Below are 72,089 nucleotides of genomic sequence, written 5' to 3'. Positions count from 1 at the left end.
CGAGCCCCAGCGCCCGCTTGTCCCGCTGAGGGCACGGGCACCATCATAGGCAGCGCGTGACCGGTCGGTGAGGTAGTCGCATCGGCGTCACTCCCGCCTGAAATGGGTGCAGCGCCAACCGATAGTTCTGACCCCGCTGGAAGGGCTATGCCCTTCTCTGATGCCAGCACCAAAGGATTACGTCACTTCACGACGCTGTGAAGAAAGAAAAGCATAAGTCACAATGAAAATAGAGAAGAACAGAGAAAAACAAAGGAGCTGGTGACTTACATTGGCGCTGTTGGACGGTGGATATGTTTGGGGGATGAACCCCTAGACCCATGCTCCACCACGTTGGGGTAGGACTGTTTCAATTTTGAGCCCGCCCCCTGCTCCTGGGCAGAGGGGCTCACTCCCCTTGCATCTTGGGGCGCGATGGTAGAGCCACCCGCCTCCGTCGACACCTCAGGCGCCGCGGTAGATCCACCCGCCCCTACTGGTTCCTGGGGCAGGCCAACGGTTCGGCCCATCTTCGCTGGCCCCGTGGACACGCCCTACCCTCCATGAAATGGGAAGGGCCCTGACTCTTGTAAAGATAAGAGGATACCCGTCAGCACATCCTTGCTCTCTAGATCATCCCACTCAATGTCATCAACTACCTCATCGTCATCTTCCTCATCATCATCGTCGTCGCTGTCAGTGTCCTCCCCTCACTCCCGCGTCCGCAATTTTTGTTGCCTTTTCTTCCTCTCGTCCTCTTTCACCTTCCTCTACTGCTTGGCCTCGGCGTGATTCATCGCCCTCATGGACGGATCCCTCGGTAGCGAAGCCGGGAGATCCATAAGGATGAGGTCCCTCAGCTAGTCCCCCATCTCAGTATTAGTGTTAAGGGGTCAGGAGACTAATTGAAGAGGAGGCATGAGGAAAGGAAACTTATGAAGGTGATGTAGCCCGGTTCTGACCGCATCGGAGGGTGCCTCGACACCGGGTACATGAAATCAAGAGGGACGTCTACATCATCCCAAGAAGGCTCCACCACCTCCTTGATGCACTGCGTGACTTCGAAGGAGGACAACGCTCCCTCGACCATCACTGTCCCAATGAATGACGCCTCAGGCGCCATAGCATATAGCAGAAGCATGTGCCGCATCAGCGGCGCCGCCCTCCTTGCATGGTAGGCCCTGATTATGCCTGACCCGTTTAGGCCCCTTAAAAGGTCCTAATATGGCTAGAGGGGGGTGAATAGCCTATTTAAAAATCTACAAATCAACTAGAGCAATTTGATTAGTATGATAAATAGCGTAATGCAAACTTGCTCTAGCTCTACAAGGGTTGCAAGCCACAAATCCAACAATTCTAGTTGCAATGATTATTTAGGCACACAAACTTGCTATGTAATTACTCACTAAGAGCTCTCAACCTTGCTACTCTAAAGAGCTCAACTAGATGAATATAAATAATAAAGCAAGCTCTCAATTCTAATTATACTAAAGAGCTTGCGTCAACTAGTTTGCAAGAATGTAAATAAGTGAGTAAGGTGATTATACTGACGTGTAGGGAATGAACCAATCACAAGATGAATATATAGCCAATCATCGGGAGAATGCCAAAGACAAGAGACAATTGATTTTCTCCTAAGGTTCACGTGTTTGCCAACACGCTACGTCCCCGTTGTGTCGACCAACACTTGGTGGTTCGGTGGCTAAGAGGTGTTTCATAAACCTCGTCCACATGATTGGACACCACAAGAACCGACCCACAAGTGAGGTAACTCAATGACACGAGTAATTTACTAGAGTTACCTTTTAGCGCTCCATCGGGGAAGGTACAACTCCCCTCACAATCACCGAAGGTGGCCACAAACAATCACCAACTCATGCCGATCCTTCACTGCTGCTCCAACCGTCTAGGTGGTGGCAACCACCAAGAGAAACAAGCGAAATCCGCAGCGCAACACGAATACCAAGTGCCACTAGATACAATCACTCAAGCAATGCACTTAGATTCTCTCCCAATCTCACAAAGATGATGGATCAATGATGGAGATGAGTGGGAGGGCTTTGGCTAAGCTCACAAGGTTGTTATGTCAATGAAAATGTGCAATTGTTGTCCCTTGAGCCGGCCATGTGGCTATATATAGAACCCCCATCAAATAGAGCCGTTAGACCCCTTCACTAGGCAAAACGCGCTCTGACCGGATGCTCTGGTCATACTGACCGGACGCTGGCCCTCAGCGTCCGGTCGCCCGATGGATGCCACATGTCACTAGCTTCAAATGTTGTTCGTCAGATTTCAATGGCTACGAAGCTGACCGGACGCTCCAGTCAAAACTGACCGGACGCTGAAGCCCCAGCGTCTGGTCGTTTCCAGTAAGCTCCCCGAGGCATATTTTTTTGACCGAACGTGTCTGGTCCACCTTGACCGGATGCAGCCAGCGTCCGGTGCTCAACCCTAGCTACTGTGCCATCTGACAGCTCGACCAAACGTAGCCTTTCAGCGTCCGGTCACTGAGTGACCCAGCGTTCGATCAGTAGACCGATGCCAGCATCATTTCGACCAACTTCATTTCAACTCTAACTTCTTCACCCTTGCTCAAATGTGCCAACAACTAAGAATTTGCATCCGGCGCAATAGAAAATAGGCATTTCATTTTCCCGAGAGGGACCCCAAACTCATCTCAACCTTGCAAACACCACCTCCTTTGTAGTTGTGCCAACACCACCAAGTGTATCACCTTGTTCACAAGTGTTAGCATATTTTCACAAACATTTTCAAGGGTGTTAGCACTCCACTAGCTCCCAAATGCATATGCAATGAGTTAGAGCATCTAGTTACACTTTGATAACCGCATTCCGATATGAGTTTTACTCCTCTTAATAGTACGGCTATCTATCCTAAATGTGATCACACTCACTAAGTGTCTTGATCACTAAAACAAAATGGCTCCTACATTTTATACCTTTGCCTTGAGCCTTTTGTTTTTCTCTTTCTTCTTTTCCAAGTTTAAGTATTTGACCATCACCATGCCATCACCATTGTCATAATCTTCACCATTGCTTCATCACTTGGAGTAGTGCTACCTATCTCATAATCATCTTGATAAACTAGGTTAGCACTTAGGGTTTCATCAATTAACCAAAACCAAACTAGAGCTTTCACCCCTCTCCTTTAGGATACGGATGGCAGCGAGGTGGTCTTAGATCTTCTTCTTGTCCTTCTCCGGGACACCCCACTTCCACGAATCTGAGGCCTCTTCGATTAGGCGCCTAGAGAACTCCGGCAGGGGGGCGGCAATGTCTATCTTGAGATAGAACCAATGCGAATGCCACCCTTTGTTGGAGGTCGACAGCCACATTGATGGGTACTCGCTGACCCGGTTGTTCTAGAGGTGGATGCCAGTGCATCCCACCGGCATATTCAACTCCTGCTTCTTCTCCCTCTTCTTCTGGAGGATGACGGCGAAGAAGTGCCACCATAGATCAAAGTGGGGATGACTCCCCTAGAATCCCTCACATAGGGCGACAAACGCCGCCATGTGTTGGATTCAATTGGGATTGAGGTGCCGTAGCTCAATCTTATAGTAGCGCAGCAGCCCCTAAAGAAATCCGTGAGCCGAGGTAGCGAACCCGCGCTCATGGAAGTGTGCAAACGACACCACATAGCCGGTGGGCAGCAACAGCATGTCCTCCTCACTGGGCAGTAGCCACTCATCCACAGTCCACGTGCAAAGAAGACCACGATAGATGAGGCCCTCCATACGCTGGGACGTGATGTTAGAGCGGCACCACAGATCCATTAGAAGATGGAAGCGGGTAAACGTGAGCTCGACGACGGCCTAGACGCGGATGTAGGAGGCTTGAACAATTAGCGCCGAAGGTTGTAGATGCGAAGGTAAGAAGGCAATGTATGAAACCCTAGGGGTGAACCCTCTGGTTTTATAGGGGCAACGGACGCGAGGAAACCAACCGTCCGTCTAAATCTCTGTGCCCACCATGATCTGCTATAACGTCACGCTGCTGGATATGCGCACATAATCCCTATCCTTTCTCTCGGAAGACGCGCCAGACGTTTTGCCTCCCTGGGCAGACCATGACTCATTACGAGCAAGAGGAATACAGATAAAAAACACCTCTATGGCCCATCCGGGCCTAGGAGTTCGACGGTTGGCCCATCAATAGGTTTGATAGCCACACCAAGCACCCTTACGATGAGGGATGGAGGGGATAGTACCTGCGAGCAGCCAGTACCTAGGCGCATGAGTGCCATGAACATCTTGGTCCACGATCAGGTCTCAGCCATGCTGACCCTAGCAGGATCCCCATGAACGGGACACCTGGACCCTAATCGGATTATCTAGCTAACGAACCACCAAAACTCACACCCATACCCACGAAGGGTCCTACCTCGGCAAGAAGGAATCATCATTCCCAGAACACGCCGTGGGCGACAAAAGAAGGCCAGGGCCCTCAGAGTTCTCCCTTTCGAAAAACCTCCGAAGGAGTATTCTATTCCTCCGCAGGCTCAGGGGCTATACCCATCGGGTGTGCTCGCGCGCACCCATTAGCAAATCAAAAAAAACCCAGGTGATTCTACTCGAATCGCCCGAGGGCTCGGGGGCTACTGTCAGGGACCAATACTAGGGTACCCAAAGAGGAGCTAATAACCCTCAATGATTGATTCATCCAAGTGGTCAAGGGCGCGACAACACTTCTTGCTAGGTTCCGCCTCGTCCAACCACAGAGGGCGGGGGCTCCGCCTCGTCCGACCCTCAAGGGTTGGCTCCGCCTCAGTGGACACTAAGGTCGTAGGCTCCACCTCGCTTGACCCCCTAGGGTCAGCTCCACCTTAGCTGACTCCCAACGGTTGACTTTGTCTCGTCCGACCCCCAAAGGTTGGCTCCGCCTTGTCTGACGTCTGAGGGCCAGCTCTGCCTCACCCGACATCCGAGGGCTAGATCTACTTTGGCTAACTCCTAGGGGTAGGCTCTGCCTTGGTCGACCCCTAAGGGTCAGCTCTACCTCGACCGATGTCTGAGGGCCGGCTTCATCTTGCCCGATCCCTCGAACACGGTTCTTAACAGAAGCTCACGTCGCCGCCAACCACTACGGGCCTGAAAGTACCACTCAAGGTCAAACTTATGGCATCGTGCAGGGAGCGGTCACATCTCAGCATGACCCGTCCCCACGACATGTCATTCTAGTGAACTCACATCCCCCATAGTGACGGACGCGTGGTCACTGTGCTGCCAACTCCCTGCCTAACCACCGTCCAACGTCAGTCAAACTGGAGTCAGTTGATCGGCACTATACCGCTAGCCCTCCATATGGCTTTCTGTCAGGGGACCCTCTGACCATTCCGTCTGCTCGGATGGGACGGAAGACAAAGATGGCGCACGACGCCCGCCCATAAGCTGTAGCGGCCAATAGGACCTCGGTACGACGCCGCTGCCACCACGATCTACAGGGTCAGCGGGACCCACACGAACAGGAGGACGGCGCACCTCCAAAAAACTTATTTCTCTTTTCTTTTTCCTCCTCCCTTCGGTTGTGAACCCCTACTTCCCCTTGACCGATAAAAGAGAAGGCGGAGCGTCCCACTGAGGGAGGCGATTCATCAGACAAACATACCGCATCACACCAGAGACTTGGGAGCTACCTCCCTCTCTCGCCAGTTTGTAACCCCCTACTACAAACTCAGTGCTAGTAACATGAGCAGCTCGAAACTGGACGTAGGGACATTCGGCCTGAACTAGTATAATCTTTGTGTCCTCTTAGCACATTATCCGGGTCAGACGCGTAATATACAAATTAACTAGCCGGTGCTTACTCGAAACACCGACAGATGTGGATCTGTGTCGGTCCAAGAAAAAACATTAGGGCAAACTGTCTGTGTGATGTTATACCACATACAGACGACTAAATAAACAAGGCATACAAGGGTTATCTTTTTAACTGTATGTTAATTCTTTAATGTTTTTTTGGAAACCAATTCTTTAATGTTTATATGTACTAGCCATGATCAAACATAGATATGTTCATGTATTCCATTATGTTGCTTGTTGATAAATAAATGCCAAACATCAATATATTTATATATAATGTAATAAAATATTTTTTTCATAATCAAGTAAAACATAATACGACACAAGAAAGTTTCCATTCACATCCACAAGGAAGCAAAAGGGACCACGCCAGCTTGCCGTTGCCGCACGCGATCGGACCACGCCCGCGGCCGCTCTGGGAGCACGAGCCACGGCTGTCGTCTCGTGAGGCGACCGCAACACTCTCTCTCCATGGTAACTCTGCTGTTTTTGCCTCGGTGGATGCGTATAGACGGCTTCAACACAATCGTTGTACGTGCCCTTAGGAGCCTATTTAGTGTAAGTATAATAATAGGGTATAAGCTGACTAAATGTTGCGGTGAAGAAAAAAAGAAAAGAAAAGAGAGGATAAACGGGGTATAAACTTACAGTCGACTTAGGCACTAGAACCAAGAAACTTTATGAGAGAGACATATATGCCATGTATTAATAGTAAATACCTTACTATTATATAGGTAAGCTAAGAAAATGTTGCAAAGATCCTTACAGCGGCTATAACTATTAGCCTTGCTCTAACGAGCAGAAGCAAACAGGGGCATACTATCTCAGTCAACATTTGCGAGAGTTTGGCCATCACGTTCTTTCGAGAGCTTGGCCACTAGGGCTTCTTTTGCAAGAAAAAATGTTCAATGCCACTAAAACATATAACATTTTGGTATGTGCCATTGAAAATTGAGATTTTGCTTCATTGCCATTGAATCATAATTTTTTCTCTTATATGCCATCACCATTATCTAATAGGTTACTTCCTCCGGTTTCATAAAAGGATATCGTATTGAGGTTGTTTTAAGTCAAATATTTTAAATTTTAACTGTAAATAAAATTTTTTGGGTTGAGTTTAAAAATATAAAATTGATGTAAGTAGATTTATCTTGAAATGTAGTTTTATAAAGTATATATTGACTATATTGTATAAATATTTTATAGAAAAAAAATAACTATCAAAATTGTTTTTAGAGACCGTCGCTGTGGAAAACGACGACATCCTGTTTAGAAACCCGGAGGGAACAGGAGCGGTTAGACTTGAACCCAATCATTTTTGGCTGGAGTTTGGTGTTTTTGGGTTTCATGTGGGGCCCGCTGCTCATTAAATATAAAATGAAAAGAGAGCAGCTGACTTTTCTACGCCACGAACAGCACCTTGCCTACATCGTCCTTATCCATCGCTCCCCAAGGCTACTGTTGCTCGAAGAAGCCTGCTCGGCTGCTCGATCTTTGGATTCCACGGCGCAGAGCGAGTACGCGAGGATGGCCCGATGCGCTGGACCACTGAATCATGCAGGGGTAGGGGCAGCACACGAGACGCCTGGGCGGCATGAACTCCGAGCCTCCGACGCGGCGCACAGCAGAAGCCCGCGCGCGAGGGCGACATGAGCTCCGAGGAGGCGCAACTGGGGCAGGTGACCTTCATCAGTTCCGAGCTCTGGTCCGCATACCTCCGTCAGGCCACGGCCTCCTCCGCTTTCACCCGCGCCGCTGGTGACCTTGCTCCTCTCTCTCGTCCTTCTCCCTCTCCCTCTCCCTCTCCCTTCGTCGATTACAAGGCGATGGCTCCACGTGCGCACCACTGGGTGACTCGCCCGCGGGAGGGGACGCGCCCGCCGGACAAGATGCCACCGATGATCGCTGCGCTGGACCGAGGAAGGACGGACCGAGAGCGCTGGCGCGTCTTCTGGAAAAGAGATCGTATGCGCTAACGGCGTTAGTCTCTTTCGGGTAGTGTTTAGTTGCCAAAATTTTGTAAAATTTTTTCGCCACATCGAATCTTTGGACATATGCATAAAACATTAAATATAAATAAAAAATAAAACTAATTACACAGTTTAGATGAAATTCACGAGACGAATCTTTTAAGCCTAATTAGACTATGATTGGACACTAATTGCCAAATAACAACGAAAGTGCTACAGTACCATTTCCCAAAAAAAAATTCGCCAGCTAAATAAGGCCCGATGAAAACAACGGTGATGGCACATAAGATAAAAAAATTATGATTCAATGGTGATGAAGCCTCAGGCCCTATAGTCCGGACCTAGGGGGCACGAGGTGCAACGACCGAGGGCCTAAGCGGGAGAGGGGCTCAAGTCCAGGTATACAAACCCTCAGGCCCTATAGTCCGGCCCTATAGTCAATTATGCATTAGCAAACTAATGAGAAGAGAGACAGAGAACTGGCCAGCCGGCCTAAGACGACAACGTTGGCCTTTCTGACTTTCTTTCCCAGTTTTCACCATGACCCTCGGGCATAGAGGAGGCGAGGAGCCGCACCGCAGGCCACACTCTGATCGCGACTCGCGAAGTCGCGAGTTCGCGACGCGCCAATGCCCGACACACGCAAGCGAAGCCGGCGACGTGCACGAGCACAAGCCGCCCCGCCGCGGAGAGCTAGACCGCCGGAGAACGGCGCATGATGACGGCGACCAGGTAGGACTCCACGACGACAACATCTTGATTCTTACCTTCTTGCGAATTGCGATTGCCAATCAATTGTTTCATGTCATGTATAGGCCCTAGGTATTCTTTTCTTTGTTCATTTTTTAATCTAAATTAATTATTCGTATAGTATTTCATATTTTTAGTACTTTGTACTCATATAGTCATGTTTTTATTCTAATTTAGGTGTTAGAATTTTAGAATATTACCTAACAAACATTTGGCAGAGGCTGAGAAAAGAAAACGAAAAAGACAAGCAATGGATTTGATGGAGTTCTATTCTTCCTTAAGGTAATCATATTAATTCTATAACTACAAATATATTGCTTTTTATTTAGTCTACATTGTTCCTCGATAATCATCAGACATGTTAAATTAAAAATATATTATTGAATTTGTTTTCACTTTACAAGTAAAATTAGCACATATATATTATAAGATTTTATACATGGTCCAGGGGGCGTCACGACGAGTTCACCAGAGGGCTCTCAAAATCCTAGGACCGGTGCTGACCTTCTCTTAGAGCAACTCCAAGAGACCAGTTAAAATTAGATTCCAAATCACAAGATTTAGCGATGTAAAATAGAATACCCACCTAAAATGCCATGTTGGACAACAGCCTATCAGCCTGGGTATATTTCCCTTGTATATATTTAAAAGTGCCACGTCATTTGATTTATCTCCAAAATTGAAGTTATGCTTTCTGTATCATCTTGATTTAACTTGTCTCCGGAATTGAAACTCTGATTGCTAAGCTGCTGCATAACACCAAAAAAAATCCTGATGCAGCCGATGCGCTCAAGTCAACTCGACAAGGGATGTGTGGTTGATGGAGCCGGCATACGCACGTGCTCAGCTTGGAGCACACGAGCTAAGGTTGCTGGGCAAAATAAGAGTTGCTGGGCAAAATAAGAGTTTACTTGAGCGTGCGTGCGTGTGCCTCTCCTGTGCTGATAAAGAATTCCTTACCGAGATGAGCTAGGTTGATGAGCAAAATAAGAGTTCGTAGACCTTCCAAACCGCTATTCTTGCCGAGCAAGACGAGGCGAGCAAATTTCTAGGAGCCAAGCAGACCCTAAACTAATCCTTGGAGAAAGTTCCGAACCCTGGAACAAAACATGGCATTTGATCGATTTGATCACTCAAATTTATCCATTAACAGTTTGTTTCACATCTTTACAACATGACCTGAGTTTGATCACAACTTAAGCTTATGAGATTTGCTTCCATAGCTCTTATTCCTTGTGTTGCACTCTATCTTGTGGGATCTCTATTCATTAGAAAAAAGTTATCAAAGTTATTGTGAAATGTGATATAGTGATAACGAGACAAATCCCTCTTTCTAATCAAGTGATTTGGATATTTTTGTTTTGACAAAAATAAAGAATTCATGGCTTCATAACTCCTCTATGGTATGAATGTCATACTAGAGTCATATGATATATCTTTATAAACCACAGTTTCAACGTGCTATTTAGATTTGTTTAAAGTTTTGTCAAATCTTATGACCCTAGTGAGGGATGTGTCATGCTTTTATGATCAAGATTACATACATGCTACTCATATATGCTTTACTCTTACACGGATAGTAAGCAAAGCATGCCTCTCCATATGTTATCAATAAAGACTCCATGCATCCAATATCTCTCCATATAATTTTGAAAAGATACATAGGCTATATGTTATTAAAGATTGAGTTGAAAAAAGAATGGTGGAAAAAAGGAAAAAATAAAGAAAAAGAAGCATGAGAAAAACAAAGATAGTCATGTTCCCAAACATATAGAAATGGAGAAAGGATCTTTCAAAAATAAATGAGTCAATCATTTCATTCATGTCCACACACTTACACTATTGATCATAGTTTGTATGTTGTTTTTCTCCAAGGATCCATGTTTTGACTTTACTATGAAAAGAATCTAAGTATGCCATATAAGATCTCCTACCCAAAACTCCACATAAGCCATAGTTGTAGGATCTTAAGGCAAAACAAATGTGGCAGAACCGCCTAATCTAATGCCTCCCAGGAGTACTTGTTTTCCATTAGATACTAAGTACTCAAGGGAGGGCACTAAATTACGCAGTTCCGTCGAGCACACCCCAAAAAGAACCCGAAAATCCACATTTTTCCATCAGAATCACAAATGAGAGAATACAACTTACATCATTATTAACCATTTCTTACATTACTTTCCATGCAATATCAGAGTATAATATTTATGGATTATAACAACGGAATATACCCATGTTATCAAAGTTATGAACAATTTAATTTAACAGCGGAATATAAACATGTTATCAGAGTTACAGTGAAAATAAATATCTATTCATGACATGATGAAGCATTGATATATAAACTATGATAACAGATTATAAACTTCTATTTATAATAACAATTAGTGAGAGTTATAAATAAAGCTATGATCGCAGCGTAAAGAAATCCTCTCTGAGCCCACCAGGAGGGATCCACACACAAGAGTCAGCTCTAGCATCCGCCTGTCACCTGCAACAGGGGTAATAAAACCCCGAGTACTCAATTATACTCAGCAAGACTTACCCAATAAGAGAAAAAAAAAGAATCCAAAGATATGCAAGGCTATCTGGCTTATGGGTTTACTGCATCTGCAGGAGCATTACTAAACGTGTGTCCTTATATTCAATTTTATTAGCAGCCATCATTAGTTTATTAACTAACCATTCTATGTAAGCACATGTTCTACTTTCAAGTAGGTGGTAAGCAATCAAAATTATTTTTCCTATCTTTCATCTTTTAGTTCTTGCTACGGTGCTAGACTGTAGATAAGTCGTATCGGATCACCCGGCAATTCGCAAACCAATGTATCCCAGCTGGGTCCCTGAAACACACGCCCCGCTTGTACCCTAGGCACAAGCAAAACCAACCGACTACCCTCCTATCACAGGGTTTAGGTCCCTGTCCAAACTTGGACTCTAAGCCCCCGCTCTTAAGTCCCGGATTCAGTGCGGCGCTTAGACCTCCACCATCCCCACCTCCAATCAGTCGATCCAGAAAGAGCCGGAACCCATGACAATAGAGCAATGAGTCTTCCCGCGCCCATACACAAGTATGTGTTCAGGATAATAAGTCTGTGACCTGCCTAGAACCCAATGCAACGACCGGCCCTTAACCGACACAGGCGGAACAAATGCAATCTGAGCCTCGATCAAATGCCAAACCAAGTCCAGATCTAAAGTACCATTCCATCCAGTCTCTAATTATCATTCATATATATTCTAGGTGATAATAATATAGTAACAACAATAATATATTTTCTATCTCTCGCTAGTGACATGCAATCACTCGACTTCTACCAGAGTCCTATAGCATAGCAATCTACACGGTCCTGTCATACTAGTAGGACTCATAAGATATATATAACCAATCTATATATATGGGTTTCATTCAACTCCTTAAAACTTAATGCACAAGCATAAATTAAAGTGCAGAATAATAGGGGTTATGCACCGAGGCTTGCAAGGGAAAAATATAACCAAGTTAGCTTTCCATCATGGCGACATGATCATCAAGGCACCATCTTTTCCGCTACTTCGGTCGTCTACATGATCCATCGTTGTTCCTATTATGATATACGTGGATGCAATGCATAGATGTAAAAAATCCACGACAACCGAAACTCTTAGAAATTCGATCACGCCTCGCAAGCTAACGAGATAGCTCTAACATGCTAGGCTACATATCTAGGTTGCCGAACTAGGCGCTAACCTCCCACGATGTTTTAGTTATAAAATCCCTAGGTGTTTCTTTATTAATTAAATACATATATATTTGAACTAGGGCTCATTTACTTACCTTAACAACTAATTCCTATGGAGCTATAAAAATTATAGGGAGCACCTAATATTGCTAGGAATCTACTATAAAATTTCAGGGCCAGTACTTCTATCAATTCATCACAATAATTCCTACAAGTTCTTATTTTACCCATATTAAATATTTTAAAATAATTAGTGCAACCCTAGAACATTTTAAAATTAGATGAACCAATTACCCTAACAGATAGATCATGATTTTAGGAGCCTAACAAAATTGGATTTATAATATTTGGTCAACTACACAAATTTTTATTGAATTTACATGTTTGTCTCAGAAACTAAATTAGAAGTGCTTTACAAAATGAAAAAGGGTCGGCGGCAGCAATTCGGCCCAACGGCCTGCAGCATCCCACGCAGGTGCGCAGCCATGCGCCAGCAGGCCGGCCCAATTGGCCCGCTGCGCGAGCGCCCAGCACATTTGCGAAAGAGTCCTCGAACTAAGCAGTTTTCACGCAGCGCTTCTGCTCACTATTGCACAAGAGATGCATTTTGCATCAAACACCCTTACAAATGCTATCTCCTCACTGCATCGGTCCTCGACGCCCCCGAGCACGATGGCGCAGCACCCGTAGGCAAACGACGGCCACGCCGGGCACTGGGAGCCCACGACGACTACACAGAGAAGCCGACCATCAACCAGGGCTCATACGGCGACGTCAGGAGGTGGTTGGGAACCCGGAGGGGTACCCTAGCCCAGCCAACCACGTGTGGCTAGAGCAACGCATCCTGCTACGACGGCGAGGCCGTATTGATGACTTAAGGTCCTAACGGAGGTCACTTGGCGGCGCGAAAGCAGTCGGAACTCACCTAGGTGCATGCGGTGGCGACAGTTGAAACCAAAGAGGGCTGAACTTGTACGGCATTGTGCGAGCAGTTGAGATGGCGGTGCATTGCCGCGGACCCAACGTGTCACCACACCATCAACGAGGATCCTCGGCTGAAAAAAATGCGAGCACCAGCTAGAGGGGGTCACGATAAGTTCATGGTTATGAGCAATCGAACTCTTGGGCCTTACCTCCCTATTACTGGCTACAGCAGCGCTCATGGCCGATGGTGAGCGAAGCACCAAATTGCCGGTCGATAGGGCTCCCCTACATCAAGGAGGAGGTCAGGCTACTAGCTGGTTACCCTATCTTGCTGCTGGAGTGCTGAATCGGGGTGGCGTGCTATGGACCACGTGCAATCGTGAAAATGGCGTGGCTCTAGTGGTGACAAGGGCAGGCGGGCGATGATTTTACGTGGCTCAGCTAGCCCCGACTGAGGCCGCGATAAATGAGCGAGGACGTGCGCGTGGTGCGGCTCAGAGGGAGCAGGTCATGAGGTACCGAGATGGGAGCAGAACTCGGTCAGCGGTAGCAGAGCAGAGGCCATGCATAAGGCTACCGCGCGGAGCCAAAGCACAAAGCGACACGAGCGAGGCAATGACATCATGACGAGGGCAGAAGCGTGATGAGACAGAGGAGACAAGTAGTGGCTCGGTGGTAGTTGGATTAGGTGGCGAGGCGGGAGCCACGTTGACCCGATGGATGCTATCACAGCATTGGCTTGGTTGCGCATAGCTCGGCCAGCAGCACGCACACACCACCCCATAGTAGTGGCCGCACTCAGATGGGCCAGCCATCGCAAGACCAAAGCCGAGCGGCCCCGGCCGAGCATGCAGGCTGACCCACGGTCGTAGCCTGGCCATGGCATTCTCAATGCCCGTAGCGCCCGCGTGCATGGTGACCGTGTGGCGATTATAGGGCAATGGGCAAAGGTGCATGCGGCACATGTGTGCGGCGTGCCCGAGCATGACGGCACAACATCGTGGACGCGGCGACCGTGGCCATAGAGCTGAACGACCGAAACCAATGTTGTGCACACTTTTTAAAGCTAAACAAGAACTGCTAACGACCACGGTTTGGGTTCGACTCCATCTCCTAACCTAAAGTCGATTATACCATCTACCCAATGAAACTGTCGCAAGGACCCGAGAGCAACCCGAGAGGGAGATAGGAGGATGCCAAGATGGGTTCGTCAAGCTGGGTTCTGGTTCATGAACCGAGCAGCAATTCGTGGTCCGCAGCTCGTTCTAACGAAGTTAGGCAATTTCTACGAGAGTGCTGTGACACCCATCGCCACCTCGACCTACACCGTTCGCAAGAGCTCATTTCGACGCAATTGATGGTGCAAAAACATGAAGTTGGTGTTTAGGAAATTTTGTGGATATTTAAATATCGAAGTAGCACTGTCTATCATCTTTTTAGACTTAAAAGGAATTCAAGGTTCCAGTTAGAACTAACACTCCCTAACACTTTTGGTTGAATTTTTAGATGGTCTAAGCCTCGTCAATCTCAACTAAACAACATGTCATGACCTAGCGCATACTTCGTGCTAATTCATAGAAATAAACATCTAGGAATTATTTAACCCGTTTGTTCAATATAATTCGCCAAAGATCGATACTTTTAACATAAACTCAAGTTCCTATCGATTCCCGACGAGCTCTCGTTCTAAATTTTGGGTTTGATTCCCAAGCTATCAGATTTACTATTAAACAACTTCCACTCACTAAAACAAAAGTTGCATTCTCATCTACTAACTTGCACTTCAAATTTTTATTTAAGTACTAAATACAAGTTATATTTTATTTTGTTTACAAAAATTGTTTTTTGTGCCAAACAATTAAAACTACTTTTCCTATTTTCATGTTAGAATTTTCATTATCGCATTTAAGTAAACTAACTCACTATATTAATAGATCTATTTCTCAGGCCATAATCTCAGTGCTTAGCGAGCTCATAACACCAGAGGTGTTACAACAAAGATCTTGGTGAGGACATATACATATACATATACATATACATATACATATACATATACATATACATATACATATACATATACATATACATATACATATACATATACATATACATATACCATTGAGTAATATGAGAGCACCATACGAGGAGTAATATGAGTTATGGTTTGCTTTGAAAAAATATTGTCAAAAACTCCAAATTTACTTGAGAAGAAATGGGATCTACGTCTTCAACTTAGAACTGCTCCATTTCTCAACCGCTCAAGGCGAAGTTGTATCCAGTTCAAAACCTATAGGTATGAGTAAGTGGCTTGAAATAACCTTTATGCTCACTTCATATCCCAAGTTGTGTATTATTTTTCACCTTAGTCTTGGCTCGGTCATTAATTCTTTTCATACCCTTTACTTGGGACAAGCAAATATATAAATGAGGGGGAGCTTGTTGATGGACATTAACTCAACATTTAATGCTTAATTTGGAAATAAGAATGGCATCCCCATAGCACAGGGCTTCTTTCTAATTAACCCCATAAGTTCTAGTGACTATGCGAGTGTAGGAGCAAATAAGTAAAAGATAGGTTAGAATGGGCCAAATGCGTTGGGTGGTCTAGCCCTAGGTCGACCAACCCACACATGGCCACCATTCATGCAAGGTAACCACTCAAAATTCATCACACACGTTGGACTAATGGCGATTCACACCAAGAGTTGAAATGAAGCCAACGGGAAACACATGGACTCATTGGCCCATCCAATAGAACAAAAGGACTTCAACTATGTCCGACTCGCTTACCACACATCAAATGGACCACAAATCAACTCACCAATTGAAGATGGGTGGCAGACCTGGTAGGGAAAGGTCGAGCGACCCCAATGAGGTCAGGCGACCCCCTATTACACCAAACCTCCAAGACTCACCTCGGATACCTACCAACTGGTATCAGAAGTGGCTTCGAGCCATAGATGCACCATGGCAATGCATCCAAGGGTCGACTAACATAAGTGGAGGTCGTCTGACCCCACTTGTTAGTTCCATCAACTCCAACTGGCCTATAGATACCAGTGTTGCACCACTCTTGAGGCATAGAAGCAAGGTGAAAGACTTGGAGTATATGGCAAAGCCATACCACTTTAGTCTTAGAAAATAGAGAAGGAGATACGGTTGTGAGTTTCCTCTTCCACTTGTACCTCGGTAGATGCATCTCAGGTTCAAGTGACATCCAGGATCATTTGTGCTAACTTTGATCATTTTGATTGATTAAGTTTAGTTCATACTACAGTTGATGATGGGTTCACCACTCTTATGGAGTGCTCTAATCAACCATCAAGATCTGGGTTATAGTAGTAAATATCTAGCATAGATGTGGTATCTGGGCTATAGTTTACTTGAGGATACGTATGTCTCACGATTGTGTGGTAGCCACAGGTTGTGACAGTGACAACCTTGTCTGATCTACATAATCGACCATGTTTGGGCTGGTTTTTAAAACATAGGGCTCTTTGCGACATAGCTCAGCACCCTTCTCATCCCTTTTTGTTGTTGTATTTGGACCGTGCTCCAAAGTGAATAACCATATGCGAACTTATCTTAATTTCTTGAAAGTATCAACTTTAGATATCCTCTCTACCCCTTCATATTATTTATCCTTGTTTTTATCATAGGATGTCCTTGATTCTTAGCCAATTCACTTCATGTTTCCCATAAAAATTGATACCTTGGAATGCTCCCGGGTGATTGCTACATTACACATTCGTACATTTGAGGATTTACCTGTCTGCCACATAAAATGTCAACTTATGCCAACCCAAAGACCAAGGTGGGCTTGGAATTTGTAACTTAAACATAAAGAACATAGCTCTTCCATGTAAGTGGCTTTTCAAACTGACACGGATGGGACTTGGCAACAAATGCTATACAACAAATATCTAAGATCTAAGCCTTTCTCTCAAGTTCGACGGAACAAAGGGGATTCACATTTTTATGCTAGCCTTATGAAAGTCAAACATGATTTTATCTGTTTTTGGGACTTTATAATTAAAGATGGATCACAAGTCAAAATCTAGAAAGAAGGTGGTTGGGACAAACAATATCCTTGCTGATCACAAGTCAGATTCTAGAAAGAAGGTGGCTGGGACAAACAATATCCTTGCCTTTATAATGTAGCCCATCCACCAAAAATAGAATAATGTAGCAGACGTGTTAAATATCTCACCACCCATTCTATCATGGCGAAAGGACGAAAGGACTTAATTGGGCATAAACTAGTGTGTTGGAACATTGCTAATATTGTGTTAAGCCAAGAAGAAGATGATTATTTTGCTAGAAGTTACATCCTAATGTACAGTTCTAAGTTAAATCACAATATCCGGCTATAATCCACAACGATGTCCCTAGTATTAATAAACGCCTATGGAAAATAAAAAAGCTCCATTGAAAATCAAGGTTTTTATGTGGTATCTACATAGGAGGTAATGTTAACCAAAGACAAGTTAGCTAAATGTAGTTGACAAGGCAACAAATAGTGTTGTTTTTCTCACAAGGATAAAACAATTAAGCACATGTTCTTTGAGTGTCGTTTTTGCTCATGTTGTCTAGTTTGTTATTCAAACGGCTTTAGACTTATCTCAACCACATATTGTTTCAAATATGTTTGGGACTTGGCTATAGGGTCTTAGTAATAAGCTTTGCTAAGAGCAGTAGCTATGTGTTGGTCACTATGGTTATGGTTATGGAGGAACGATGTGATCTTTGAAAACAAACATAATTCTTCTCCTTTGTAGGTTAGTTTCTCAACTATACATTGGTTTCATATATGGACAACATCATAGGATTTGATTGCAGTGGCATCTCAGCAATTGGTGTGGGTGACCAAGAAGTTTTGATCCAGGCATATGGATCAAAACATTTTAAAGCTATGTGTAGCCAGTCTACCGATCGAGTATTATTAGTGTGTCTGAATATTTTAAATCTTTTTTAAGGCTATGTGTAGCCTAGTTATGCAGAGGTTGAGAGTGTTTTAAGATCTTTGTATCATCTTGATATAACGATCTTAGAATTAATTGAATTTCCCTTAATGAATAAAAGCTAGGGAGCCTTCTCTTGAGCACAGGATACTAGAGGTGCAATGGTATTTTTTTTTTTAAAATGTTCTTTTACCTTTCTGAATTATCGTCGTGGTCTTATTTTTCCCTTCGAACTTTGAAATCAGCCATCTTACTCTCATGACTCTCAAAACCGTTTAAATTACCTTTGTACCATGATTTGAAGTGGTTTCGGTTTTAAAAATCTAATATGATTTTTAACCCATGAAAATGTCTTCATGCTTCTATTTTTTTTAGAAAAAACCTTAGAGATAGATTGGATCATGGCAAAGCCAAATAAAATATTTAAAGCTCGTGAAAATATGAATAGAAGCTTCCAAATTTTAAATTTATCTCTATAAAAAATAGGAAAATACCCAAAACAATGAGAATTTTCCAAAACATTTGAATTGGTGTCCAAAAGTGTTTTAAGAACTTTCCACAACAAAATATGAGATGCAACATAAATTTAATGCACGCTGAATTTATTCATGCCTGTTACATTCCATGCTCTTATTGTGAAAATCTTTTAAACGTGTTTAGACATGGATTACAATGTTTTGGGAGAAGCCTGCGTGCTACATCGAGAACTGGGATCGATCATGGGCACTTAACAGGCCCATCGATGCCTGTTCGGTCCAAAGACTAAAGAAATTTGAGACGCAAATAGGAAAATTCGTTTGGACGACTCAAAGCACTCTGTTCGACATGTAATTTTTTGTTTTTCTATTTTGCAATAATGGGATTCAAAATAAGAAAAGCTTACACTACACTTCACATGGGTAATAAATAGAGTACAGTAACCGAACAGTACAACAGTATATTATCATCAATAGCATAAAACTACCCTTATATATAGCATGCCGTATTTTATTCATCAAATCAACACTGATGAGTGATTTGTCTTCGATCAACGGACTAATGCCGCTCTGTCACGTCTTCAGTCAATCTGGAAAAAGTTACAGCAAGCTTGTTGGTACCGATTGGCAAATAAAATAAAAGAAGAAAACTCACCATACTTTCACTATCTATAGTATCTAACCTTAAGATGATTCTGGGCAAGATCAAGCAAAAACAGAGGATCGTTTTTAGTCTGCGTATATGCTTCGATCTTGTTCATCTCCTCAATGAATTTCTCAAGGTTCGGCCTGCCTTTGGTGATATCATAGTTCCTAAGATGAGAATAGTATGGCCCTGTCTGGCAGGGCTTCACTTCATCAGTGAAGTCAATTTTTTTTTTTTTTTGCTTCAGCTCCACTAACAGTTCCACCGGTGGAGCTGAAGTGGTTTTGGTAAACCATTTAGCAAAATGGCTTCCCTGTGAGAGCATGTTTTTAGGGGCCTAGAGGAGGAGCCGGGAGAAGCCACTTTTTTTTAGCTCCATCCTACCCCAAATCACTGTGAGAGCATGTTTTTAGAGGCTTCACAAGTGAAACTATTTTACTTTACCCCGTTTGGTAGAAAACGGCTCCAAACGGCTCCTGAAGCCGGTGGAGAAGCCCTGCCAAACGGGGCCTATATCTGAACCCTTTCCAAAATTGTAACATAGGCTATATCCGCCTGAAAGAGAATCGAGCATTAGAAAGAGTAAAAAATTTGGGCAATCCAAATGAAAGGAGAAAAAGCAAACCACATTTCAGGTCGTAAAGGCAGTGAGTTACCAAGCTAAATTGGCCTAGGAAGAACGGGCCGTCGTTGAACTTTGTCATCTCAGCTTCGAGTTTATCCAGAGCAGCAACTGATGATGGAACATACAGTTTGAGCGATGCAGCATGTCAAGTTGTCAGCGAATCCAAATTGCAATCCTTTCAGTCTAAGCAATGGCCTTACCAACTTCATCTGACACGGCTGCGTGGGCCATCAACGGCGAGTAGAGGGCCTTGGTGAACGCATTGGCATATGCGATCAGCTCGTCAGCAAACTGCCTCTTTGCAGAATCCTGCAGGAAACCAACACACACATCCTCATCCTCTGCTCTGAGACGATCAGAAATCGCTGCAACGTTGCAAGTGTTCCGCTGCACTGAAGGTGACACTTAACAGGTACCTCTGGGAGCAGCGCAGGGCCGTCGAAGTTGCTGTCGATGTACTTGATCAGGTCCAGGCTCTCGCCCCAGACCTCGTTGTCGTGCTCCAGGGAAGGCACCTACCGAGAAACAGATGTTGTCTAAAGTGGTTCACGAAGAAGATGCTCAAGATGGTGGACATGTACTACAACTGTAGACCCAGCATACCATGCCCTGTGGGTAAACCTTCTCCTTGTACCAAGCTGGTTTGTCCTGCAGATCAATGGCCACCAGCTCCATCTTGTCCTGCAAACCCTGGAGAGAGGAAGCAAACGAAACGAGGGTATTAGTTTTTGCAGTAATTTTTCACTTGTGAAGAGGCAGCAAAACTAAAAGTAGCAGAACCCTGAAGTTCCTGGTAACCCAGGCACGCTGAGCGAACGGGCAGAAGTAGCAAATGTAGAGCCTTCACGCCAGCAAAATATGAGTAAAAGTCACTCACTGATTTACCGTCTGATCAGTGCAAAAGTTTTCTTTTCTTATTCTTATTCGCTTGTCTTATAATCCGTACTTATCAGTTTATTTTTTAAGCCGAAACAGTGTTTTTTTCTCACAATAAATCAGTCGGAACAATATTTCAGTTTGTTTTTTCAGCGAAGCGAACGGGGCCATTGGAAACAAAAAGAGAGGAAGCGCGTGTTTAGTTGCGCGAAGTTTGGATTTTGGGCTATTGTAGCACTTTCGTTTTTATTTGCCAATTAGTGTTCAATCATGGACTAATTAGGCTCAAAACGTTCGTCTCGCAATTTCCAACCAAACTGTGCAATTAGTTTTTTTTCGTCTACATTTAATGCTCCATGCATGTATCGTAAGATTCAATGTGATAGGTATTGTAGCACTTTTTTGAGAATTTGGATGTGAACTAAACACGCGCGAAGTTTGGTATTGAATAGGAATATAGGATGGTGAGTTGCCTGGTGGTGCCATCTAAAACGGGAGGTGGCTGGGAGGTGGAGCCCAGGGCCGGCGGGAGCGTCTCCTTCACAGAGGTGCACACAGACACAGGCGTTCGGTTCCATTAGCTAGGGACGCGCACAAAACGGCAATCACAGCACAGCATAGCATGCATCCTCCTCGACTCCTCGTACGACGACGACGACCAATCACCCACCTGGAGCTGGAGGGTCCTGCGGCTGCGGCCATGTTGACGGGATGGGCCTGGGATGTGTTGGAGACGCGACGCCGGCAGCGGCAGTGGTTGATTGGCGAGCGGTGGGCGCGCGAGTGCGGTGGTGAGATGATCGTGATCGGCCAACGTATTTATACTAGTGGATGGACTAGTGGTGTTTTAGTGATCGCTGTCGCCGAATTTTTTATTTTTAGCTTTTTTAAAAAAAATCACGAATATGCCTTGAAAGTAAGATTTTAAAATCTTAGACTCTTACCTCGGCGTCATCGAGCTTACCCTGCTCGGCGCCATTGTTACTGGCGTTAAGGTCTTGGGCTCGATATAGACGTGGAGGTGACTTAGCAGGCAGCTCGGCGTCATAGATCCTGACGCCGAGCTTGGTGCCGTAGATCCTGGCGCCGAGCTTGGCGCCGTGATCTCTGCCGTCGAGGCTGTGTTTTAACTAATCGGTTCCTGAAGTGTCATTTCGAGATCCATCTGAGAGGACGATTGCTTTGACGTCTGATCCCTGGTTTCTATTCTATCACAAGCCTAAAGGTGCAGTGGCCACCGGTACGTTGCTACTTGCTACACAGACACAACAATTGCATCAATATACACGTCATATCGGTTGTCAATCGTGAGATCGTGCTGGCGATCAATATATCATATATATACATCAATATCAATATACGTCGCCAGCCGCTACAGTGATGCAAAAGTGCTACAGCGATGTGTAGGAGCTGCGGAGCGATCCTGCCACAGGCCGTCGCGGCGGCCCGGCCCCGCCGTCATCAGCTACTCAGCTGCAGCCTAGGGTCGACATCGCGATGTGCGCATCCCGCACCGGGCGTGTTCCTGTTCGTGCGTGTTTTATTGATCGCCAACAACCGTGTCTGTGGATTCTACTCCTACATAGGAACTGCGGAGCGATCCCGGCACAGACGTGCTGTATATTGATATTGATGTATATATGATATATTGATCGCCAGCACGATCTCACGATTGACAACCGATATGACATGTATATTGATGCAATGTCTGTGTATAGCAAGTAGCAACGTACTGGTGGCTACTGCACCTTTAGGCTTGTGATAGAATAGAAACCAGGGATCAGACGTCAGAGCAACCGTCCTTTCAGATGGATCTGGAAATGACATTTCGGAACCGATTAGTTAAAACACAGCCTCGGCTTCAGAGATCATGGCGCCAAGCTCGGCGCCGGGATCTACGGCATCAGGATCTATGATGCTGAGCTGCCTGTCAAGTTACCGTCACGTCTGTGTCGAGCCAAGACCTCGGCGCCAATAACGATGGCGTCGAGCAGTGTAATCTCGGTGCCAGCAACGATGGCACCGAGTTAAGGGTCCAGATTTTAAAATCTTACCTCCAGAGACATATTTGTGAATTTTTTTAAAAAAGAGCTAAAAAATAAAGAATTCGGTCGCTGTCGTCCCTGTCTGCTAAATTGCGGTGGCACCCCACTTGTGAGGACCTTATTGTTGGAATTGAAGAGTCAGATGACGTAATCGATTGGGTCATCCTTGCCTCTTTGTGATGCTTGATCGATCTGTATTGCCCCTGTTCAGGTGGGAACAAGATCCTCTAACTTCGACTTGGATGACTGCAGGGTACAGTCGAAGAAGGATCGTCGTTCTTGCATGTCGTCATCTATGACCTAACTGATGAAGTCACATGTCGAAGCTAACTGCAGGGAGCAAGGATTGCTTGAAACCCTTGCTGATTGTGAGGGACACTACTACGGCAAAGATCTGTAGAGGCGACTCTAAGTTGATCACCGGAGTACGTTACATTATTACTCAAAACAATATATATATATATATATATATATATATATATATATATATATATATATATATACACACACACGTACTGTTCTATAGCTGGCCGCAGAATAAATTATTCTGTGACCACTTTGAGTTACGATAATTACTATACTAATTTACGAGATTATGATAACTCCCTCATAAGTGACTTAGTATAACATAATGGTAAGTATCATCTTGAATTATAGTAACCCATGTATCGTAAATATGTATTGTCATTATCGTAAATTAGGACAAATATTATTGTAAATCAAGGTGGCTATAGCTATAGAATAAGTTATTCTGTGGCCAGCTGCAGAATAGCCTTACTGTATATAGACGTACTATTCTGTAGCTGGCCACAGGATAAATTATTCTGTAGCCCCTTTGAGTTACGATAATTACTACGTTGCTAGCTACAGAATAACTAATTCTGTAGCCGAACCCAACACGGCTATCCCAACCCAGACACGAGGCACCGAATCAACACGACACATGCTGCACTCCGGCTCCCTTGATTCCCGCTTGGCTTCTGTAGCCGAAGCCAATTGGTAGACTCTGCCATTTATTTGTTCCGTATATAATCGCTACAAACCATTTTTTAATATTTTCTCCACCACTCATTTCCTCCCCATCCGGATCACAGGTAGAGTAGCAACGACGGCGCCTCCTCCTCTTTGCCCACCAGCGGCGGCGCCTCCTCCCTCATGGCGGCCGTGGCTGGTTCTCCCCCACGGCGGTCGCGGCTGGTTCTCCCCCACGGCGGCGGCAGCTCCTCCTTCCAACTGGTGGTCGCGGCTGCTCCTCCCCTATGTGCCCCCGCCTCGCGCGGATGCGGTCCGGCATCTGCACGGCTCGACCCGCGCGCACGGAGCTCCCCAGCGGCGACGCGGCCCGCCTCGCTCGGATGGCGGCCTCGGCGGAGGAGCGACCGCCTCGCGTGGATGCCGTCCCCGACCGTGGAGCGACTCACCTCACGTGGATCAGTCGGTACGAGGTGGCGACCCTCTCTCTGGTAGTGGTGGCGGAGCCCGTCTCCATGCTGGGGCCGCCCTCCCCACGGTGGCGAACACGAAGATAGGCGGCGGATCTAGCATCTCAGCATGGAGAGGCCCCAATCATCCACGCCGGGGAGCAGTGCCAGCCCTAAGGGGGGGGGGCAGGAGGTGCGATGGCCGGGGGCCCAGGTGGGATGGGGGCCCAGGCGGGACCACAGGATTAATGCAGAACTGCAGAAGCCAGGCAGCCAGCAGGCCAGCAGTGCCGCACGCCCGCACAGCCCATCAGCGCGGGATTAATGCAGAACAGCAGAAGCCAGCAGCCAGTAGCGCCGCACCGCACAGGCACAGCCCGTCGCTCGTCTTGTCTTTCTTTTCAGCAATCAGGACTGAGCAGAGCCGCCGCCAACGCCGCACTGCCGTAGCCCCGCACAGCATGAACGATCGGCCGATCGCTACTTCGTACAGGAGATGCAGCGCCGCAATAAGGCAGCCGAGGGCCCGAGGCAGGGCTCGACGAGGACGACGAGTCGACGACATCTGAAGAATTATCTTGGTTATTGTCTTATGTCCTTTTTGTGATTTGTGAATCTTGGTTCTGAATTAATTCGTGTCTAAATTGTCTAGGCCCTAGGGTTTTTTCCTTGTTTAAATTTTATCTAGTACTTTGTACTCATATAGTTATGTTTTTCTTATAATTTGGGTCAGGTGTAAGAATTTTAGAATGTTACCTAAGAAACATTTGTCAGGGGCTGCGAAAAGAAAACGAAAAAGACAAGAAGAACAGTTTGTTTAGTCACAACAAGGTGCTTTAGATAAGTTTTTTTCAGCTTCAAGTAGTGCTGTGCATGATGACAACCCTATAGATGCACCTGATAATCAAGAAGAAGAGCAACAACAAGTTAATGATAATTTAAGTGAACAAGTTGATGCTATAGAGAATGCAAATTTACAGCCTTCCTCTCAACCTAAAAATTCATTTGATGATGTGCAACCTTCTATTCATGATGTCTTTGATCCCAGAACTTGGGAGAATCTTGATAATAAGGGTAGAGATATTTTGACTAAAAAAGGACCGGTGAGAGAATTGAATCTTGAGTTCCCTGTAGATGCTCACAATAGACATTTTTCATATGCTTACTACTCCAGAAAGTTAAGCAATGGTGAGGTGGTTAATAGAAAATGGTTGGTTTACTCTAAACATATGGACAAAGTTTTTTGTTTTTGCTGCAAATTATTCAAATCAGATTAGAACAAAAGTTTGGTAGCATACGATGAATTGAGGAACTGGAAACATCTTAGTTTAAGACTCAAGGAACATGAGAATAGTATTGAGCATATAAGAAACATGAATACTTGGAATGAACTTAGGCTGAGGTTGAGCAAAAATAAAACAATTGATGATGATTTGCAACGAGAAATTGCAAAGGAGAGAGAGCGTTAGAGACATGTTTTAGTAAGAATCGTTTCTGCTGTCAAGTTTCTTGCTAAACATAATTTGGCTTTTCGAGGGCAAAATGATAAACTTTATCAAGCTAACAATGGTAACTTTCTGGGCACAATTGAAATGATGGGTGAATTTGATCATGTGATGCAAAACCATATTAGGCGGATTCAAAATAGTGAGATTCATCATCATTACCTTGGGCATAAAATTCAGAATGAGATGATTTCTCTTCTTGCAGATTGTGTAAAACAAACTATATTAAAGATCATTAGGGATGCCAAGTATTTTTCTGTGATTTTAAATTGTACTCCAGATGTGAGTCATGAAGAACAAATGACTCTAATTATTAGGTGTGTGAATATATCGAGAAATGTTTCAAGGGTAGAGCAGTTCTTCCTAGAGTTTTTGAAGGTTGATGACACATCAGGATTGGGTGTTTTTAATGAATTCAAGAGTGCATTGGCCTCTCTTGGTTTGAATATTGATGATGTGAGGGGTCAAGGGTATGATAATGGTTCAAATATGAAGGGGAAACACCAAGGTGTTCAGACGCGCTTGCTTGAAATTAATCCAAGAGCACTATATATGCCGTGTGCATGTCATAGTCTGAATCTTACTCTTTGTGATATGGGAAAATCTTGCAGGTAAACTATTATTTCTTTTATATGTTATATATTGTTTTCATATAATATGCCATTATTTGGGATTTTACTATTTGTGATATTTGAAATCTTGCAGGCAAGCTATTTCTTTTTTTGGCATTATCCAACGTATATATACCATGTTTGCAAAATCTACCAAAAGATGGAAGATTTTGGTTGACAATGTCCCAGGATTGACAGTTAAGTCATGATCTAATACTCACTGGAAAAGCCGAATAAAAAGTGTTCAAGCTATCAGATTCCAAACTCCTCAAATAAGATCAGCTTTAATAGCGCTAGAGAAGGCTTCAACTGATGACCCAATGGCAGTTAGTGAATGTCAATCTTTGGTGAGTGTACTTGAGAATTTTGAATTTATAGTTGGTTTGGTTATCTGGCATGATATTTTATTCTCTATAAATAAGGTTAGCAAGAAGTTGCAATCTAAAATTGTGAGTATAGATGCTACTCTCAAACACATTGAAGGTGTCATATCATATTTTAAGAAGTATAGAGATGAATGTTTCACTTCTAGTGTGAATACAACAAAAAAACATTGCATCTGAATTGGATATAGAGCCAATATTTTCTACAAAACGTCAACGAAAGAGAAAGAAATATTTTGATGAACAAGATGACCAAGATGAGGAAATACAACAGTCTGCTATGGACTCCTTTAGAAGAGAGTACTTCCTAGTTATGATTGATTCTGCAATTGCTTCATTGACTAGTAGATTTGAGCAGATGACAACATTTGATAATGTTTTTGGGTTCTTGTTCAACTCAGAAAATTTGAAATCCTTGGATGAAGCTGATCTTTGGTTGCGCTGCAAGATTTTTGTGGAAAAATTTTCTCATGATAACTCATCCGATGTTGAGATCAATGATTTTTTTTCAGAATTAAAGGTGTTGCAAGTGACTTTGCCAGATTCTTGGATGTCGGCGCCAAAGATTCTGAAGTTTGTTATGGATGCAGATTGCTATCCAAATATTTCAGTTGCCTATCGAATTCTTTTAACTGTACCTATGACTGTAGCTTCGGACGAAAAAAGTTTCTGAAAATTGAAGTTGTTGAAGAACTATTTAAGATCAACTATGTCATAAGAAAGGTTAAATGGCTTGGCTATGTGCACCATCGAGAAGGATATCTTAGACACTATTGATCTCGATACCGTCTTTGATGATTTTGCATCAAAAAATGCCCGAAGAAGTATCTTTTTATAAGAAGCAGTGGATATGATGGAATTTTATTCTTCTTTAAGGTAATCATATTAGTTCTAGAAGTACAAATATATTGCTCTTTTAGTCTACGTTGTTTCTCGCTCTCGATAATTATCAGACATATTAAATTAAAAATATATTATTGGATTTGCTTTCCCTATACAAATAAAATTATCTTATATATTCTAAAATTTTATGGTCTAGAGGGGTCGTCGCGATGAGTTCGCTAGAGGGCCCTCAAAATCATAGGACCGGCGCTGCCGGAGAGCTGCATGCTCGTGTCTCTGCTGGCTGCCGGAAAGCTGCCTGCTCGTCTGTACCCTGCACATCCCCATCAGGCTAGCAGAGACAGGCTACGGAGGTGATTTATCTTATCCATATGTGTTTGTTAATGTCAATTTTACGCTGTACATACTTGGTTCACTGATGCCCACTGCAACTATTGCCTCCATGAACAATTATTTATTTTTCTTTATGTTCGCCTTCTTAATCCCTGTTTACCGATGCACATTGTTGCTCTGATTAGTCATCTGAAACCAGGCTGCATGAGTTTCTATGATTCTAGCGAATTTAAGTAGTAATTGATGTTCCAGCTTTCAACCAAAATAGTTGAATGTCAGGTCTCTTGTTTGGTAAATTATCTGTTTTCCTACTTACAAACTCTTGTACTTATTTCTATCCAGTAAATCATCCATATGCATGTTTTCTAATTTTAGAATGTTTCTTTTGGTGAGGAGGTTAGTTAGACATGGAAGAATGAGTTACTCTCGTAGGTGATTAGCCTATTATAGTAAACCCTTATATTCATGTTACACAATTCTAGTATGAAAACAGTAGTAATTTACACACAACGATCAGTGGATTCTCATAATATTTTCTTATAGTATATTTTCAGTAATACCTGTCTTTCTGTATGTTATATTGTCGTAATCAATCATACAACTTATTTACTATAATAGTTTGTCATCTATTTATGGTAATTGATCACACCATTGTGGTAAGTTCAACTGTGGGAATTTGATCGAAGACGCCGTCCTCAATAGGAGCTTAGATATGAGATATGTCTGCTGGTTTCTGTTCTATATCTTTGTCGACAAAGATCATATATATTTGGATTATTGTAGTACTAGTCTACTTATCAAATATCGATTACTAATGTGTTACACGAAAACAATGCTTATGTCTCTTATTGTTAGCTAAAGCTCTCTTTAACTGATCTTTTTTGCCATAGTCATGGGATTATTGTAAATCTACATCCTAAGTATTTTCGATCCTTAGATGTCAAATTTTTGCTCTTTTCAGCATGATTGTTTTTAGTTCAAGATTGTACAGTTCCAGATTTTATTGCTTGCTAAATGATCATATTATTTACTACTACTACTACTGCTGCTGTTTCAGTTTCAGGTGATGATACTTTAGGGGAAATTACCAGGCAACATCTGTGTTTTTTAGTTTAGAGAGCTGCCTTTGGCATGGTTGGTTGATCTTGTCCCTAATATGATTATCCTCAGGCTCCATTTTGCGTTGTCTTAACATATTTTTTTGTTCACGTAAATCAAAACAGATCAATCTTGAGCCAGCATATCCAGACATGTTGACATTAAGAATCATATTATTTATTAAGATTGTTCATATTTTTTATGATTTCAGGCAATTAGACTTCCCAGCAGCAGCTGCTTATTTGCAGAGCGGCAAACAGGCGTGACCCGTGGCCGATTGATCACAGTTTGCTCACTTGCCAGGCACTAGGTTGCATGTGTTGGAGTAGCGCCGGATAGAAAATGCAAGAAAAGCAACTAATTTTAGATGGTGTAATGTTCAGTTACCTTTTCAGATGGCACTGTGGTGATGGCATGTTGTATTGTGTACTGTGTCAAATACTTGTCATTTGAAATTCAAGCCAATATGATCAAAGTGAAATTGTTTCGGTTTGAACAAAGACGAGTAGTGCCTATACTCGTAACCAATTCCTGGAAAGTGGTTTTGCAGCCTAATTGTAGTAACTCTAGTGCCCATCTTGATGAACTCCTTAAGCTATTTGATTTTCTCGTAACCATTTGGTGATAATTCATCTAGTCATTGTTAGATTAATTTGGGCCAGGCCCATTATTTATTCTAATTAATCAAATAAACTTCAAAAGCCCACAATTATTGTTAAGTGGAAAAGTGATTAGTACCATATGGGAAATTCACTAAAAAGGTTATCAACTTAAATAGTGAGTCTTAGGACTCTCACATAGACAAGTTGAGAGGGAGAACCGGGAGGCCACACGCGCGCGCCGCCGCCGCCGAGCCGAGCCTGCTCCGCTGCCGCACCTGCAGGAGCTTCCCGTGCCACTGCTCCGACACCGCACCTGTAGGAGCTTCCCGTGCACTGCTCCGACACCGCACCTGCAGGAGCTTCTCGGCGCGACCTCCTCTGCAACATGGTGGACACGAGGAGGACTGGTGGCCGCACCAACACCAACGACGGAGAAGATGGTGGCTCACTGTTCGCGGATACCGGCAGTCCCACCCTAGGGTATAAATCTAATCCCACTGTGCGCTATTGTTCATATGCTATTCTGTTAGCGTTTTTAGCGCACTTGGTTGCTGCACTATTAAATACTATCTGCAGTAGTGGTGCTGTTACAGTATGGTTAGTGGTACTGTTACTATTGTTTAAGTCGTATTTATGGATTAATATAAGTCGTAAATTGACCAAATGTTCAACAATCCAAAAACTTGATAGGTCATTTTCGGCTGCTAGTTTTGCTGCGTCACTAAAACCACCACCATTGAAAGATGATGGATCCAACTATAAAGTGTGGCGTGTCCGCTCCAAGCTGTGGTTCACTAGTATGCGTTGTGAGCACGTGATCAAGGGAAAGCGCATTGAACCTCCTTTCTCTCACGAGGAGGAGATTAAGTTCAATGAGGCAGATAACTTGTTCAAGGGGGGTCTCATCAGCATATTAGCTGAAACCATGGTGCAAGTGTACATGGATATGGACACTGGCAAGGACATGTGGGATGCACTTGAGGCCAAGTTCGGTGTTGTCGATGCTAGCACTGAATTGTACATCATGGAGAAGTTCTATGACTACAAGATGGTCGATGACCGATCTGTAGTAGAGCAGGCTCATGAGATACAGATGCTGGCAAAGGAACTCCAGAACAATGAGTGTGAGTTGCATGACAAGTTTGTGGCCGGCGGTATCATCGCTAAGCTGCCACCTACTTGGTCGAGCTTTGCCACTACTCTAAAGCACAGGAGGCAAGTGTTCAGTGTGACTGATCTCATTGCTACTCTTGGTGTGGAGGAGAATGCTAGGGCAAAGGACACTCATGGCAAGAAAGCGCATGAGGAAAGTTCTAGTGCCAATCTGGTGCAAAAGAAGAACTTTCATGCCGCACAGAGGAAGAAGAAAAACAGGCCTGCAGTCAAGCCTAAAGCTGCAACTTTTAAGAAGAAGGGCAAGGAAAAAGAAAAGGGCCTTTGCTTTGTCTGCGGTGCATCTGACCATTGGGCAAAAGAGTGCCCTGACCGCAAGGACAAGCAGAAGAAGTCCGCAAACATGGTTGTTAGCGAATCTGGAGGATCTGGGTACGGTAATCACCTACATATAGTTTTTTCAGTTTGTCTCTCACCTGAGTGGTGGGTTGACACGGGTGCTAACATTCATGTTTGTTCTGATGTTTCTTTGTTTTCTTCTTATCAGGAACAAAGAGGTTGCTCCTTGCTGATGGGAAATGGTACGTATGCTGCTGTACTTGGTGTTGGTACGATCAATCTGAAGTTTACTTCGGGAAAGATCGTGCAGCTAAAGAACATGCAGCATGTCCCCTCCATCAAGAAGAATCTCGTTAGTGGATCTCTATTATGTAGAGATGGCTTTAGACTTGTATTTGAGTCCAATAAATGTGTTGTATCCAAGTATGGAACCTTTGTTGGAAAAGGCTATGAAAGCGGAGGCTTGTTCCGCTTCTCTTTGATGGATTCTTGTGATAAAATTGTGAACCATGTGAGAAATGATAATGAGTCTAATGTTTGGCATTCCCGACTCTGTCACATCAATGTTGGTTGTATGACGCGCTTAGCTAGTTTAAAATTAATCCCTAAAATCGATCTAGTCAAAGGGTCTAAGTGCCATGCTTGTGTTCAAGCGAAGCAACCTCGCAAGCCTCACAAGGCTGTGAAAGAGGCGAGAAATTTGGCACCGCTAGATCTCATTCATTCTAATCTGTGCGAGATGAATGGTGTATTGACCAAAGGAGGAAAGAAATATTTCATGACTCTTATTGATGATAGCACTAGATTTTGCTATGTGTACTTGCTAAAAACAAAGGATGAAGCAATGCATTATTTTAAAATCTATAAAGCCAAAGTAGAGAACCAATTGGAAAGAAAAATCAAACAGTTGAGGTCTGACCGTGGGGGAGAATACTTTTCACATGAGTTTGATTCATTCTACGAGGAACATGGAATTATTCATGAGAGGACGCCTCCATACTCCCCCCAATCCAATGGGATTGCCGAACGAAAGAATCGCACTCTAACTGATTTGGTTAACGCCATGTTAGACACTGCGGGACTTTCCAACGAATGGTGGGGTGAGGCTATATTGACGGCATGTCATGTCCTGAATAGAGTTCCTACAAAGAATAAAGAAGTAACACCATTCGAGGAATGGGAAAAGAAAAGGTTGACTCTCTCATACCTATGCACTTGGGGATGCTTGGCCAAGGTGAATGTGCCAATCGTCAAAAAGCGCAAACTTGAACCAAAAACTGTAGATTGTGTGTTCCTCAGTTACGCTTTACACAGCGTCGGCTATAGATTCCTAGTTGTAAGCTCTAGAGTACCTGACATGCGTGTTGGTGCAGTGATTGAGTCCAGAGATGCTACATTCTTTGAGAATGAATTTCCTATGAGAGGAAATGAACCTAGCACATCTAGTCAAAAACCTATTGATTCCCCCATGGCGCCAACAGAACATCTTGAACAAACATGTGTTGAGAATCCAGAGGAGAATAATAGTGGAGCTACTCGAAAGAGTAAGAGACAGAGGACTGTAAAGTCTTTTGGTGATGATTTCACTATATACCTCGTGGATGACACTCCAAGCACCATTGCTGAGGCATTTTCCTCTCCCGACGCTGACTACTGGAAGGAAGCAGTGCGAAGTGAGATGGATTCAATTATGACCAATGGAACTTGGGAGATTGTTGATCGTCCTTACGGGTGCAAGCCTGTAGGATGTAAATGGGTGTTCAAGAAAAAGCTTAGACCTGATGGTACGATTGAAAAGTACAAGGCAAGGCTTGTGGCTAAGGGTTATACCCAGAAAGAAGGTAAGGACTTCTTTGATACTTATTCACCAGTGGCCCGATTGACCACAATCTGAGTACTGCTTGCCCTGGCTGCGTCTCATGATCTTTTCGTTCATCAGATGGATGTTAAGACGGCTTTCCTAAATGGGGAGCTAGATGAGGAGATCTACATGGATCAGCCTGATGGCTTCATAGTAGAAGGTCAAGAAGGAAAGGTGTGTAAATTATTGAAGTCTTTGTATGGCCTAAAATAAGCACCTAAGCAATGGCATGAAAAGTTTGATAAAACTATGATATCTGCTGGTTTTGTTGCGAATGAAGCTGACAAATGTGTGTACTACCGCTATGGTGGGGGAGAAGGAGTAATTCTGTGCTTGTATGTGGATGACATACTAATCTTTGGGACAAGCCTTAATGTGATTGAGGAAGTCAAGGACTTTCTGTCAAAGAGCTTTGACATGAAGGATTTGGGAGTGGCTGATGTGATACTAAACATCAAACTTCTAAGGGGAGAAAATGGTGGGGTAACACTTGTACAAACTCACTATGTGGAAAAGGTACTGAGTCGCTTTGGTTATAGTGACTGCAAGCCCGTGTCCACTCCCTATGATCCAAGCGTGATCCTGAGAAAGAACCAAAGAATAATGAGGGATCAGTTGAGATACTCCCAAATCATCGGCTCGCTAATGTACTGCTAGTGCAACGAGGCCTGACATCTCATTTGCTGTGAGCAAATTAAGCCGGTTTGTTTCAAATCCGGGAGATGATCACTGGCGTGCTCTTGAAAGAATATTGCGCTATCTAAAGGGAACATCGAGCTTTGGCATTCACTATACGGGGTACTCGAAGGTACTCGAGGGCTATTGTGATGCAAATTGGATATCTGATGCTGATGAGTTAAAAGCCACAAGTGGATATACATTCACACTTGGAGGTGGCGCTGTTTCCTGGAAGTCTTGCAAGCAGACCATCTTAACAAGGTCAACAATGGAAGCAGAACTTGCAGCACTTGATACCGCTACTGTTGAGGTTGAATGGCTCCATGAGCTCCTTATGGATTTGCCGGTGGTTGAAAAACCTGTGCCCGTAATTTCTATGAACTGTGATAACCAAACAGTAATTATCAAGATAAACAGTTCAAAGGACAACATGAAGACCACTAGGCATGTAAAGCGGCGGTTAAAATCTGTCAGAAAATTGAGAAACTCCGGAGTAATAGCATTGGACTATGTCCATACGTCTAAAAATCTGGCAGATCAATTTACTAAGGGACTATCGCGTAATGTGATAGATAGTGCATCGAGTGAGATGGGACTGAGACCCACATGAAGTTCTATCGTGGTGGCAACCTATCCTATGTGATCAGAGATCCCGTGAATTAGGATGGTGAAACAAGCTATGGGTAGACTGAGGGAAGAGACCCTTTTTAATAAAGGTCAATCTCTTGAGTAATGCACTTCTCTTCCTATCTGTATGGCAGGTTGGTAAATACCTCAATGTGATCTGAGTGGCTTAATGAAAAGCAAAGATGTCGGCCTACAGGGCATCTTAAAGGAACACACCTATGTGAGTTCGATTGCTAGTCGCAATCTATGAGATTTGGGTGATCTCTAGATATTCATAAATAGGCTAGGAATATGACTTATGTGCTCCAATCAGAGGGGATGCTACAGGCAGCCTAGTATCAGTAAAGGAATCGAGTGAGCCTCACTTTGCACAAAATTGTCAATTTAAGGCATAGTCCATTGGTCAGTTGTAAATGAGTGTAAACTCCTTTTCTAGATGGATGTTCAACTTAACAGTCTCCATCGAAACACTGGTATATCAAACAAGCTCAGATCTGAAGACATTAACTGTGGACTTCTGAAGTTTGGTGGGGATTGTTAGATTAATTTGGGCCAGGCCCATTATTTATTCTAATTAATCAAATAAACTTCAAAGGTCCACAATTATTGTTAAGTGGAAAAGTGATTAGTACCATATGGAAAATTCACTAAAAAGGTTATCAACTTAAATAGTAAGTCTTAGGACTCTCACATAGACAAGTTGAGAGGGAGAACCGGGAGGCCACACGCGCGCGCCGTCGCCGTCGAGCCGAGCCGCGCCGCCCGCCCGCGCGCGCGACGCGCCGGGCCGTGGCCGTGGCCGTGGCCTGGCCTGGCCTGGTTTTGTCGCTTGGCCTAACCAAAACCCTAGCCGCCGCAGCCAACTCCCAACACCCAACCACCCTGTCCAGGTTCATTCCCCCGACAGGGCCTAACGGACAGATGGGGAATTGCGCTGTTCCAGGTGTGCGAGACCCGACTCTTCCTCTTCCTCCTCTCCGCAACATCTGAGCGCTGAGCTGTTCGTCTGCATCTTCGACCGGAGTTCCCTGCGCGCACAGGGAGCTTCGGTAGCAGGCCTCCGGAACTTCCCCCGTCAAGCGTACCTGCACGGGTAGGCGGGGAATCAAGTTTTTGGGGAGCGCCGGCTTCCCGGTGCGACTGCTGCCCCGTCTGCAGTTTCCTGTTCGGGGACTTCTGCTTCCTGACGGGAGAGTCTCGTTCTACTGCTCTGCTCCGACACCGCACCTGCAGGAGCTTCCCGACGCGACCTCCTCTGCAACATGGTGAACACGAGGAGGACTGATGGCCGCACCAACACCAACGACGGAGAAGATGGTGGCTCACTGTCCGCGGGTACCGGCAGTCCCACCCTAGGGTATAAATCTAATCCCACTGTGCGCTATTGTTCATATGCTATTCTGTTAGCATTTTTAGCGCACTTGGTTGCTGCACTGTTAAATACTATCTGCAGTAGTGGTGCTGTTACAGTATGGTTAGTGGTACTGTTACTATTGTTTAAGTCGTATTTATGGATTAATATAAGTCGTAAATTAACCAAATGTTCAACAGTCATTATAGTAAATAGTTTCTCGGAACACTATGAAGGCAAAAGGCAAATTATCGTAACTCTATCGTAGTTACCATCTCATCAAGCAAATGAAATTCCCGTAACTATTTTACTATAACCGTCTCACTGACACTAGCTTGCCACAGTAACCCAACGCTAGCTTGCATGCACACAGTAGCCACTCAGTCCAATTCGCACAAAAAGGTAACCACTCAGTCACACTGGCTGCAACCCCGAAATTACCGTGCGATAATTGATCTAGTAGTAACTATAATTTATTTACTATTAATAACCATGGCTCACGAGCTGGTTTGTTTACCATTAATGGCCGTGGTTCCCGGGCTTGCAGCGGCTCGGTTTGCATCCGTGGTGCCCTGGTTTGGTGGGGACTGGGGAGCCCGAGCATGGTGCGGTGGAAGGTGCAACATAATGGTCTGGCTACAGAAGTAAATAAATTATAGTTACTACTAGATCAATTATCGCACGGTAATTTCGGGGTTGCATATATATATATATATATATATATATATATATATATATATATATATATATATATATATATATATATATATATATATATATATATATAATGCAGTTGATCCACGTACAGAGCGCATCATACGGGATGAAGGGAGGAAATAAGCAGTACATGTAGCCGGGACATGCGCTCTCTCTGACTTCTGAATTCTGAGCAATCCTTGCGCTGTCGCCTGTTGGACTACTTGGACAAGTACAGTCAAATGTAGCATATGCTTTTGCAAATTGCAACGTGTGCTGTCGACGATTGTTCTTTGATCTGGACACGATCGAGCACGTCGTCTTGCCCGCATCTTAAACAGAGCTCAGTTTGCTAAATGACATGGCAGCCCCATCTACCGGTTTCGAGTGGGGAAGGTATGTGACCTCAGCGTTAGGATTAAGCAGCTCCCATCTGAAAGAGTTGAAAGCCAACAACAGGATTAATCGAAGATTAGTCAAATTTGGAAATTTCAGTATAACTTAGCTTAACAAGCTCTTTTATTTACACTAGTACTGTAGGGAGTGCTATCTACGGTAGCTAGGACAGATATGAGAAAAGGAAAACAATTTGTACTATGTTATTTAGATGATCAATTACTTGTATCCAACAGCTAGATGATGGAGCATGATAGTGAGCTGCAGCCTTGCCAACATGTTCCCAGCGCAGATCCTGGGCCCTCCACCGAACACCTGGTACGTGCCTGGCTTTGGCGGTTTCTGGTAAAGTGATCAGTAATAATGTCCGATGTTGAATCGTCAGTGCAAGTCCCAATCGACAGTACCAGAGCATGATAGTTAGCTTTGTATATACAGTTATACACTCTGAACCCCTGATCTCTAATAATAAGGGAATTAAATTAACGAAAAATCAACAGATTCCTGCTGAATGAACTTAGTAGAGACTTACGTGCCATCTGTCTGGGTTGAAGCTGAGTGGATCATCATAGTAGTTGGCGTCGGTATGCAAGGAGCGCAGCCACACCACGACCCTCCACCCTTTAGGAATCGTATAACCTAGTACATGTAATCAATTTAAGCATTATATTGGCTTGTCCATTAATTCTTCATTCTAGAGTAGTGGGAGAAGTACTAGTACTGAATCATATAAAAGTGATTGTTTAATATAATTGCCTCTGTACTGGACATCTCTATGTGCCACGCGATGGACCATTGGAGCTACGTTGGCTACTCGAATTGTTTCTTCTACCACCTGCGAAAGACCAAGGGCTCAGAATAAATTGCATGCATATCCATATCCTTGAGCTATTTTTTTTGTATTGTGTGACTTGTGATGGATATGCATCGTCGTATATTATGTACCTTGGCAGTATACTTCATGCTAGGGATGTCATCCAGGGAAATGAAGCCACCATTCTTGTCTCTACTTACAGCGTCGTTCTCCTCCTGACATGTGCAAGTTGCCAAGTTCAGATAATAAACATCATATAAATTACGCAACACTTACATGGGCCATTCCGACCGCTTGGATTGCAATTCTTGAATAATATATAATCCAGACTAGTTTATTCAAGAATTGGGCTCTTCGTGAGTTTACGGTGCTTAATTACCTCTTTGATCTGACTCTTTTTTGCACGACGACGCATAAGCAGTGCCGCAAAAAACTAGCTAATTCAAGAAGAGAAGAGAATTGTGTACAAGTAGCTAGCTAGCTTACCCTCAGCTTGTGAAGAGCAAGGGGAGATTTGGCTAGGTGATAGGCCGACCACATAATGGCGTTGGAAGTGGACTCGTAGCCCGCGACGACGAGGGAGCCGATGTTGTTCACCCCCTCGTCGTCGCAGAGCTTCTTCCCTTGCTCGTCTTCCATCTCCATCAGCCCGCTTATCAAGTCCTTGTTGGCATCCACCGTCGTGTCCTCTCTCCTCCTCCTCTGGACCTCCTCCCTGAACACCATGTCTAGTTTCTTGCGGCACTGCTTATATATATGAGTCATCGTTCAAAATTAAAGTCAGATCAGAGTAATTAATTAATTAATTAAGCACGGCAGAAGTATAAGAGCGACATGAACTGAAAGCATATCTTCTCATGCACGTACATCGTGAGCTTGACGGTAGGCCGTTCCGGGGAAGTCTAATAGGAACGCCCTGAATCCAGCAACCAGGCCAGCGAACCACCCGTCCATCTTGTCGGTGAGAGGCGACGGATCCATGCTCACGAACATGGCTTCAAATAAACGCATTAGCGTGCATCATTGTGCGCCGGAATATATAGCTAACTAAGGAGCATACATGCGTACTTTCTTGATCTCAGTGGCGGCGGAGACGGTGCCCTTGTCCGCTCACGACCGCAGCGCCGCCACGACGCGCGGCTGAACGACCTCCGCGATGGTCCGGAGAGAGCTGGGGCGGTTGATGGCGGCGAGGATGAACCCGCGGAGCCTGGCGTGCTGGCTGCCCTCCACGTTGACCACGCAAGAGAGGCCGACGAGCTCCGGCGCGGGCCAGCGGATGCTGAAGGTGCTGTCCTGGGAGTGTTAGAATCGAATGAGTATACCTCTGTGTGTAACCGTAGAACCGGTAGACCTCTGCTTCGGGTTCCTCTGCACACCTTGACTGTAGCCTCGCGGACACCGATGCCGCGGTGTAGTAGGCCTCCAGCGCGGTGGAGATGAAGTCCAGTGGCGCTGGTGAAGACCGTGGTGACCTTGCAGAGGCGACGGCGGTGGTGGGGCATCTCGTCGCTGGCAGCACGCTTTAGATCGGTTCAGGTTTACTGTGGGTGAGATGGCGGCTGCTCCGTTGAACCTCGTAGTGCGAGCCGTGATCCCCACCTCTCTTTATATATGTGTTATGCGATAGGGGCCCACCAACCATATTAGGGTTGGGCTCCCCCGATCAGGGAGCAGAGACAAGGGCCCATTGGTGGAGATCAACTAACATTCTCTCCGTTGATCTCACTACCATCTTCCAATTTCATTTACTTTTGTTCATTCCATTACAGATTAGCGCATAGAGCATGTCTCATCGTCACGATCCATTGCCGATAGACTTAACAGCTACAACACACTACTCTGTTCTGAAATAGATACTTATCTTTGGGCCTTCTTTTGTCCAGGAATTTTAGGCGTTTCCTTAAACCCATGCTAGCTACATGTTCTCTGAACACCATGTTCTCTGACACATGTTGGGTGGTAAGCCTTTTGTAAGCGGATCCGCAAGCATCTTTTCTGTACTTATATGCTCAAGACTTATGACTTGATCCCAGACTTTATCTTTCACAACATAATACTCTATGTCAATGTGTTTGACAGCACCACTTGACTTATGTTGTGAGTATACTGTACTGCCTGATTATTATCGCAGTATCACTTAAGTGGTCTATAGATGTTGTCAACCACCTTCAAACCGGGTATGAACTTTTTTAGTCAGTTCACTAGCCCCGTTACCTCATATCACGCTACAGACTGTCATACATTATGGACGATGTAGTGACGGTTTGCATTTGAGCTTTTCCATGAAATAGCTCCCCTTTTTTCGAGAGTGAATAATATCCCGTCGTGGATTTTCTATCATCTCTCGCATAATCAGAATCTGAATTTTCCATTATGTGGAGTGAATCAGATCTTCTATACGTCATCATGAGGCATTTCGTTCCTTGCAAATAATGCAAGACTTTCTTTACTAATTTCATTGTTCTGTTCCAAAATTGCTCTGGAATCTGCCAAGTAACCCGGTAACAAATACCAAGTCAGGGCGCGTGCATACTTGAGCATATTGTAAGCTTGCGACAGCTGAAGCATATAGAACCACTTTTATTTGATTGAGCTCATATTGGTTCCTAGGGCATTGAAAATGCCCATTTCTGTCGCCCTTGACTATAGGAGCAGGTGAGGGACTACATTTGTGCATACTGAATTTCTTTAAGATTTTTTTTATGTATGCCTTTTGTGACAGTCCTAATACCTATTTTCTTTTATCTCGGTGAATCCCGATCCCTAGAACGAACGAGACTTCACCAAGATCTTTCATATCAAGTTTTGAGGACAAAACTTCTTTATCTCCTGTAGTAGACTGACGTCACTACTAGCAAGTAAGATATCATCCATATACAGGACAAGGAAGATAAACTCCCTATTCTTAAACTTTGCATAAACACAATTGTCCTCTACATTCTCTTTAAAACCTAAAACTCTTTATTGTCTGATCAAACTTCAAGTACCACTGTCTTAAAGCTTGTTTTAATCCATAAATAGATTTCTTTAGGCGGCATCCCATTTGTTCTTTTCCTTCCATGACAAAACCTTTCGGTTGTACCACATAAACATTTTCCTCCAAGTTTTCGTTGAGAAATATCGTCTTTACATCCATCTGATGTAATTCTAAATCGTAATGTGCTACTAATGTCATTATGATTCTGAAGAAATCTTTACATGAGACTGGAGAAAAGGTCTTATTGTAATCAATCTATTCTCTTTGCATAAAGTCTTTTGCCACAAGTCACGCTTTATATCTCTCTATATTCCCTTGAGAGTCAAGTTTTGTTTTGTAGATCTATTTACAGTCTACTGTTTTGGCTCCTTTAGGAATTACTTTCAAGTCCCAAACTTTATTGGCATTCATTGATTTCATTTCATTTTCCATGGCCTCAAGCCACTTTGATGAATGGTCACTACTCATGGCTTCTTCAAACGAGGTGGGATCATCCTCCATTTGAAATTTCTTAGTGTTGTACACTTCATAATCAGCAGGAATAACTGATTTTCTAACTCTTTGAGACCTTCTAGAGGCCTTCACATTTGGCACATCTTCTGTTTGAGACTGTTGTTGCTCCCCCTCATATGTGGCAATAGGTTCTATAGGATCCTGAAGAATGGGTTCCTCATCGTCATTCATTGTTACCACAAGTGGGATAACAATAGGTGCTAGCACCACAGTATCTAGCACTGTCGATGCAGCGACAGCAGGTAGTGAGAAAAATGACTCATGAATCATTGGAGTGGGCGCACACACTCGCTTCACTTCAAGGTCAATTTCTTGAGCTACCATGCTCCCCCTCATCAATTCATCCTCTAGAAAGACAGTATGTCTTGTTTCCACAAACTTTGTATGTCTCTCTAGACAGTAGAAACGAAAACCTTTTGACTTTTCTGGGTAGCCAATGAAATGGCAACTTACTATTTTAGGATCTAGCTTCTCAATGTTTGGGTTAAATATTTTAGCCTCAGCAGGGCTCTCCCACACACACGCAAGTGATTTAGTGAGGGTACTCTTTCTGTCCATAACTCATACGGTGTTTTGGGCACCGACTTTCTTGATCCTCTATTAAGAATATGAATGATGGTTTTAACGCCTCCATTCACAGGCTTAACTATAAGGTGGAGTAACTTATCATACTGCGCATCATATCCATTCATTTTACGATTACGTCTTTCAGCTACTCCATTCTGCTGAGGTTCACCCAGTCTAGAATACTGGGCTACTTTGCCATTCTCCTGTAAGAACCTTGCATAAGGTCCAAAAACTTAGCCATATGGGGTATGCCGACCATAGTACTCCCCCACGGTTAGACTTGACTATCTTTATCTTTAAATTACTTTGGATTTCAACTTTTGCCTTAAAAATATCTACATTTATCTAATGCTTCTGTTCTTTCTTTGATTGGATAAATGTAGACATAATGGGAGTAATCATCTGTGAATGTTATGAACGAATCATTACTATCCACACTCTTTATAGAAAACTGACCACAGATGTCTGTGTGAATAATCTATAAAATTCTTGCGCTTCACTTTCCTTTTATGCATTTTCTACATTGTTCTAAACCTGAGAGCTCTAATGGAGGAAGAATATCATTCTTAACTTGTCTTTCTATTCTCCCCCTCGAAATATGGCCTAAATAACAGTGCCATAATTTCGATGGCGCATCGTGAGCTCTCTTATGCCACCATTTCCAGAGTGACTCTCTGTCACCAGCTGCTTTATCAGCCGGTAGCATATGTCTTTGAAGAGCCAGTGAACTGACTCTTTATTCTATCGACGTATTCGGTGACTGTGTCACACTCTGGGATTGAGCCCACAATTGCAGGCTCCCACTTCCTATGCTCAAAGTCATAGAACATCTTTTGGGATTTAAAACCCCTTTCTTTAGTTGCCTAATCGGCATCATTCTCTTTTGTCTCCCTCACCGGTGCCACATGATCAGTGGAACATAGTGAGGTGACTACCCAGTCTACCTTAGACAAGATGAAAACTAGATCAAAACTTTTCTTAACATAAAAATAATACCATTTGCATACTTTGATTCCAACGTTGGTCAAAATTAAAACATACAACTATTCTTATACACTAATTCTACATCACCGTTGGGCAGAAATAGAATTAATGTATAAAATCATTAAAATTCACAACTGTTCTTACACACTAATTCTACATCACCGTTGGGCAGAAGTAAAATTAATGCATAAATCATTAAAATTTACAACTGTTCTTATACACTAATTCTACATCACCGTTGGACAGAAATAAAATTAATGCATAAATCATTAAAATTAACATCTGTTCTTATACACTAATTCTACATCACCGTTGGGCAGAAATAGAATTAATACATAAATCATTAAAATTACGATATTGTTATTAACAACGTTGGTCAGAAAATAACAACATCATAATCATGTCAAATCTCTTTTTCTCCTATTAAATACCACATTGGTTCAAAATAACTGGAGAATCAATATTTTCTTTAGCAGCGGAAAAAATATCTTTTTCTCCAATTAAATACCACATTAGTTCAAAATAACTGGAGTATAAACAACTTTTCTTTGACTGTGCAAAAACTCTCTTTTTCTTGAATTTTACCCACAGGGAAAATTACTTTTTCTATTTTCTTTAATCCATTAATCAATTTCTAGGAAATAAACATTTACTGGAAAAACTTTCCTTTTCTCCAGTTAAATATCACATCGGTTCAAAATCACTAGAGAATATACTTTTTCTTTAGCAGCGGAAAAACTATAACTCAATTTCTTGAATTTTACCCACAGGTAAAATACCTTTTTCTATTTTTCTTTTTTATTTTTCTTTTGAGCCAATTTGCATCTTCAATTTCCCAGGAAGTAAAACCTTTTCTGGGAAATAAAATTGAAAAATGACTCCTTCGTTTTGGGCTCAAAGCCCCGGCAACGGCTGGGCCTAGACTTATTCTCAGGCCAGCCCATCTATCTCGCGCGCGTGCTGCCTTCCTAGGCCGCAACGTGGGCCTGGGCTAGCAAAGCGCCGCTGCGTGCTCGCCCGCCTGGGCTGAAAGCCAACCCGCTCAGTCTGAGCCGTCCAATGGAGATCGACGGCTACGCATCGATTTCGCTCCAACAAAACCCTCGGCCGCGGCCTCCGACCAGAAACCCTAGGTCATTTGCTCCTTTGCTCTCTCTCTCTCTCTCTCTCTCTTTGCTCTCTCTGTCACTGCTCTTTCTCCCTCAGCGCATCCAGCAGCGACCGAGAGTGAGACAGCGAGCGAGCGGGCGGTGGAGCGAGGCAGTCATGGCGCCATCGCCGGCCCCTTCACTGACGCGCGTGCTCCCCAATGGGTGAGCACGCCGCCGTCGAGTGGCTTGGCCACGGCGCCCCCTTGGCTGAGCCCGGCGAGCAGCTGCCCTGGTTCGGCCCTTCTTCTCCCGCGCCAGCAAAAGGCCATCCCGACGCACGGCGAGGTTTGTTCCTTCCTCTTTTCCCCCTTCTCCGATTTGGATTTCTCTTCTCTTATCCGAACCGACTGTGGGGAATTAGGGTTTGTTCTAGGGTTCAATCCGAATGGGAATCTAGGGTTCCTTTTCTTCTTTCCCTTTGGATTTGCTTTTGTATCTTCTTTCTTTTCTTTTCGCTTGTTCACCCGAAAAGGGGATCTAGGGTTAGGGTTCGGTTGAACCCGATTCGTGTTTTCTTTTGGTTTGATTCGAGATTTTCGAGATTATCCCCTTCCCCTTCTTTTCTTTTAAAACTGCTTCTTTCTACGGATTCAACCGATTGGGGTACTAGGGTTAGGGTTTCGTGATTTGCACTTTTCTTTTGATTTCTTTTCTTTTAGGAATTCATCCGAATCGCTTCCCTTCCCCTTCTTCATGCAAGTTAGGGTTAGGGTTCGGTTGAACATTTTCTTTTGATTTCTTTTCACGGTTTTGATTCGAATCGGGTTCACTGTTGTTCTTCCCCACGGTTAGGGTTCGGCTTTGTGAGCCGAGGGCCCTTCCTCTTCACCCAGTTAGGGTTAGGCTTGGAGAACCTTTTTGTTCTTCTTTCCTTAGAACCGAACTGGATCTGTTCTGTTCTTGCCGTGCGGCGGTGCGACATCTTTTCCCCGCGCGGTGGCGGTGGTGATCGGGTTCCAGTGACGTACGCCACCCCCGGTCTCTTTTCCTCTTTGCTTTTACCCGGTTAGGGTTAGGGTTACACACTGGCAACCTGGCTTTGGTACCAATGTTAGAATCGAATGAGTATACCTCTGTGTGTAACCGTAGAACCGGGTAGACCTCTGCTTCAGGTTCCTCTGCACACCCTGACTGTAGCCTCGCGGACGCTGGTGCCGCGGTGTAGTAGGCCTCTAGCGCGGTGGAGATGAAGTCCAGTGGCGCTGGTGAAGACCGTAGTGACCCTGCAGAGGCGACGGCGGTGGTGGTGCATCCCGTCGCTGGCAGCACGCTTTAGATCGGTTTAGGTTTACTGTGGGTGGGATGGCGGCTGCTCCGTTGAACCTCGTAGTGCGAGCCGTGATCCCCACCTCTCTTTATATATGTGTTGTGCGACAAGGGCCCACCAACCATATTTGGGTTAGGCTCCCCCGATTAGGGAGCAGAGACAATGGCCCAATAGACCGTATTGGTGGAGATCAACTAACAGGGAGGACTTGAGGACGAACTTGTTGGTCGCTGGCGAGCAGACGAGGACGGTCGGCGAGCCGAAGAGGTGTGTCCGGTACACGCCCACGTCGCCCCCACGGGCCCCGGCGCCGGCGTAGTAGCGCCTCCTCCGGGCGTGGACGAAGCCGTCGGGGCGGCGCGTGAGCTTGTAGTACCAGAGCAGCCAGAGGCTCTCGCCCACAAACTGGAGGCCCATGTGGCCCAGCAGGAGCCTCGCACGATGGCGCCAGCGCTTCAGCGCGAAGAAGGCGCAGTGGCTGGCGTCGTTGCAGTGCCACAGCGAGCGCAAGCAGCGGAACGGCGCCGAGGAGGAGGCCGATCCACCACACCCAGTCCGCCGGCGTCACTTGTGCGTGCATCGACATCGAGTGGACTCCAACAGTCAGCTAGCAGGTATGCTCGGTTCGCGCGCTGGCGGGACTGGACTGACCGCTGCTGCCTGTGCCACTAGCTACGCGTTTGGCGTTTCATATATAGGAGCAGCAGCAGAGGAGCTATGTATGTGTAATATACTCCTATTTATTTTTCCCCAACGAATGAGCTATATTCGTATCAATTAGAGCAAGTATGATAAACGTGTATAGCTTGCTTATACATACATGTCTATTCATGCAAGAACCCAACATCTACAAGTTCTTTAATATCGAACAGAATAGTACAAATGAAATAGAAAAAAAGATGACCAAGGTTATAGACACCGTACCGTATATTATTATTAGACGTACTCTTGTCCTTCTAGAGCTGTAGTTTCTTAGCTTATTGCATTCTTTACTATAGTTGCTTTAATTGGTTGGATTTGGATGCTTCCGATCGGTAGATGCTTCAACCTTATGTCCGAACGTGGACAAACTAAAAATGGTTATACTTGTCTAGTTGGGGTATATTATCTATGGCCATACAGCCTATATAAGTACATTGTTACTTTTGGGTGCGTGTTTCTGCCGACGGACACGTACACCTTGTGCACGTTCAGTCCTTAGTTCGGTTCTACTCGAGGGATTGAGGGGAATTTTGACTTGCAGCCTCGTGGGCCTGCACGGGAGACCAGAGAGGGGGTGGGGGCCTAGGTGGATCATTGTGGATGTTAAATGAACTTTTCTAACAACATCAAAGAGGCCACAAACCACGGCCTTGGCCCATCCTATCCTATCCCAACCCAACACCCCCGTTCCCGTGAAGAGGCGAGCCGCGACCGACCGAAGGCAAGTCCACAAAGGAAAAGGGAAAAGGTGAAAAGGAAAGAGCGGCAGCGACGCGCACACAAAAAGGAAAAAAGAAATCCCTCTCGTCACCGCGAGCTCCCCGGCGAGCTCTCTCCCTCTCCGTCGGTGATGGCAACTCAGAGCTCCAATACCGCGGACGCCGCCGCGCCTGCGCCGGAGGCCGCAGCCACCGGAGAGGTGGCTCCGAGCGCTGCCTCCTCAACAACCGCGGTGGCCGGGGCCACAGATCTGGAGAAGAAGATGCGCCGCGCGGAGCGGTTTGGGACGCCAGTGGTCATGTCAGAGGACGAAAAGCGCAGCAGTCGCGCCGAGAGGTAAGTGTTCTGTGGATCCCCTTCCCTAGGGTTTAGAGGATTTGTCCTCACAAATCCCGTAGTTCGTATTGGAAAGTGTTTATTCAAGCACAATATGTCACTAATCTCCTAACAAAATAGATGTGCGGTATTGCAGTATGCATGTTTTGGTCACTGTGTGTATTGAATTGCAACACTGTAGGTTTTTTGGGTACTAAAGTACTTAGGGTGCGTTTGGTTCGAGGACGAAGTTGGATGGGATATGGCGATCTATGGATATTGGGATAAGGATGTACATGATGCATGTTTGGTTGGATGGATAGGACAAGCCATTTTTTTGGTTGGATGAATGGAAGTGGATGGGATTAGAATAGTTGCCTAATTATATCTATTATTTAAAAATAATAACAACTAATTAGACACTAATAAATATGCACTAATACTAATTTTGCCATGAAAAACACTAATTTAAAATAAATATGTTAATTAGCACAACTAATAACCTAATTAGCACACGAAACATGCACTAATCAATGTATAAACACTTATCAAAACTAATCCTACCATCATAATTACTAAGTAATAATATAACTTACTAATCATCCTTAATTTATTTACTAATGACAAAGATTAGAAGACATGGATAAGCTGGTTCCCCAGATTTTTACGAACCAGGAAATCCAGCACTGTGGGGGTATATTCCCTATCCATGGTTTTACTGCTCCCAGTGATTCATCCAACCAAACGCCAGTGATCCATGGATGGTCCAATCCCATCCATACAAATCCAACCAACCAAACACATATAAGGTCTAGCTCCAACACTTTAGGCTTTTAGGGTACTATAAAGTGCATAGACAAGGTCTAGCTCCATACATTTCAGTTCTCTACCTGTGTTCTTCTGAGGTTGCAGTTATTCACGATGTTGCAAGGCACGTGGGTGATGTCGCAGCAATTTTGTGCTTTGCATTATTCGATGAGGTGTCCAATTGTTGCTGTTGTTCATAGAGATTTCAATGCATTTCAGGACCTAAGCAGCTAGTTCCTTGCATGAATGATGTTTTATTGTTTTAAGTGTTTCATGCAGTTTATAACTAAGTTACTTGATTGTTGATACCTTGAGCCTTTCTAGTTTTGTAGGTCATGTATCCCCTTGATACTGCCTGTGTATTGAATTTTCACCATAGATTTGCATCCATTGTTTCTGTGCATGTTGTGTAGGATAGGCAGTCAGGAGTTCAAAAGATTTAGGTACTTAGTTTAATTCATCGGTGCCCAGTCTTTAGATGACCATGCAAGATCGTGGACAATTAGATGCAAGATCTAGTAAATAAAAATTCAGAATATATCAGTCTGTTTCGTTTCTAGGTATGGAGGTTACTTGATATATTGCCTATCTAATTAAGCCATAAGTGTTTAGATTTGAGCCATCAAGCCTATAGCCTGCTTCTAGATTTTAACTTTTGGTTTGATGTTCTAACCTCAGTGATAGTCAGATCTGAGTGGGCTAGATTAGTGCCTGTCTGGCATGGTTCCCATTGGCTCAGGCTCCTGCTACAGTTCCATTGGCTACTAGCTCATTTTAGCAAGAGAGAAAACTGGCTTCACCTGAGAATGGCAAGCCAGAGCCGATGGGAACCATGCCAAAAGGGCCCTTAGTTTTGTTACTTAAGGCCCTGTTTGGATGATATCAAATTCTTTACACTCGTAAATATATTACACTTGTTGTGCACAGGAATACCATCGGAATGGAAACAATTTTTATACCCCTGGAAATGGCTGTTTGGGTAATAGTGAACCATACATATATGCGGCTACTGAAATTACCATTTGAATTTCAGTAGAACGATAGACAGAGCCCATCCTAGTTTCAACAGACGGCCAAGAGAGATCGCAAGTAAAATCCTAGCAGCCAGTTGATGCTAAAAAATTGAATAGATAAAGGAACCATGTCTGGATAAGCTCGCCGTCTGGCCACGCAGGCTTGCTTGCTTGGCGAATTCTCCCTGCCACATGGCCACGATGCTTGTGGTTCTGGAGCATGGATGCAGCTGTCCTTCGCAGCGCTGCCATCTGCCGACAAAGTCCTCGGCAGATCGAATCGCGAGGTTGGAGTTTTGACAGTTCTTGACGCCGCACACCATGTCAAGGCAGCCTCTCCATAGTCTCTGCCACAGATTCGTTGCTATTCTTGTGGCCTTGAGTTGGATTCATGCATACTAGAGATGGAAATTGTCGATTTGTCGGTGCAGATCGAGGTTGTCATGCCGCATGAACGACGCAGATTGAGGCCGGACGTGAGGGGTTGAGAGAGATTGGGCATCAGTAGAAACAGAGCAAAGCGACGATGGAGGAGAGTCCGACTTCCGTCGTTTTTTAGCGTGGGCTCAAGAGGTGATTATATTTTTTTCAGGTGTAAATGCTTGTTACCGGTGTAAATTGATTTTGATTACAGTCTATCCAAACAGATTTTTTGGATCAGGCCTGGAAAAGTTTTGGTCTGGTATTTTACACCTTTTTTTTTTATCTACTAAAACCGGCCTTCCAAACAGGCTCTAAGTGGTAAGATTCGGTAATAAAATGATGATGTGGTGTTATTGAACTCTTAATTGCATATGACGTGTAACTTCATTATACAATATTAAATATGTGTTGTATACTTTTGGGGTGCTTACACTGAAACTAAAGGTAGTCTCATACAGAGATATAGTCTATTCATTTGTTTAGTGTTTCATGTAAGTTCTAGATAAGGTTGAGTTGCTGCTTAAAACCAAGCACAACTTCACTTTTCAATCCACTCAAGGACCAAGCTTTGTAGAGCCTCTGTTCTTTTGCGTTTATTTGAGCATACTCCAAACTTTGATCATTCCTGTTTGGCTGATCAACTTTCCAGATGATATATATTACAATTACTAAGTAAAGTGCATTTCATTTGTCTTGTCTACAAGATTTGGGACTGGATCTTCAAGTTTAAAGGAGGAAGAGAAGAAGAAGTCCAGGGCTGAGAGGTGTGTTAATCTTAGAAAATCCTCTAATGTCGTTCTAGGTTTTTCATATGCTCCCAAGTAATGTACTGATGCTTGGTTAAATGAATGGAATTGCCAGGTTTGGCCTTGCCCCATCCTCTTCAGATGAGGAAGCTAAGAAAAAGGCCCGTCTGGAACGATTTGGTCAGGGCACAAATGTTGATAAGGCGGAAGAAGAAAAAAGAAAGGCCCGAGCAGCAAGGTTAGTGAATGCGACAGTGTCATATCATTCCTGATTATTCTCTGTGGAACCTAGAAAACAGCTCATCTCTTCACAACTTCATCAGATTTGGAGATACATCTAGTGGATCACCTCGGGAAAATGGCAAAGACAGCTCGAAGCCGGTATGTTTTACGTGGTTATGTGAAGAACTTTGGGTACCTAGTCCACATGATTTTGTTCAGAACTTTCACCTCCAATTGGTGTTTATTTGGCTCTTCTCTTCCTCTGTATTTGATTGGCACAGGACGCAGCCGCTGTTACAGGCATAGCTTGATTTCAGCACTCCGCCTTCGATGAGGTTAGACAATGCTGTTACCCTCCCAGAACAATGTTTTCCTTACCAAGACCTGCTTTTGTAGTTTCCCTAACATGAAAAGAATTAACTTCGTCTCCTGCAGGTCTCAGATATTATCCTAGGAGACTTTTGGTGAAGCCATGGCTTGTACACCACTAATTACATGAACGGCGTCATGTGTTTCCCAGTCATGCTGAGTGATGTTTACCGTGTATGACTTTCTTAGTTGCTGGGCACTGGCAGTGTGGCTAGATTTGCTGCCTGGTTTGTGGATGGTCATGTACCTTCGGCTGCCGATACTTGGTGAATGATTTCGTTTCCATGTACGTACCCCAGTTGGGCTAGTTAACTGTTAGAAGACAACAAGGTGGCCCTCTTTTGTTGTGCCCGTGTTTCTGTTGCTACAACTCTAGGAAACGGGATATGGAAACCCATAATCACGGAGCATGGCATCTGAGTAACAGATAACGCATGCGGTGCAGATGCGATGCTCGTCCATGGATAAATGGTCCATTTGCGAAAAGCTACTGGGACGGTATGGTCGTATCGTATGGATCCCCTGCCTTACCACTTGGCCATGCCGCCAAAAAATCCGATCTATAATGGAGAAAAAAGCAAGTATTCATTTACATTTTTCTACTAATTACTAAAACCTTTTTTTCTTTTATCTTGAATCTAATTCTACTTCCTTTCTTTTTTTCGAATCTTTTTCAAAAAATCGATTTCTGCTTTTTTGATCCAGTTTCGCTTATTCTCCTCGATGGATTCTATCTTAAAACACACATTGCTAACACTAGAAAACTTCCCGCTTCTTTCTATTCTATCACATTGTGTGCGAAAAACTCATGAGTTGACAGAAAGAAATAGAGTCCCTGGATTCATTCTTTTTGTAAATAGTGACTCCACATGAACCATCTTATTCCATCCTCTACAGACGCTCCTCTAAACAGCTATGTATAAAAATCACTTTGGTTGAGAAAATGAACAGATGCACCACCCTAAACAGCACTACGAATAATTCACGGAGGCAGACAACTGAATGTTCGACACCGTAGAAGCGAATCACACGGTTTGGTAGTGCAGCGCGCCTGGTGGTCTCAGTGGTCGTAGAGTTCCTGGTGGGCGACGACGAGCGGCGGCGCAGCTGCTCCTTCACCCGCCGCAGCGCCAGGAGGACGGACTCCACGTCGCCGTGCGGCTTCGGCGGCCCCGTTTGAGCGGCGGCCGCGGCCGGTTGAGGCTGCGGGTCGGCTAGAACGATCGCAAGCTTGTTGGCCTCCTCTTCTTCCTGCCGTTCTTCCTCGTGACTCCTGGCACGGGCCTCTCCTGCCTGCGTCTCGTTGTCCTGCGTTCTTGGACCGTCGTCGTCTGCTGCTGCTACTGCAACGAGCTGGGGGTCCACTAGCACAAGCGCTAGCCTGTTGTCGCTTTCGTAGAACGCTTCTTCGGATTTTGCTGAGATGCATCAAGGTGTTGCCTGGCACAAGAACACATGACACGAGTCATACATGCAGTAGTACGTGTGAGAAATAAACTGCAAATATAGCTGCCGGAAATTGGACTACATTTGCAGATTTGCTTATTATCGTTTGTTGTTACTTGTGGTCATGTGCTTTGCAAATGCACAATCGTTTGGGAAGCTATGTAGCATACACCGATGTGATAAAAGGAAAATCTCATGTTGGTTTGCTTCACTCTTCAGCCTGATGGGTGCAGTGCTGGTCCGTCCACCTCCCATGCAGGCATGCTAGTACTAAAAGGCAACCAGTGTTCTAAGGCAAAGGGAAGCGCTAATTGGAGCTAGCATCCAGGAGCTCCAAAAAGGCAAACATTTAAGAGGAGGAATGCTGTCATAATTCTCGCTGGAAGTCTGGAAGAAGGCAATTCCTCTAGACAAAGATAGGCCTAGTTTAGTTGGCGAAAATTTTGGCAAAATGACACTATAGCATTTTCGTTGTTATTTGGCAATTAGTGTCCAATCATAGTGTAATTAGGCTTAAAAGATTCGTCTCGTGGATTTCGTCTAAACTGTGTAATTAGTTTTATTTTTTATTTATATTTAATGCTTCATGCATGCGTTCAAAGATTCGATGTGACGGGAAATCTTGAAAAATTAGCGTTTTGCTGGGGAACTAAACAGGCCCATAGTAACAAGAAAGTTGAAATCCAGTAACTATGATGAAAACAAAAAATAAATCCCTAAATTAAGCAAGTGTCTTTTTATCGACAAGAAAATTAACTACCAATTGGCATTGAGTTGATCTGCACGCGTACCTCTCTGAATCATGGTCACCGCCACTCTCCTCTGAGCTGCAGTTGGTGGTGTTTCCGGCAAGATCCATGCAAGAACCAGGCCGGGATTGCTCTGACACAACGGAGCACCAGCTCCCGTCCTGGGAGGACGAATTCACCTGAGTGCATGATCCCTCCGATGATTCTCTAGCGATGTCCCTGTCAGCGTCGGCGTCGGCGTCTCCGGAAGGAGCGGATGGCACAGAACCATCAGTGGTCAACGAGCCAGGGCTGTTCCTCTCCTCCGCCTCCACCTCCACCTCCGGCGCCTGGTGACCGGAGCGGCCATTGGAGGACAGCGACCCAATGGAGCCGTCCGAGAGCTCGACGTCCAGAATCTTGAGGGATTCCAGCTTCTTGATGGCCCTCCTGAGCCTCCTCTCCGCCTTGTTCCTCACCTTGACTTCGTCAGCGAGCTTCTTCTCTAGCTCATCCAGCTGTGACCCAGACCGACCATGAAATCGACAGAGAAAAAGAGTTCAATTAGTACGTGAGCCAATAGCGTTAGATTGATCTCGACCTGGCTGGGTCCGATGAAGTCGGGCCTAACTCGCGCCCGGATAAGGGGCGCTTAGTCGTTCTTGTGGTTAGTGGACTCCCGTCGCGCAGTGCTATAAATAGGAGGTGGAGGCTGAGGCTCGAGATATGAGGTTCACTGTAGCCGCTAGCGCTCTACCGACGTCCTAGCCCTAGTCCGATCGAGAGGGCGCGCTGTGAGCGACGGAAAGCGCCACCGCTTTTGCCGCCGCCACTGGCGGCGTATTCGCTGGTTGATTTCTAGGCTGGTTTGGGCTGGCTGGTGCTGGTTTATTGTGAGAGGAAAACACTGTTGGCTGATTGAATGAGCCTGGCTAAAACCAACAAGCGAATATAGTGTGGATCACGCCTCCACTGCACAGCTACCTCTACTCCGACACTCGAGGCCACGTCCCTGCGGCGCCATGGCCACGACTACGTTTTGGGAGGTACATCGACAAGTTCTTTGTCTAAGTTAAGTTTCACCCGCTAGATCTACACCTAGAGGTCCTATAAATTCCATCAATGATATCAAAGCAAGGTTGATGTGCGGATCTAGTTTGGTGTAGTCTAAGTTTTAGCATTTAGAAGGAGATGAATCGGAACGAACAAATCCAGTCAAGTTAAACCCTAACCCTAACCCTAGAAGACGGACGGAGAGGACAGGGGCTTACCGAGGGACTTACCTATCGCAGTTGTCACCGCCGGCGTCGCTCCGACGTTGTGCGGGAAGAGCATCCGAATCGTCGGCGCCGGTCGATCACGCCACCGCGTGGCCTCCACATCAGGCTCGGGAGTCAAGGGCTTTGTCACAAGGACGCTCGATGGCGGTGCGCTCAACCTCGGGCGAGCGCGCACACCAGCGAGGGGCCCCGCGGCGGCGCCGCCACGCTTGTCCGGTTGTGTCGGTGTTTTTGGACCACCGATGAGTAAATTTGTATTTACGCGTCTGGCTCGGATGGTGTGCTCGGAGGACATAAGGGTTTATACTGGTTTAGGCAGAACGTTCCAACGTCTAGTTCACTGCTGCTCGTGTTACCGACACTTGGTTTGCAGTAGAAGTTACAAACAGGCGAGAGAGGGAGAGGATCCCAAGTCTCTGGTGGAAGGAGTGAACGGGTGCTGAGAGCTCGCTTGCTGCTTAGCCGTGTGCTCTTGTCGTGCTCTTGTGTTCCGATCTTGTATTTTTCGCCCCTCCCCTCCATGGGGCGCCCTGCTTCCCCATTTATAGACGAAGGGAAACGTGGGTTACAGAGAAAGAAAAGTAGAAGAAACGAGAGAGAAGAAGGCTTCCAGGGTTACCAGGCCCTTATTTTCTTTTATGCGGGTCCCGCTGATCCTATAGATGTCAACAGGGATGGCTCCATGTCGTGGCCCTATTCGTCACTAGCGCCATGCGTAGGCATCATCTATCGGTCATGGTGTTCCACTCCGTCCCGGCGGACGCCGTGGTGAACTGACGCGCATGTCAGCATCCGTACGAGGATTAGGCAGAACAGTACCAGCACGCCCAACACTGTTCTTGATGTGAATCACCAAGTATGGCCCATCATGGCCACGGGTTACATCGAGGCGTGCTAGCCTCTTTCTTGGTGTCAGAGCAGTGTTTTGACCCAGGCCCATACGCTTCGACCTAGAGTGGTTGGCGGCGGTATAGGTTCCCGTCGGGCGAGACAGAGCCCACGGCCTTAAGGTCGGGCAAGACGGAGCCCGTGGCCTTAGGGTCAGGCGAGACAGAGCCCGTGGCCTTAGGTTCGGGCGAGATGGAGCCCGCACCCGAGGGGTCGTGCAAGATCTTTTAATACGTCTCGAGCCATCCGGGGGAGTCAGCATGGGTGCTATCTTCCTTGCTTTGGGTATCCCTAATAACGATACCCGACAGTAGCTCCTGAGCCTACGAAGGAGTAGAATACTCCTTTGGAGGCTTTTCTAGACGGGAGGACTCTAAGGGCCTTGGCCTTCTTTTTTAGCCCACGGCGTGTCCTAGTAGGACGGTGATTCCCTTTTGTCGTGATCGGTCTTCTTGGAGGCATATAACCGTAGGATTTGGGAGGTCAGAAAGATCGTTCTTGATTCCGGTCCCCTAGGATCCGATCGGTCCACCGTCGTCCTACGACCACGCGTTCGGTCTCCTTGTGAGTCCAACTTCCCTCGAGCCCCCACGCGTAGAAAGGGTCCGATCAAGGGCCGGCTCATCTTTGTGATCACCATCCCTCAAGCGTTTTTTTCGATAAAACGGAGGGGCTGAGCCGTGCCATGTTTTTCCTTGACGGACAAAACATGGTGCTCAGTGAGTGTTAACGGGCTAGTCTGAGTGGGGCCTTGGCTTCCCGTTCATGGGGGTCCAGCATGGGTCAGCTGGTGACTGATTCCAGACTCTTGACAGCCAATCCATATAGTTCTTGGGTCCGTTCGGTTGGTCCCAAGGACTCGTTGCCTTTCGTAGAGGAAAAAACCATGGACTGGGAACTGACCTAGACTTGAATGTGGGCTAGGATGCCCATGGCGCTCGTGTGCCTAGGTACTGGCTACTAGTGGGCCCATCCCTTTCCACCCCTCGCTCTAAGGGTGCCTCGGAGCGGCTATGAGCCCATCGATGGGCCAGCCTTCGAACTCCTAGTCCAGAATGGGCTGTAGGAGCATTTTCAGCTTTGTATCCCTCCTTACCTACGACAGTTCTTGTCCCATAGAACGGGCGAACCATCATCCGGTGTGTCCTTTGAGGGCACGACCAGAGATAGCATGCTCATGATCTTCGGAGGGAGGTGACGTGACGTGGCGCAGCGGACACGTGAATCTTGGTGGATGGTTCGCCTTCTCGCCTCGCTCCGTCCTATAAATAGCGACCTCCCCTTTACATTTCTACACACCAAAACCACAACCTTACCTTCTTTGTTTCTCTGCCACCACCGTTCGAATCTGCCATGCTTCCTAATCCAGCGCCGTAGCCCTAGATCTGTAGCTTCTGCTTCTCCGCTGCCGCCTTTGCTTCTCCATAGCCACCTCCATCCTCCATGGATTCATGGTACCACTTCGATGTTACCCATGCGCACATGGAGGGGCTCATCAAGCGTGGTCTTCTCTATAGGAGGACCGAAGTCGTGAGGATGCACCAGCGTCGCCCGATGGCTACGTTATCTCCTTCACGCTCTTCCACGAGCACGGACTCGTGGTTCCTCCCCACCTATTCTTTCAAGGCCTGCTGCACCACTACCAAATCGAGCTACAGCACTTGAACCCTAATGGGATCTAGCACATCATGGCCTTCATCGCGATGTGCGAGGGGTACCTAGGGATCAAGCCCCACTTTGAGCTGTGGAGATATTTCTTCTCTATCTCCTTGATCAAGAAGAAGGAGAGAGGCTGGGAGACCCTAGTGCTGTTGGGATGCATGGGCATCCACCTCTGGGGGTAGCAGGCGGCCGAATACATGCCCTGCCAGCTCTCTAGATCCAATAAGGGGTGGCACTCATATTGGTTCTACCTAAAGAACGACCCTATCGCTCCCTTGCTGATCTTCTTCGGGCACCTAGTCGAAGATGTACCACCATCATGGCCATGGGGGCCACCCATCAAGGAGAAGAAGAGGATGTGTGACCTCCTCAAGGACATCACATTCCTAAAGACCCACAGCCTCCATGGGGCTAGCATCATCAGGGGGTATCGCGCGAGGAGGGTGGCGCCCCTGATGGCACGCGTCCTCCCACTATATGTGATGACGCCCGATGCATAGCTCGTCAGGATGATGCTCGCCTAGGGGCTGCTCCACAATAGTGAGGTCACACAGCGCATCAATGAGGCCACAGGGGTGGCCAACGCCGTGTTCCTGATCCTAGGGCATCCCGTGATGCGGCCAAACACAGGCTTCATCAAGCTGCTGGCGGGTTTAGTCTTTCAGGACTCTATCGCATCGCTGCCAGAGCATGCGGGCCATGAAGGCAGCGAATCATGCCACGGATGAATAAAGGAAGAAGAAGGATGACGAGGAGAAGAAACAATGGTTGAAGCAGCGAGCGAAGCTACAACAAGGGAAGCGTCATCAAGGTTCATCAGAAGAAGAGGAGGAGGAAGAAGAAGAGGAGGAGGATGGCTCCATGTTGCCCATTCCATGGGATGATCCAGCCATCGGGGATGAGGACCCACCTTTACCGTAGGTGGGGCCCTTTCTGTGGCATGCGACGGGGCAGGAGGGGGAGGATGCGCCCCGGAGCTGGCGGAATAAAAAAGCCCTGCCCCATCTAAACCTTTGACGATGGCCTCAGATCCATCAGGTCGCCTCGCCTCGTCTGGGCCTTCGATGGTAGCCCCAGAGCCGGTAGAAATAGGTCGCCCCGCTCTGTCCGAGCCCTCGGTGGTGCCTCTAGGGTCAGCAGGAGGTGGCTGCTCTAATTCATCCGAGCCCTCCGAGCCAAGGGAGGGCTCGAAGCGGCAACGTGCCGACGAGGAGCAGCCAGGGTTGGGCAAGCCAAAACCAAAACGTCCTCGCATGATGGCATCAAGGTGAGTCAAGAGTTTTTTCATCCTTTTGTCTTAACGAATTTTTGTTGTGAGCTAACCGCCATGTCCCTTCTAGCGTCAGAGGACGTGGGGCTCTCCAATGGCTCGCTCCAAAAAAGATCCTCCTCCGACAAACACGCTAGGAGCTTGCTGGTGCCGCACCGGTGTTGAGCATGAGTGGCGTTAGGGCGGCCATGGCGTCGACTGGGGAGGCGCAGCCGATGGCTGCATCCATGGGAGAGCAGGCCAAGGAGGGCGCGTCTAGGGCTCCCGTGGCGGGCATGGTGTGGCTGGTCGTGTCCTTGATGTTGTAGGTGAAGGCAGCATGGTCGGTGCCATCGTCCATGCAGGTGGCTATGTCCGTGACGAGGCGGATGGAAGGGGGTGCACCCATGGCATCCTTCACGGATGTGGTGATAGGGTAGGCCTCCGTGTCCACATCACACGCCCCCTCTATCGCTAGAGGAGCCACTCTAGAGGAGCTGCCACCGCAAGATAGGTCGGCACCACTTGAGGTTGGCGTGGGGACGTCCTGGTCTCTGGTCTAGGTGGCTGCCCTCGATGAAGCAGTAGAGGAGAGGGAATGGGGGAGCGTCCACATGTTAGTTGGGGACGCGGTTTGTGGCCTAACCACCATGCTAAGCTCGATGCATGACATTGTCGCCCCGGTTGGCCAGGTATGACATGATCGTGCTTCTAACCCTCATGTTCTCTTTTTGCGCCTCTAAGTCTTGTCTTCTTCATAGATCCTTATGGTCCATAGCCAGGAGATGTCCTAGTTCCTTGCTGAGGAGACACGGCGGAGTGAGGGGATGGCCACATAGCTTGCCGCCACCCATTAGGAGGTGGCTAAGGTTGCCCCTACCACCGAGAGGTGGCTGACCTCTGAGTTAAGGAGAAGGACGCTCGCGACGATGCCTGCAAGGTCGAGGAGAAGCTCACTGCCCTAATCGAGAGGATGTGCATGGATGTCGTAGAGGATGAGCGGCTACGGAAGAAGCGGGATGATTTGCTCTAGGCCATAGAGAAGCTCCACACGGGGATTGACCTGACTCGCCAAGAGCATGCCGACGCTCAGTGGCAGATCAACCACCATGAGGATGAGCTTCAGATGGAGAGGGACCTAAAGGTTTCCACCGAGGGCATGTACGCTGGGCTCACCGTGGAGGTCGATCAACACCAAGAAGAGATCCAGCGCCTGGAGGCTAAGGTGACCCAATAACGCAATGAGGTGCCCAAGCTTTGGATAGATGTGAACAGTAAGTCTCTGGTTTCTATTGTTGTCTTTCTCCCTAGAATCTGTGGTAAGCCTTTTGACACGGTTAGTATGTGACTTGGGCAGGCCTTGATGATAAGCTCAGGGTGGAGGTGGTGAAGAGCCATGGCCTAGAGAAGGAGCTTAGCAAGGTGAAGGACACCCTCCAGAAGGCGAGCAACGAACACGACAATCTACGCGTCGTCGTCTAGCTGGTCTACGATGAGCTTGAGCTGGCCCCAGAGCTAGAGACAGGCTCACTCACGGTTCGTGCCACCTGGATCATGGACTGGGCACATGACATGGCAAGAGACATGCTTTGCTTTGGCATTCACCAATCGTCTGTGATCGCTTGTTCTCATTATGAGAACATCGATCTGGCGATGATGAGCCAAGGCTTTGCGCCCGTCTATACCGATGCCGAGCTGGATGACATCAAGAAGGAGGTGGCCCCCTGGTGCATGACCTTTCTACCAAGATAGAAGATGAAATCATCCCTCCGAGGGGTTAGTTTAGTCAGATAGGCCAGGCGGCGCATTTGTAATAAGCAGACAAGCTTCACCCCTTTTTGTTTCATTTAAACAAATTTGTTCTTTCTCCCTTTTTATGTGTAAAAAAGGGTTAATGCTTTCCGACCCTTCCTGTTGTTAAGACTGTGGAGCTCGAGGTGTGGGCAAAAAACTCTGATCACACTGGTAAGCAAGAGTGCCATAGCCGTTGGGGCGTAGGTTTCTTGCAGTCCAACCAGTTTTACTCAGAGTTTGTTTCCACAAACCTTGCCTCTAGGTTTTTAACGTGAGAAAGGGTCGGGCACGGCGACTATTTCAGAAAGTATATATATATACCCTCATCAGCCCCCAAGTGAGGCCCGACTATATATACCCTTATCAGGCCCTGATTAAGGCCCGACCCCTTGCTGTTGTCGGGGTCAGGTTTCACTAAAGATCGAGGAGACGATAGCAAAACTGGTAAGAGAAAGCATTTTTTTTGTTTGAGAAACGTTATCCTTAGTTTTTGTGCGTGCCCCTCCCTAAGATCCAAGCCATTGTCCTATGACTGTGCATTCAGTCTCCTTGTGAGTCCAACTTCCCTCAAGCCCCCGCACGTTGTAGAGGTTCGATCGATGGGTCAGCTCGTGTTTGTGATCGTCATCCCTCAAGCATTTTGTTGATAAAATAGAGGGGCTAGGCCGTGCCATGTTTTTCCTCGATGGACAAAACATGGTGCATGGTGAGCTGTTAACGGACTAGTTCAAGTAGGGCCCTGACTTCCCTTTTGTGAGGGTCCAGCATGGGTCAGCGGGTGACTGAATCTAGATTCTAAGTGGCCAATCCATATAGTTCTTGGGTCTATTCGACCGATCTCGAGGGATCGTTGCCTTTCTTCGAGAAAAACCATGGACAGGGATCCGACCAAGACTCAAAAGTGGGCCAGGATGCCCATAGTGCTCGTGCGCCCAGGTACTGGCCGCTAGTGGGCTCATCCCTTTCCACTCCTCACTTTGAGGTCGCCCCGAAGTGGCTGTGAACCTATCGGAGGGCTAGCCTTCGAACTCCTAGGCCTAAATGGGCCGTAGGAGCGTTTTTAGCTTCATACCCCACCTTACCTATGATGGTTCTCGCGCCTATCTACACCAACACCGAGCCAGACGACATCAAGAAGGAGGTGGCCCCTCTGGCACAGGACTTACCTACGGAGATAGAGGATGGGATCATCCCCCCAAGAAATTAGTTAGGTAGATAAGTCAGGCGGCAAACTTATAATAAGTGGACAAGCTCTTAAATTTTGTTATGGCCAAAAAGATTTTTATCCCTTCTCTCCTTTTTGTATAAAAAGGTTAATGCGTTCCGACCCTTTCTGTCGTTAAGGCTGTAAAGCTTGGCGTGCGGGTGAAAAAACTCTGATCGCGTTGGTGAGCAAAAATGTTGTAGCCACTGAGGCGTAGGTTTTCTTACAGTCCGACCAGTTTTTCTCAGCGTTCGTTTCCATAACCCTTGCTTCTAGATCTTAACATGAGAAAGGGTCGGGCACAGTGAATGTTTGTCGGGTAGATGTACTCTTTAATGTGTTCCGACTCTTTCCGTAGTTAAGGCTAAAAAGATCGAGGTGCGGGCAAAAAACATTGATCATGCTGGTGAGCAAAAACGTCATAGCCACTGGGGTGTATGTTTCTTGCGGTCTGACCAGTTTTACTCAATGTTTGTTTCTGCAACCCTTGCTTCTAGATCTTTACGTGAGAAAGGGTTGGGCATAGAGAATGTCTACCGGATAGATATGCTCTTATTAGCCCCCGAGTGAGGCCCGAACCCTTGCCGTTGCTGGGGTCAGGTGTCACTAAAGATCAAGGAGTTGATAGTGAAACCGATAAGAGAAAGCGTGCATAAATTTAAGGGTAAAAACGACATAGTTGTTCGATGTTCTAGGCATTGACGAAGACTTCACCGTTGATGGTCCTAAGCCCCTTGCTGTTGCTAGGGTCTAGTGTCACTAAAGATCGAGGAGTCGATAGTGAAAACGATAAGAGAAAGCGTGCGTAGATTTAAGGGTAAAAGCGATGTAGTTGTTGGATGTTCTAGGGGTTGATGAAGACTTCGCCGTCGATGGTCTTGAGCCTATAGGTGCCTAGTTAGAGAACCTCCACGATGATGTATGGTCCCTCCCATGGCGGAGAGAGCTTGTGGTGATTCTTGTTGCTATGGACGAGGTGGAGCACCAGGTCCCCGACGTTGAAGGCCTGGCCCTGCACTCGATGGCTATGGTACCGGTGCAATGCTTGCTGGTACTTAGCCGAGCGGAGGAGGGCAACATCATGCGCTTCATCTAGCTGGTCCATGGCATCCATGAGAGATGCGTTGGCTCCCTGTTCGTCATATGCCCTAATCCTCAGCGCTCCATAATTGAGGTCGGTCGGGAGGATAGCCTTGGTTTCATAGACCATGAAGAATGGCATGTAGCCGGTGGCCCAGCTGGGGGTCATCCTCAGGCTCTAGAGCACCATGGGAAGCTCCATGACCCATTGTCTTTCAAACTTGTTCAACCGGTTAAAGATCCTAGGCTTGAGGCCTTGTAGGACCAAGCTGTTCGCGTGCTCGACCTGCCCGTTAGTGCAGGGGTGCGCCACGATGGCCTAATTCATGCGGATGTGGTATTCATCACAGAATTGAAGAAACTTTTTCTTGATGAACTACGTGCTGTTGTTCATGATAATAGAGTTTGGGACTCCAAAGCGATGGATGATGTCAAGGAAGAACAACACAGCTTGCTCGGACTACAGCGACAAGCAAGTGTATATAGCCCCGGGTGCCATCTTGAGGTGTCCAACTAGATTGAGCCCCCAGACCATGAACAAACATGTAATGGGGATCATCTAGAGTGCTTGGGCCAGCAAGTGGGTCTACCAAGCATAGTATTGACACCCTTCATATGTGCATAAAATCTATTCAGTGTCAGCTACTACGGTTGGCCAGTAGAAGCCTTATCGAGATGCGTTTCCAACTAGGGTCCTAGGTGTGGCATGGTGCTCGCAGACCCCACCGTGGATATCACTTAGCAACTGCTTCCCTTGTTAGATGGGGATGCAACGCTGTAAGATCCCGGTGTGGCTTCGCCTGTAGAGCTCACCCTCAATGATGATAAAGGACTTGGCATGACGCGTGAGCCACCGAGCCTCCGTTTTGTCCATCGGTAGTTCCTCACAGAGGAGGTAGTCGAGGTAAGGCATCCTCCAGTCAGCCAAAGGGTCGAGCTCCATCGCTGGATCCTCATCAAGCTTCATGACTTCGGGGTCGGATGGAGCCATTGGCTGGTTAGCCCCCAAGCCTAGGGCAGGCGACCCATCACCGGTCTGTTCTGGCTCCTCATAGCGGACCGAGGGCTTATACCGATCACTAGCAAAGACGTCCGTCAACACCAGCTCTCGCCCGGACGCCATTTTTGCTAGCGCATCGTTCACCTCATTGAGACACCTTGGGATGTGATTGAGCTCAAGGCCATCGAACTTGTCCTCTAGGTGCGGACTTCTCGGCAATATGCAGCCATCTTGGTGTTGTGCCAGCTTGATTCCTTCATGACTTAGTCGATGACCAACTATGGGTCGCCCTGGACGTCAAGCCATCGGATACCCAACTCGATGGCGATACGTAGGCCATTGATGAGTGCCTCATACTCGGCCACAATGTTGGAAGAGGGGAAATGGATGCGAACCATGTACCTCATGTGTACTCTGAGGGGCAAAGCAAAGACTAGCCCTGCGCCGGTGCCTTTCTTCATCAGCAATCCATCGAAGTACATCGTCCAGTACTCTTGGTCGACGACTGCTGGTGGTATTTGGATCTCAATCCACTCTACAATGAACAGCCAGCACTTGGGACTTGATGGTCATCCGAGGGGCATATGAAATGCCTTGACCCATCAGCTCGAGTGCCCACTTCACGATTCTTCCTATGGCATCCCGGTTTTGGACGACCTCGCTAAGAGGGAAGGATGTCATGACCATCACCGGATACGACTTGAAGTAGTGATGCAACTTCCTCTTGGTGATAAGGACGGCGTACAGGAGTTTCTGGATTTTGGGGTAGCGAGTCTTGGAATCAAATAAGACCTTGCTAATGAAGTACACGGGATGTTGCACTTTGATGGCGTGTCCCTTTTCTTCTTGTTCTACCACCAGGGTGGCGCGGACCACTTGTGTGGTGGCCGCAATATAGAGCAGAAGTGGTTCCCTATCGGTTGGGGGGACCAGGATCGGGGCCTTCGTCATGAGCTGCTTGACCTTGTCAAGTGCCTCATGGGCCTCAGGCGTCCATTCGAAGCGGTCGACTTTCTTTAGAAGCTAGGGGAGACCTCGTTCACCAAGCGCGAGATAAAGTGGCTGAGCGTGGTGAGGCACCCTATAACTTGTTGTACCCCCTTTATGTTCTGAATTGGGCATATCCTCATGATGGCCAAGATCTTCATCAGGTTGGCTTTGATGCCACGCTCAAAGATGATAGAACCTAGCAGGATACCCCTCAGGACCCCAAAAACATATTTCTCGGGGTTGAGTTTGATGCCGTTTGGTTGGAGTTTCACGAAGGTCTGCTCTAGGTTGGCTACCAGTTGGTCAGCCCATTTGGACTTGACCACAATGTTGTCTATGTAGGCCTCAATGGTTTGCCCGATGAGGTCACCGAAACACTTGAGCATACAACGCTGATACGTAGCCACCATGTTTTTCAGACCAAACAACATTGCGATGTAACAGAACGATCCGAATGGGGTGATGAAAGACGTCGTGAGCTGGTCAGACTCTTTCATCGCTATTTGATGATACCCGAGTATGCATCAAGGAAGCAAAGGGTTTCACACCTAATCCATTAGACTCACCTAGGTTAAGCTACTAGTCCATACCCCCTTAATAGTATGGCTAAAGGGAAAAAAACAAAGTTCTATACTACTCTAAGTGTTTCTCCAACACCAAACGGTACTTAGAACTAGTCCATCCTTAACCTTATCGTCCATCTTTTGAAAACTAAAATGATTTCTATCGATAGGGGCGTGATTATCATGATTGCCCAATCAATTTCCATTACCATGACATAACTCAAATTGCGTCTGCAAAACACACGTTAGTCATAGTAATATTGTATCGTCATTAATCACCAATACCCAACTGGGGGCTTAGATGCTTTCAATCTTCCCCTTTTTGGTGATTGATGACAACACAACCTCGAGTATGTAGAAGAGATGAGTGAGGTTTTCAACATTCTTGGTTCATATAAGCTTTTAACAATAAGAACAAAAGGATTAGGCATGCTTATATGACTCAGACCAACATATACTCAGAAGATATGAATTAAGTATGAGTACATGAAGTAAAGCTCATCTGAATCAGAGTAAAACGTGGAAGCAAAGCCAATGAGCATAACCAAGTGACATGACATATATAAAACAATGTAGAGAGCACAAATGTCACATAAGTCTCACCATCACATGTATATAATACAATGCATGAAAGTAAACATGAATACACGAAGTATCACACACGAAAGACCAAAAAATCAAGTCAATCGCACACGCTCCCCCTAAATCTAACATACTCAGTCCCTCTCCCCTTTGGTGTCAAGCACCAAAACCTAAAGGTCAGATGGTAGGACAGGAGCAGTTGAGTCGGGCGCTGAGGTGCGGTGAGAGACCTAGAACTGAGCTGCATCATCCTCTGACCCTGAACTCTGAGAGGTCTGACCCTCTGTAGCTAGAAGTGAAGGTGAAGCGGTCTGGATCTAGTTAGTAACTGGCATGGCCTATGACTCTATAGGTGTCACTGTAGGAAGGGTAGCCACATCTATTGCTGTCGCTGTCACTGAGCCCTCAAGTGTAGGAGTGACTGTCTAAGGTGGCTCGAATGATGCAACAGACAATGGAATTGTCTCGGTAGTCTCGGTAACTAGAGCAGTTGTGGTAGGGATAGAGACTCAGAACACTAGAGGTGTAGGCTACCCTATAAGCTCACTGAAGGTAGTGTCGAGACTCCTAGAGATTGGGGTATCCGTCACTAACGCCAAAGAAGTTTGAGTCAGAGTGAAGCCCGTAACAATAGGAGTAAAGTGCGGACCCTGAGCTATCCTTGGTGAAGCAAACCACTAAGACACCTGCTCTATAGGTGAGGCAAACTGAGGAGCTAGTTGTCCCTAACTCAGAAGCCCACTGGGTTGTACAGCTAGAGTCACTAGAGTGGTGGTGGTAGGCTAGCCTATTTGAACTATAGACTACTGAGGATTAACCCCAATAGCAATGAATACATGCTACATAAAGCCGAGTAACTGCTGCTGAATCATAAGTTGATGCTACTGCATGGCCTGCTGCTGCCGCTGAAACTCATTCTGTCATGCCTGAACCTGAGCAAGTGCAACTATGGTCTCCTATGCCTGGCATGCCTGATCCTGCCTCATCCGCTCAAGAATAGCTAGGAGTGTCAGGTCGGTCTATAGTGGATGTGGTGGACCTAAGCTAGAGCCACTGGCATCTTTGTCATGTGGACAAGGTGCCATCTGTGGAATCAGCTGATAGTCATTGTCTGGGCTATCACTTGGATTGGTCTCGACCTCATCTTCCTACTGTGCATCAAGTTGCACCTCCTCTATCTCTGTGATGCCCCTAATGATCTCATTCTACTGAGCTGCTATCTCTAGTACCTCTGGGCGATGACTCAGCTAGCGAGGTGTCCTTGCACGACTGTGACGTAGCATCTGGCTCATGTCATACTGTGGAAACTCAGTAGTGGCACCTGTCCACTCTGCCATTATCACTGGGGACTTGTGTGGAACTGCCATTCGCAGTAAGAAAGTGATCCAATGAGCATAAGGTAGCTGACGGTGACCTCTGAAGCCCTCTGCTAGTGTGTCCTCCATCTCTGAAAGCATCACATCCCAAATATCAAAGACAGTCTGAGACACCATGTAATGCACTAGCCAGAGCTGCATTTGAGTTAGGCACTCATGGTAGCCCATCCTCGGAAGTAGAGTCCTCCTCATAATAGCATCAAGAAGCCAAGCTATAGGTGTAAGGTCATGTGGTATCCTACTTGACCCTTCACTAAATGGCTCTGTGAAGCAAGGCCTGATAAGATCTATAGCTGGCACAAGTTCGCCATGAGGGCATCTCAAAGGCTCTGTCTATCAATAGCATGCCTCATGAAGATGAATAGATGACTAGAATCCTTAGTATCTCTCTAATGCCTGAGCTCTGGAGCCTGTAGTCACGCCCTCTCAGAAAGCAAAATGAATAAACCTATGTCTCAGGTCAATCCACAAGGAGTAGAACTCACAGACCCAAGATGGAACATATTGACCAGTCCATCTAAGGAGATCTGACAAGCTAGGCAGATAAGTGAGGTGAGGATGGATCTGCTCACCTACAGCTACAACTAAAGACTCTAAGGAGCAGACTCACTAAGATCTAAAGGCAACACCGTTATTGAGATATACACTATAGAAGACCTCCTACAACACAATGTAGAAGTGCTCTGAGGCACGCTCATCCTGCTTTGACAAAAACCAAACCTCAAAATGTATGAACCATAGCTGCTGCACCTATCTGGCTGTGGCTGCCCTCATGTCAAGGGGAACAACCAGAGGTGGACCCTATGGTCTAGGAGGTGGATGAGAGCCCCGCCTCTATGTCTAAGGCCTTAGTGACACCTGAGTACATGTGCGACTGGAGTGTCGAAGCTATGGCTGTGCTGCCTGCTCTGTCTCCTCAACTTGCTCTCTTTGCTGAGCATCCTCTATCTGCTCTACTGATTGTGTCAGCTGCTCAGTCACCCCCTGAGTTTGACTCTCCTCTAAAGAGGCATGCCGTCCCCCAAGCATGATGGTCCTAGGTGGACTACCAAGACTAGCCTCAATCCTCTCGATGGTGGTCCTCTGAGCTGGTGACAACTAATCATTGAAAGCTCTAGTTTGGTTTTGGTAAATTGATGGAACCCTAAAGTGCTAACCTAGTTTATCAAGTGATCATGAGATAGGTAGCACATTCCAAGTGGTGAAGCAAATGAAGATCATGATGATGGTGATGCCATGGTGATGATCAAGCGCTTGGACTTGACCATTGAGATCAGGCGATCAACATTTGAAGAGAGGGGACACGTGGCACACATCGTGTGACCAGACGCTGAGGTCCAGCGTCTGGTCACCCCATGTTGTGCCTAGTGAAGGGGTACAATGGCTCTATTTTGTGGGGGCTTTTATTTAAGCCTCATGGCCGGCTCAAGCTCACTCTCTTGGCCATTTACATTGACATAACAACCTTGTGAGCTTAGTCAAAGCCCTCCCACTCATCTCCATCACTGATTCATCATCTTTGTGAGACTGGGAGAGAATCCAAGTGTATTGCTTGAGTGTTTGCATCTAGAGGCACTTGTTGTTTGTGTTTCGCTGTGGGATTCGCTTGTTACTCTTGGTGGTTGTCGCCACCTAGATGGCTTGGAGCAGTGAGGATCGTCGAGCGGAGGGTGGTGATTATCTCTGGCTCTAATCGTGATGATTGTGAGGGGTTCTTGACCTTTCCCCAGCAGAGAGCCAAAAGGTACTCTAATGGATTGCTCATGGCTTATGTGGTCATCATCTTGTGTTGGTTGTGCAGCACCCTATTGAGGATTTGGCGTGTGATGCTAATTAGCTCGTGAACCTCCAAGTGAGTGAATCACCACAACGAGGAGTAGCTTGCCGCAAGCAAGTGAACCACGGTAAAAAATCATTGTGTCATCATTTGATTCCGAGGTGATTGGTCTTCATTGTTATTCATTCTTGTGATTGATTGGCTCCTTCCTCGACATAGCGGTATAACCTTCTTGCTCACTCTCTTTACTTTACCGCAAACTAGTTGTCAAGCTCTTTAGAGAGCTTGTTAGTTTGGTTAGTGTGACTCTTTAGTTAGCTTTTGAGAGCACACTAACTTAGTGTAGTGTCATAGCTATTGTGTGGATAGAAACTATATAAACTAGAATTGTGGTAGATGGCTTGCTTTTTAGTAGGCTAGCGCAACACTTGCTTCGCCTCATAATTGTCTAACCGGTTTGTTAAATGTTGTTATAGAAATTTTTAATAGGCTATTCACCCCCCCTCTAGCCATTAGGACCTTTCAAGTGGTATCGGAGCCGAGGTCACTATGATTTGAGGCTTAACATCCTTCGGTGCAAAAATGTCTCAAATCAACAACACAAAGAAGCCACCCCAATTTGATGGCTCCAACTATCCCTATTAGAAGGCTAAGATGATAACTTATATAAAGTCAATCAATAGGAAGGTTTGGAAGGTGGTAGAGACAAAGATTGAGATTGAAGACGAAGAGGCTCCCACCGCCGCCGAAGAAATACTACTCCAAAATAATGACATTGCTCTTAGTGTCATCCATGATGCTTTGGATGAAAGAACATTTGAGCAAATCAAGAATATTGAGAGAGCTCATGAGGCATGGAAGAAATTGGAGGAATCATTTGAGGGCACTCAAGCCGTGAAGGGTGCGAAGGCATACATTCTCAAAGAAAAGTTTGCAAGCTTCAAGATGAAGGAGGATGAGAGTGTGCCAGAGATGTTCCATAGGCTTCAAGTGCTTGTCAATGATCTCAAAGCACTTGGAGAAGAGGTGAAGGACAAGGACTTCTCCCACAAGTTCTTGAGATGTTTGCCTTCAAGATTTGGCACATTGGTCACTATTCTAGTGAGGAGTGGTTTGGACACCATGACACCAAACCAAGTGTTGGGAGATATAATGACCGATGATACATATAGAGATGATGACGAGAAAGAAGAAAAGGAGAAGAAAGATGAGAAGAAGGATGAGAAGAAGAAGAGTGTGGCATTCAAGGCCACATCATCTAAGGGCAAGGCAAAGCAAGAAACATCAAGTGAAGATGATGGCTCATGGGATGATGATGATGATGATGATGATGATGATGATGAGAAGATGGCTCTCTTTGTAAAGAAATTTGGTAAGTTCATGATGAAGAAAGGGTATCATGCTAGAAGAAAGAAATCTTCATCCAAGAACAAGAAAGAGTCAAGAAGGTGTTTCAAATGTGGAAGCAAAAATCATCTTGTTGCTTAATGTCCATACAATAGTGATAATGATGATGACAACAACAAGAACAAGAAGGACAAAAAGGAAAAGAAAGAGAAGAAGGACAAGATGACCTTCAAGGAGAAGAAGGGTGGTTCATATGTGGTCACTTGGGATAGTGATGCCTCCTCAAGTGATGATGATGATAGTGATGATGACAAGACCACCAAAAAGAAGACACTTGCAAGCATTGCTATCAATGAGAAGTCTTCTCTCTTCGACACTCTATCATGCTTCATGGCTAAGGCCACTAAGGTACAAACTTGTGATGATGATGGAAGTGATGATGAACATGATAATGAAAATGATAGTGATAGTGATGATAATGAACCTACTAAAGATGAATTATTTGACATGCTAGAAGATGCCAAAGAACACTTTGACATTAAGAGAAGGGAATGCAAGAGCTTGAATAAGGAGGTAAAAGCCCTTAAGCAAGCCCTTGATGAGCTCAAAGCAACTCATGAGAGGCTAGAGGAAGCCCATGAGAAGCTTGGTAAGGCTCACAAGAAGCTTGAAAAAGCTCATTCCTCTTTGCTTGATGAGCAAAATAAAAAGAAGCATGTTGAAACTTGCAACATAGGTTTAACTTGTGATATAATTGATGAATCATTATCTATGCCTATCATTATTGCTCCCACTAACTCTTCTTGTAGTACTTCTACTTCCACCTTATCTAGTAGTGATGGTTTCACTTGTGATGCCTCACTAATGGTTGAGAATGAGAACCTCAAGAAGGAGGTCAACAAGCTCATTCACACTTTGGCTAAGGCCTATGGTGGTGAGGACTGCTTGCTTATGTGCTTGGGTAGCCAAAGGGCTTCTCTCTACAAAGAGGGATTGGGCTATACCCCCAAGAAAGGCAAGGCAGCCTTTGCTCCTCACATGACTAGTTTTGTGAAGAACAATGGTCAGTTTTACACTAGTTGCAAGTAAGTTGGTCATAAAGAGCATGAGTGCAAGACCAAGAGCAAAAAAGCTAATGTATCCTCCATTAAGCTTAATTCTTTCTATGTGCTTACTAAAGGTACAAATAGTGTAAAGGCTAAGTTCATTGGTAAACCATGGATGGGCTCAAAGAAGAAAGCCATTTGGGTACCAAAGAGCTTAGTGACTAATCTTTAAGGACCCAAGTAAGTTTGGGTACCTAAAAAGAATTGATCTTCTTTTGTAGGTTAATTACAAAACCAGAGGAAGGCATTGGATTCTTGATAGTGGGTGCACTCAACACATGACCGGTGATGCAAGAATGTTCAACTCAATCAACATCAATGGCAATGATGGTTATGATAGTAACACATTTGGTGACAATGGCAAAGGCAAAGTCAAAGGGCTTGGTAAGATTGCAATATCCAATGACATGAGTATTTCCAATGTGTTGCTAGTAGAGAGCTTGAACTTCAACTTGCTATTTATGGCTCAATTGTGTGATCTTGGATTCAAATGCATATTCGGGGTAGATGATGTAGAGATCATAAGTGTAGATGGCTCTAACTTGATCTTCAAAGGCTTTAGATATGAGAATCTATACTTAGTTGATTTCAATGCTAGTGAAGCTAGATTATCTACATGCTTGTTCACTAAGTCTAGCATGGGTTGGTTATGGCATAGAAGGTTTGGTCATGTTGGAATGAAATAATTGAATAGATTGGTTAAGCATGACTTGGTTAGAGGCTTGAAAGATGTTGTATTTGAAAAGGATAAGCTTTCTAGCTCTTGTCAAGCCAGAAAACAAGTTAGAAACACCCATCCCAAGAAAAACATAATGAGCACTAGTAAAGCATTTGAGTTATTGCACATAGATTTGTTTGGGCCAACATAATACACTAACATCGGTGGTAACAAATATGGCTTTGTGATAGTGGATGATTATACTAGATACACATGGGTATTCTTTCTAGTAGAAAAAAGTGATGTGTTTGCAATATTCAAATCATTTATCAAGGGCATCCATAATGAGTTTAAAACAACCATCAAGAGAGTTAGAAGTGACAATGGTAGTGAGTTCAAGAACACTAGAATTGATGAGTTGTGTGATGAATTTGGAATTAGACATCAATTCTCGACCAAGTACACTCCACAATCACATGGCCTTGTTGAGAGGAAAAATAGAACACTCATTGATATGGTAAGGTCTATGCTTAGTGAGTATAATGTTAGTCAATCTTTTTAGGCCGAGGCTATCAACACGGCTTGCTATTGTAGCAACCGCCTCTATTGTCACCCATTGAAAGAGAAGACACCATATGAGCTCTTGAATGGTAGAAAGCCCAACATTGTATATTTTTGGGTCTTTGGTTGCAAATGTTATATCTTAAAGAAAGACACTAGATTGGGCAAGTTTGACAAGAAATGTGATGAAGGATTCCTACTTGGTTATTCCACTACAAGCAAAGCATATAGAGTTTGGAATTTGGATAGTGGTACTCTTGAGGAAGTTCATGATGTTGAATTTGATGAAACCAAGGGTTCACAAGTAGAAAATGAGAAATTAGAAGATGTTAGAGGCATTCAACTTTCAAATGCCATGAAGAATATGGATGTTGGTGAATTGAGGCCTAGGCAAGTGAATGATGATGAAGATGATCAAGTGCAAGTACTCTCTAACTCAAATGTGCAAAATGATACAAATCAAGTTAGTACAAGTTGCTCTCATGATAATGAACAAGATCAAGTGACTAGTACATCATCTCAACCCAATGATCATGCAAGTGCAAGCAATCAA

The 72,089-nt window shown here is 45.5% G+C and overlaps 2 protein-coding genes, 1 long non-coding RNA gene and 2 pseudogenes across 3 annotated transcripts; 2 read left to right on the top strand and 3 right to left on the bottom strand.

Moving 5' to 3' along the window:
• Positions 1-19,759: 19,759 nt before the first annotated feature.
• LOC136537527 (protein IN2-1-like) lies at positions 19,760-22,959 on the bottom strand. The gene is made up of 8 exons (XM_066529467.1): positions 22,903-22,959; positions 21,224-21,288; positions 20,655-20,715; positions 20,478-20,564; positions 20,291-20,389; positions 20,075-20,183; positions 19,906-19,982; positions 19,760-19,804 (listed from the first exon to the last, which is right to left on the bottom strand). Exons 1-8 carry the CDS (start codon positions 22,957-22,959, stop codon positions 19,760-19,762), a joined length of 600 nt encoding a protein of 199 aa, XP_066385564.1.
• A 4,850-nt stretch (positions 22,960-27,809) lies between these two features.
• On the top strand, positions 27,810-29,336 carry LOC136540855 (uncharacterized). The gene is made up of 3 exons (XR_010780029.1): positions 27,810-27,911; positions 28,949-29,025; positions 29,201-29,336. It is a non-coding gene; the product is annotated as an uncharacterized lncRNA (long non-coding RNA).
• A 7,253-nt stretch (positions 29,337-36,589) lies between these two features.
• On the bottom strand, positions 36,590-45,514 carry LOC136537526 (ent-kaurenoic acid oxidase-like; annotated as a pseudogene).
• Positions 45,515-46,344: 830 nt separating this feature from the next.
• Positions 46,345-50,596, top strand: LOC136535899 (protein MODIFIER OF SNC1 11-like). The gene is made up of 6 exons (XM_066528334.1): positions 46,345-46,686; positions 49,613-49,672; positions 49,770-49,892; positions 49,978-50,035; positions 50,158-50,211; positions 50,312-50,596. Exons 1-5 carry the CDS (start codon positions 46,481-46,483, stop codon positions 50,185-50,187), a joined length of 477 nt encoding a protein of 158 aa, XP_066384431.1. The 5' UTR covers positions 46,345-46,480; the 3' UTR covers positions 50,188-50,211; positions 50,312-50,596.
• A 439-nt stretch (positions 50,597-51,035) lies between these two features.
• LOC136537525 (uncharacterized) lies at positions 51,036-52,970 on the bottom strand (annotated as a pseudogene).
• Between the last annotated feature and the right edge of the window lie 19,119 nt (positions 52,971-72,089).

This window comes from Miscanthus floridulus, chromosome 2 (assembly GCF_019320115.1).
Source record: "Miscanthus floridulus cultivar M001 chromosome 2, ASM1932011v1, whole genome shotgun sequence".
Classification (NCBI taxonomy): Eukaryota; Viridiplantae; Streptophyta; class Magnoliopsida; order Poales; family Poaceae; genus Miscanthus; species Miscanthus floridulus.
This window is presented reverse-complemented; position numbering and strand designations above follow the sequence as displayed.

Bases quoted from the DNA above. Each gene is read 5' to 3' on its own strand.
- LOC136537527 (XM_066529467.1), bottom strand. From the start codon at position 22,959: ATGACCCAATCGATTACGTCATCTGACTCTTCAATTCCAACAATAAGG. The intron at 19,983-20,074 runs GTAAGGCCATTG...TTCCATCATCAG, and splicing joins AGCCGTGTCAGATGAAGTTG to TTGCTGCTCTGGATAAACTC. The intron at 19,805-19,905 runs GTAACTCACTGC...ATTCTCTTTCAG, and splicing joins TCCTAGGCCAATTTAGCTTG to GCGGATATAGCCTATGTTAC.
- LOC136535899 (XM_066528334.1), top strand. From the start codon at position 46,481: ATGGCAACTCAGAGCTCCAATACCGCGGACGCCGCCGCGCCTGCGCCG. The intron at 49,673-49,769 runs GTGTGTTAATCT...TGGAATTGCCAG, and splicing joins AAGAAGTCCAGGGCTGAGAG to GTTTGGCCTTGCCCCATCCT. The intron at 49,893-49,977 runs GTTAGTGAATGC...CAACTTCATCAG, and splicing joins AGAAAGGCCCGAGCAGCAAG to ATTTGGAGATACATCTAGTG.